The sequence below is a fragment of the Arachis hypogaea genome, chromosome 14 (assembly GCF_003086295.3).
Source record: "Arachis hypogaea cultivar Tifrunner chromosome 14, arahy.Tifrunner.gnm2.J5K5, whole genome shotgun sequence".
Lineage (NCBI taxonomy): Eukaryota > Viridiplantae > Streptophyta > Magnoliopsida > Fabales > Fabaceae > Arachis > Arachis hypogaea.
In genome coordinates this window covers 89,073,518-89,145,606 of record NC_092049.1, presented here as the reverse complement: position 1 = coordinate 89,145,606, position 72,089 = coordinate 89,073,518, and the positions used below count along the sequence as shown (strand labels likewise).

The window sequence follows — 72,089 nt, the reverse complement described above, 5'->3', positions numbered from 1 at the left end:
TGGTAGGGTTCGCGTGACTGGGGGGTTATAAATTTGAATCCACGCGATCGCGTGGGACACGCAGTCGCGTGGTTGGGCTGAAATGGTGGTTGACGCGATCGCATGGGACACGCGATCGCATGGAATGGATTAGGGAGCGAATGACACGATCGCCTGAGGCATGCGATCGCGTCGCTGGAAATTGTGCTAAACGCACGATTCCAGCGTCGTTTCAGTGCAACTCTCTGTCTCCTTTTGGGGTGTTGTGTAATCCATGCGACGCGATCGCGTCGCTCACGCTGTCGCGTGGGATTGATGTTGTGCAAGTGATGCGATCGCGTTAGGGACGCAATCGCGTGGGCATTTTGTGCAAAACGCACAATGGCCGCACGATTCCAGCCTAACTTTCTGGTCGTTGGATGTTTACCCCGACCTCCAGATCACGCGGCCGCGTGAATGACGCGGTCGCGTGGGAAGTGTTTTTCGCAACTTGACGCGATCGCATGTATGATGCGGTCGCGTCGCACACCCTATTTTTTTTTGTGCAAAATGCAGAATGCAATGCTAATATGAATGTTATGCATGATTCCAGGTTCAATGAAGTAAAATAAAATAAAACTCAAAAATAAACAAAACGGAATAAAATTAAAATTGAAAAAAGGAACGATCATACCATGGTGGGTTGTCTCCCACCTAGCACTTTTAGTTAAAGTCCTTAAGTTGGACATTGGATGAGCTTCCTGTTATGGTGGCTTGTGCTTAAATTCATCCAGAAATCTCCACCAACGCTTGGAATGCCAATAGCCTCCGGGGTCCCAAACTAGGCATGTAAAGCTTCTGAGCAGCTTCAAATAGATTCTCAGGCTCCCGGGGTGACGAGTGTCAAAATAGATTCCAGGATCCCAAACTTGGCTTTTAAATCCGCCTTCGTCTTGATCTATATTTTTCCATCCGGGCGGTTTAGAAATTAGATTCTCAACAGAATAACCAAATGTTTTTCGATATCCATTTAATAGATCATGATGCCAATCCGCACACTTCGAGTCGAAGCGTGGAACCTTATTGAACCTTGTGCACCAGCTCTGAGTACGAGCCATTTCTCTTTTACTCTTAAAGCCGTAGAGAGTTCTAAGCTGGCCATCTGTTTCAAGCAAACCATATTCAAGTGGAAAAATAAAGCTAAAGGTTAAGGATTGTACCCACTTGAAGCTTGTATTGGGTGGTAATGGCCTTGGGATAGGTGGTTCCAGTGGTTCTGTGAGTTTTACTCCCTTGTGCTCTTCTGTGAAATTCTTCACTTCTTTGCAAGATTCTTCAAATGTATCCATGTCCTGATCAAAGCCTTCTATGTCTTCCTCGTCACTCAAGTCATAAACGAGAGGTTGGGAAAAATCTACCTCCGTATCATCTTCGTACTCGCTTGGGGAAGATTCTTCGATCTCAGAGAATTCACTCGCGGATGCAAGTTCATTACTAGAAGAACTGGACTTGTGACTATCATCATCAAGAGAATTTTCTTCTTGGGTCATTCCATCTAGTTCTTCATAAGAGACTTGCTTTGGGGGTTGTACACTATCCTCTTTAGCATCAAGTGTAATGGCCTTGACAGAATTCTCCAAAACTCTGGGTTCCCATGGAAGTTCAGTGTCTCCTAAGTCTTCAACCAACTCTTCTTCTTGTATAATGACAGCTTCCTCTGCTTGTTCTAGTACGAAGTCATGCTCTGTCTTGTCCACTGGAGTTTCTAATATCTCCTTCATGCTACGCCTTTCATTAGATTGCCCACATGGGGCTCTGGGAGGCCCTTGAATGTTCGAACGTCTAGAAGATAATTGACTTATTGCTTGCTCCAGTTGATGAAGGGTTGTTTGAAGTTGATCTACTGTTCCCTTGAGGTGAACTTCTGATTCTCGGGGTGATGGATTTGGACGTGGTACATTGGGAAGTGGTGGTGTTTCGGAGTAATTGGATTGGAATAAGGGTAAATGAGGATTATATGGTGGCGAATGGTGAAAAGGAGCTTGTGAGTGTGGTGGTTCAAGGTTGTGTTGAGAGGATGGCCTATGAGCATAGGGTGGGGCTTGTTAGTAACTACGAGGTTGTCCACCATGTCCATTGCCTTGGTATGCATTGTAGAATGGTCTTTGTCCATGATATCTTGGAGGTGTTGCTGCCAAAAGGGTTGATCAGATCCTCTTGGCTCCATCCATCTTTGATTGCTCTGACCTTGATGCATGTTCCTGTTATAACTTTCATTTCTTTCAACAATATTAGAACCAAACTCAAAGCGAGAGGGGTGAGAATTCATAGTAGCTAATGAAGATAAAAGAAGAAAATACAAACAAACAAACACGTAAAAGAAAAATATTTACAATAACCAATAATAAGGCACACGATTGCAATTCCCTGGCAACGGCGCCATTTTTGAAGAACTGAAGATTGATGGTTTAGAAGTTATAGTAAACTCTCGTTGCAAGTATAGTTACTAAACCAAGCAATCAACCTTTCTTACAAACGTTTTGGTTGTCACAAATAACAAACCCCTAAATAAATTGATAACTGAAGTATTTAAACCTCGGGTCGTCTTCTCAAGGAACTGCAGGAAAGTATGTTCTTATTATTGGTTATGAAGATTGTAAATTGGGGTTTTTTAAGATGAGGAACAAGTAACTTAAATTGCAATTGAAATAAATAAAAGACTGTAATATAAATAAAAGACTGTAATTTAAATAAATAACTGTAAAACACACTTTTGGCAAGGTATGAGAAATTAGAAGTCCTATCCTAGTTATCCTTATCAATGATGATGAAAATTGAATCTTAATTCCACTCAATTAGTCTTTACTTAAAGTAAAGAAAGGTCAAGTGACTAATTAGTTTGATCTTCGAATCTTAGTTAATCCCTAAGGAAAGATTGGGATTATAGAAGTTCAGTTCAATTAGCAAAGATAACAATTATCAATCATGCTTGAGTTTGATAACTCCTGAGTTACTGATTTCTTAACCAAGACCAAAAGGAGAAAAGTAAATCTACTGGAATAAAAATGTCTTCAGATGGGAATAACAATAATGTAAATAAAAGAAAGCAATAATAAACTGAAATACCTCAAATAACATTAATTCAAAGAGTAATCTATAACATAGAAGAATTCATAAATAAAATTGGGAAAATAATAAAAAGGAATATTGAACCTGATAAAAAGAGATAATCCTAAAAGCGCATAAAATCCTAAATCTAAATCCTAATCCTAAAGAGAGAGGAGAGAATCTCCCTCTCAAAACTAAATCTAAATCATGGAAAACTAACTAATTGGAGACTCTCCTTGAATGGATGCATTCCCCTACTTCATAACCTCTGGTCTATGCCTTCTGGACTTGGATTTGGGCCAAAAAGGGCTTCAGAATTCGCTATGAGCATTTTCTGTAATTTCTGGTGCGTGGCCTCTGTCTCGCGTCCGCGTGGGTCACGCGGTCACGTCATTCGGAGTTTTCCTTGTCACACGGTCGTGTCAGTCATGCGACCGCGTCATATGTGTTTCGCTCGAGGCGCGCGGTCGCGTCAGTCATGCGGCCGCGTCAATGCCTTTTCGCGCTGGCATGCGGCCGCGTCGCCCATGCGATCGCGTGGCTGCCAGTTTCTTCAAAAACTCTGTTTTGTGTTTTCCTTCCATTTTTGTATGTTTCTTTTCCATTCTTTAAGTCATTTCTGCCATAGAAGATCTGAAACTACTCAACACATGAATCACGACATCGAATGGAAATAAAGGGTAATCAAAATAATTATTTTTAAGCATAGGAAACATGTTTTTCACATACATCACATAGTACGGAAGGGAAAGTAAAACTATGCAATTAATATGAATAAGTGGGTGAAGGATTAAATAAATCACTCAGATTAAGCACAAAATATATCATAAAATATGGGTTTATCAGTCGTCTCTCAAGGAATTACAGGGAAGTATGATTTATTATTGGTTATGGAATTGTATATTTTTGGGTTTTTGAAATAAGGAACAAGTAATTTAAATGGCAAGAAAAATAAATTAATAATGAGGAAACTCTTGGCAATGTATGAGAACTGGAAATCCCATCCTAGTTATCCTTATCAGGTGTGATGAGAATTGTTTATTGCTCGCACTTAGTTAACCCTTACTAAATAAAGGAAAGTCAAGTGGACTAATTAACTTGATTCCTCAAGTCCTAGTCAACTCCTATGGAAAGACTAGCTTTATTGAGATCCAAATCAATTAGTAATTCCCAATTTTCAATCAACCGCTGAGTTTGACAACTCAAGTGTCACCAATTACTTAACCAAAGCAAAGGGGGGAAATATAAATTATTTATATCATAAATAGAAAGAAACAATCTTAAATCTGAAATACCTCAAATTATATTAAATAAAGATATCAATTCTAACATGAAGAGTTCATAAGCCAATTTGGCAACATAAGTAATTAGCAAGTGAAATAGAGCAACTAAAGTAATAGAGTAAATAAAAGTAGAAGAGAAACATAAATTAAAGGAACATTGAACCTGGAATGAAGAATTAACCATAAAATAAGAGAAATCCTAATTCTAAAACCTAAGAGAGAGGAGAGAGCATCTCTCTACAAAACTACATCTCAAACCTAAAATTGTCCTTTTTCCAATTCAATGATGAATGAATGAATTGATTCCCTTATTCTCCAGCCTCTATTCTGTGTTTCTGGGCTTGGATTTGCGCTGAAAAAGGGCCCAGAAATCGCTGGGGGCGACTTCTGTAATTTTCTGCACGTAGCATCCGTCATGCGTGCGCGTGGGTCACGCGTGTGCGTCATTTGGAGTTTTTCCTTGACACGCGTTCGCGTCGTTTGTGCTCTGTGCCTAGGCACGCATCTGCGTCGTCCATGCGTGCGCGTCACTGCCATTTTCTTCAAAACTCCATTTTGTGCGTTCCTTCCATTTTTGCGTGTTTCCTTTCTGTCCTCTAAGCCATTCCTGCCCTATGAAGCATGAAATTACTTAACACACAGATCACGGTATTGAATGGTAATAAAGAATAATTAAAATTAATATTTTTAAAGCATAGGAAACATGTTTTCACATATATCATGGAATAAGGATGGAATTGTAAAACCATGCAAATCTTATGAACAAGTGGGTGAAGAATTGATAAAAACACTCAATTGAGCACAAGATAAATCATAAAATAGTGGTTTATCAACCTCTCCACACTTAAACATTAGCATGTCCTCATGCTAAATCCAAGAGAAAAGAGTGAAGGTAGAATGGTGGAATCTTATGCAATGCAATCTATTCTAAATGCAAGCTACCTAAATGAATCATGCAATTCTAATTATTATCCACCTATATATAGAGCTTACATGTGGTTAAATTGATTCATATTTTCAAGGAATCATATATGCATAACTAAGGGCCAAATCATATTAAAATACATTCATAATTAAGTTGAGTTAATTAAAGGAGTTCACAAACTTGCAAGACAATCAATGATTAAATATGGATATATGAAAATTGAGCTATTGAACCCTCACTGGATTTGTGTATACACTCTAGTCACTCAGTGTTTGGGGTTAATCACTCTATTCTTCTCTAGTAATGCTTTCTAAAACTTTGTTCTTCATCTAACCAATCAATAAATATTCAATGTATACATGCAAACATCATGAGGTCTTTTCAAGGTTGTAATGGGGCTAAGGTAAAGGTGAGGGCATATATATAAGGCTAAGTGAGCTATAAATTGAATCCTTGGTTAATCTAAGATCTCACCTAACATATACATACTTTCTATAATTTTAAAATTATGCCTAGTTTCCCATGATTTTTCCACTTTCTTGTTCACATACTCATGCATCAAATTATTTTTAATTTTATCCTATGTGCATTGATCTTTTTACTAAACTTATTATTGGGGTAATTTTGTCCCATTATTTATTTATTTACTAAAAGGGATTTTGTTTTAAAGAAAGCATAACATTATCAATGCACATGGATTCTTTTAATTATTTAGGTTTCACATGAGCATGCTCCCAAATTTCAAATAATCTATCAATTTAATATCTTCCTATCAACCCAAGTTCCCACAGTTTCCCCACACTTAGTGGATACACAATCTCTATCTTAAGCTAATCAAAGATTCAATTTGGGGTTTTTAATTTGTTTTTCTATTTAAGGCTAGTGATGTGGTTATAGAACAAAATGGGATTAAAAGGCTCAAGGGGCTAACAAGGGTGACATAAAAGGGTATGTTTATTTTGGGAAAAGTGAGCAAAGAACAAGTAATGGTCTCAATCATATGCATGAATGTAAATACATTGAATACTGGACATATAGAATCAAACAAAGTAAAGTCTGCAATGATAGTGAAGAAGGGCGAAACACACAGGAATGAAAACTATGGTTATATAATGTAACCTTGCAATTAAGCTCAAAAACTCACAGGTTGTGTGTTCTTTGGCTCAAAAACCATATATCAGTTATGTATATCATGCAAGTAGAATTCAAGAGTTTCCATTCAACTCAATGTGAATCCTTGAATGGCTCTTATAAAAATAAGTATTTTCCTTGAAAAATATTGTCAATTAACTAACATTTATTGCTATATATATATGGTGGGTGGATTGTTGTGATTCTGAAAAACTAAAATTTCTAGTCTACTCTTTCATTTTCAATTAAACCAAATTATTATATGCTAAAAGGGTAAACTAAACTAAATAATCCATATATTTCTATATCACAACTAATAAGCTAAGAATGCAAATTAGGCTAAATATCTAATATATATATATAAAGTGCAAAATGTAAAATGTAATAAAGTAGAAATAGACAGAAAATACAGTAAAAGAAAATGTGCAAGTACTAAAAAAGGAAAATAAAATAAAATAAAATAAAAATACAGAAAAAGAAATAAAATGGGATAAAGAGTCTGAAAGTAGTTCACCAAAATAAAGTTTGCCGGAGATGGCGACCTCCCCACACTTAAATAATAGCATCGTCCCTGATGCTCAATCAAGCAGGGTGTGAAGAAGTGGCATCTCCAGAAGGGTGCTCTGCTGGTGTCTCAATGGTGGCCTGAAGTGCTGTAGTCTGTATGGGTGGCTGGGGATCTGCCTGCTGAAGCGGGGGCTCTGTCTGTAAAGAGACATGTGGATCGGCTGGCTGTATCTGCTGGGGCTCCTCATGATGTGGCGCAGCCTGCTCGGGTCCTGCCTGCTCAGCCTCGGCTCGGGCATCCTCCTTCTGGTCATCCGCCTCCTCCTCAGATGGCTCTGATGGTGTATTAGGCTCGGAGGGAATGTCATGGTGGCCCGATCAGATCATCAACTTTAAATGCTCATAGCGTCGCTTGTTGCGATGCTCAGACCTCTCATATCACCACTGGTTACGGCGCTCCATCTGGTCGAGCCGTTCAAAGAGGCGGTGCACAATATGGTAGATGCGCTCGGAAGCAGGTGAGGGTGCAGTGGTGGTGGCTGGTGCAGCAGGTGCTGAAGGGGCAGCAGAAGATGTGGCTGCATCAGTGGAGGCAGTGAGAAAGGGTGGTCTGTAGCCCAGAGCCATGAACTTCCTGCCATGAGGGATGATCTTCTTGCAATCGGTGGCTGGTGGCTTCTCATCCGCAAGCTCCTATGGTACCTCAGCTCGGCAGCCCAACTGAGTAATCAAATAGGGGAATGGCAGAGTGCCTCAGACGTGGACCCTGGACATGGAATACCGGATAAATCTAGGAAGGTACAGGTCCTTGCCCTCCATCACGCACCAGATAAGGGTAATCATGGCAGCTGGCACCTCAGTCTCGTGAGTGCTCGGCATCACATAGTTGCTAAGAATTTGCTGCCATAGCCGAGCCTCATCATTCAGATAAATAATTTTGATTCCTTTTGGGGTCACTGTTGACTTACCCATGACCCATGGGACAGTAGGATCGAGAGCTATAGTGCGCTTCACTGCGTTCTAATCAAAACGCATAAATCTCATATCCTCTTTAGCCTTCTGGTAACCATCTGGCTTATCAGATTTGGGCTGGAGTTGGAGGATATCTTCAATTGCCTCCTCAGTAACTAGAATTTGTTTGCCTCTGAGCTGCATGGCATCCAGGGTCGTTTTAAAGTAGTTGCAGTAAAATTCTCTGACCCAGGATGCATTTACCTCAGTCAAGTTCCTCTCCAGAAAGTACAAACCTCTCTATTTGATTTGGTCTGTGGTGTACTCTAGTAATTTGGCTAGAATTCGAAGGGTCTTTTCTAGATATAAGTTCCTTGAAGTTGCAAAAACTGGATACTTGAGTTCACAATATCAGTTGGCAAACTTGACTGGGTTGGTTGCATGCACTAACTGGTCAGCTTTTTCCTGCGGAGTAAAATTCTTCTCCCGCCAGGAATAATCATGGAGGATATCCAGGATAGCCATAGAGGACTCTCCTCTTTTCCTTTTTCCTGTGCCTATTTTGGCTTTTCCTTTGCCCTTTGGGTCAGACATCCTGAAAAGTAAAAGTTCCAGGATACAATTTATTAAACTAAAGCAGGAAAACAGGTAAGCAAATAGAATTTTAGCAATATAAGCATGAGGTGAGTTAGATAGATGTAGAATTTTGGACCGTATGCAAGCTAAAAGTCAAAGAATTGAAATAAAATCACAATCCAAGTTCTATGATATGCGGAATGCTTGTTTATCAGGAACAACAACAATCATGTCTTGAAATGGGATAAAAGTAGTTAGTTGAAAACTAAGAGAGCAGTTAGAAAGTGAATGCAGTTAAGAGTTAAAAAGTGAAGTTAAAGTGAGTGGCACGGTAATGTACTTCCTAATTAACAAAAATTGTGCAAACTTGAAGAACAATTAACTCACATTCAAGCAGAGAATGCAGAGTAATGATGATAAATCATATAAGTGAAAGAATTGCAAAATGAAGTAAATCATCAATAATGCGCTTTAACTAAGAAAGGAATTAGAAGGAGTAGGAATGCTAGCCCATGCATCCATGAATTGGCCTGGTTGGGACCAATTAGTGCAGAATTCAAAAGTACCAAAGCTAATTTACGAATGAGAGTTAAGTAAAACAATTTTTAGAAAAATCGAGCAGCATTCCGGCTATAAATTGGATGTTTACGGGTAATAAACAGCAGCAAAAATTCAGTTCATATGGCATTAAAGTAGTGCAGAAAAGAGTAACAAATTGCAAGGCACAAGAATTCAGAATAGACAAACTCAATCTGCAGCAGGAAATGTAATTCAGGTTGAATAATGTGAAAATAGCATTAAACAATAAGGAACAGTATATGAGCAGCATTATGAGCACGACAATTTTAAAATTGCGAAACAGATAAGGCAAGTAGCAAGAACGGCGCAATTATCATATCTAAATCCACTAATCACATCCTACCTACCTAACCACCTAAAATCCACTACGAACATGCATCTCTAACTATCCTAATTTGAACAGAATTGAAAAAAATATGCAAACTAACTAATTGGAATTGGAATGGGATCGGAGTGCAGTGGAACCTGGTGAGCGCAGTAGCAGAAATTAAACACAGAGAGAGGGTGGTGGTGTAGTGGTGCTAGTGGGCGGCATAGCGGCGATGGGAGGCGGCACGGCGGCGCTGGGAGTGCGGGCGGTGGTTCGGGTGGGGGCAGGGGATGAAAGAGGGAGAAGAAGAGAAGGGAGGGGACGATGAGGGGGGTGGCGTTGGGGGTGGTGGCCGGCGAAAGGGTGGTGGCGGCAGGGCTGATTCGGCCAGGTGGAGGCAGGGGCGGGGGGGTGAAAGGGGAAGAAGAGGAAAGAGAAGAAGAGAAGAATGAGGGGTGAGGGGGTTAAGTGGCAGTGGAAGGTTGGAGGGGGAAGAGAGAAATGGAGAAGGAACGTTGGGTAGGGGAAAAAAGGGGGCGACACTGGGTTAGGGTTTCCACGTCAGGGGTTAAGTGGATTCAAATCCATGCGGACGCGTGGATCACGCGAAAGCGTGGCTGAAGCGGAAGTGAACCGACGCGAAAGCGTCATTGATGCGAATGCGTGAATGGTGGATAAGGGAAATGACGCATACGCGTGGAGCACGCATACGCGTCGACTAGAATTGTGCTAAACGCACAATTCCAGCGTCGTTTTGGCGCAACTCTCTGTTTCAATTAGGGGGCAAAATTTTCACGTGACGCGTACGCGTCGCCCACGCTTACGCGTGGTGTGTTAATGAAAATGACGTGTACGTGTCGTTGATGCGTATGCGTGGCCCAATTTATGCCTAACACATACCAGCTGCAGGATTCCAGCCCAACTTTCTGGGCGTTGGATGGCGACGTCAATTTAAACTCGACGCCGACGCGTGGCCCATGCGCACGCGTGGTGTGGTTTTTTTTTATAGAAAATTCAAGAATGAGAAATGCAAATGCGAATGCTGATGTTATGAATGATACTAGGAAAAATAAAATAAAATAAAATACAACTAAAAACAAACAGAACAAAATAAAATTAAAATTTGAAAAGGAACGATCATACCATGGTGGGTTGTCTCCCACCAAGCACTTTTAGTTAAAGTCCTTAAGTTGGACATTTGAAGAGCTTCCTGTTATGGTGGCTTGTGCTTGAACTCATCTAGGAATCTCCACCAACGTTTGCAATTCCAATAGCCTCTGGGGTCCCATACTAGGCCCAAATCTTGATTTTGAAATCGTTTCCACTTCTATCTTCATTATTCCACCCGGGTGGTACACAGCCTGAATTTCTACTGAGATACCCAAACTTCTTCCGAAATACATTCAATCGAGCTCTATACCAATCCTTGCACTTCCATTTGGAGCGTGGAACCATATTGAACTTTGGATTCCAACTTCTATTACTAACCATCTCCCGCTTACTCTTAAAGCCGCAAAGAGCTCTAAGCTGGCCATCGGTTTCAAGCAAACCATATTCAAGTGGAAAGGTAAAGATAAAGGCTAAGGATTTTACCCACTTGAAGTTTGTATTAGGTGGTAATGGCCTTGGGAGAGGTGTTTCCGGTGGTTCTACAAGCTCTATTTCCTTGTACTCCTCTGTGAATTCTTCCATTTCTTGACAGACCTCTTCAATTACAACCTCGTCTTGATCAAAGTCTTCAATTTCTTCCTCATCACTCAAGTCATAAGTTGGAGGTTGAGAAAAGTATACCTCTACATCATCCTCATATTCACTCGGGGAAGATTCTTCTAGCTCAAAGAGTTCAATTGTGATTGCGAGGTCATCATTAGGAGAACTTGATTCATGATTATCATTACCAAGGAAAATTTCTTCTTGATCTGTTTCGTTCAGTTCTTCAGAAGATACATGCCTTGGGGGTTGTGCAGTATCCTCCTTAGCATCAAATGCAAATTTTTGGGAAGAATTCTCCACAACTCTTGATTCCCATGGAGGTTCAGCGTCTCCTAAGTCTTCAACCAATTCTTCTTCTTCGATAATTGTAGCTCCCTCTACTTGTTCCAGTACAAAGTCATGTTCTTTACTGTACACCGGAGCTTCTAGTGTCTCCTTCGTATTGGGGACTAATCGATTTATCGCTTGCTCCAATTGATGAAGGGTTGCATGAAATTGGTTCACTGTGTCCTTGAGACGATCCTGTGATTCTTGGTTCGATGTACATGGATATGGTGCATATGGGAGTGGTGGTTCTTGGAAGTAATTGGATTGGGATTGGGGTGGATATGGATCAGGGGCATATGGAGGTGAATGGTTGTAGGTGGCTTGTGAGCATGGTGGTTCGAAGCTATCTTGAGGAGGTGGTTTATTGGCATATGATGGGGCTTGTTGGTAACCATAATGGGGTCTACCATATCTATCATCTAGGCACGCACCTCGGAATGGCTCTTGACCATAGTAATTTGGTGGAGGTGGTTTGTCACGAGGGGGTCCACCATAACTATTGTCTTGGCATGCATTGTAGAATGGTCGTTGTCCAATGGTATCTTGGAAAGTGTTGTTGCCAAAAGGGTTGATCAGATCCTCGTGACTTCTTCCATCCGTGATTGTTTCGACCTTGATGCATGTTCCTATTATAGCTTCCATTTCTTTTAACAACATTAGAACCAAACTCAAAGCGACGGGGGTGAGAGCTCATAGTAGCTAATAAAAAATTAAAAACAAAAATAAAAACAAATAAACAACAAAATAAAATATTTACAATAACCAATAATAAGGCACACAATTCCAATTCCCCGGCAACGGCGCCATTTTGACGATTGAATTTCTGCCGGTCAAGAATTTTATAAAAATAATCGCGTTGTAAGTATAGTTTCTAAACCAACAGAGAATCCTTTCATACAAAAGTTTGGTTGTCACAAGTAACAAAACCCAATAAAATTTATAACCGAAGTATTTAAACCTCGGGTCGCCTCTCAAGGAATTGAAGGAAAGTATGATTTATTATTGGTTATGGAATTGTATATTTTTAGGTTTTTGAAATAAGGAACAAGTAATTTAAATGGCAAGAAAAATAAATTAATGATTAGAAAACTCTTAGCAATGTATGAGAACTGGAAATCCCATCCTAGTTATCCTTATCAGGTGTGATGAGAATTGTTTATTGTTCCCACTTAGTTAACCCTTACTAAATAAAGGAAAGTCAAGTGGACTAATTAACTTGATTCCTCAAGTCCTACTCAACTCCTATGAAAAGACTAGCTTTAGAGAGATCCAAATCAATCAGCAATTCCTAATTTTCAATCAACCGCTGAGTTTGACAACTCAAGTATCACCAATTACTTAACCAAAGCAAAGGGGGAAATCTAAATTATTTATATCATAAATAGAAGGAAACAATCTTAAATCTGAAATACCTCAAATTATATTAAATAAAGATATCAATTATAACATGAAGAGTTCATAAGCCAATTTGGCAACATAAGTAATTAGCAAGTGAAATAGAGCAACTAAAGTAATAGAGTAAATAAAAGTAGAAGAGAAACATAAATTAAAGGAACATTAAACCTGGAATGAAGAATTAACCATAAAATAAGAGAAATCCTAATCCTAAAACCTAAGAGAGAGGAGAGAGCCTCTCTCTTTAGAAAACTACATTTCAAACCTAAAATTGTCCTTTTTCCAATTCAATGATGAATGAATGAATTGATTCTCTTATTCTCCAGCCTCTATTCTGTGTTTCTGGGCTTGAATTTGGACCGAAAAAGGGCCCAGAAATCGCTGGCGGTGACTTCTGCAATTTTCTGCACGTAGCGTCCGTCACGCGTGCGCGTGGGTCACGCATGCGCGTCATTTGGAGTTTTTCCTTGTCACGCATACGCATCAGTCACGCGTTCGCGTCATTTGTGCTCTGCGCCTAGGCACGCGTCCGCGTCGTCCATGCGTGCGCGTCGCTTGCGTTTTGCGCTAGGCATGCGTCCGCGTCGTCCATGCGTGTACGTCACTGCCATTTTCTTCAAAACTCTATTTTGTGCGTTCCTTCCATTTTTGCGTGTTTCCTTTCTATCCTCTTAGCCATTCCTGCCCTATGAAGCTTGAAATTACTTAACACACAAATCATGGCATCGAATGGTAATAAAGGATAATTAAAATTAATATTTTTAAAGCATAGGAAACATGTTTTCACATATATCATGGGATGAGGAAGGAATTGTGTAACGACCCAATTTCTGATAGGTCCGGATCACTGCCAGTCATCAGGTGTTACTTCCCAGTAGCCCTATAAAACTCTAGACTCGATAATATTTACTACATATAAGCCTTTCGTACTAACGGAATCGCATATGTTAACTTATTATTATCACATACTTTTTTTTTAACAAACCTATTAACAAAACCATGAACATCCTCAGAGATATACAATATAAAATAAACACCAGACTAACAACAAAATTTAAATTTAGCAATAAGATCACAGAAAAACATATATACTTCTTAAGTTAGTTCATACAAACTTGACATACTTACATATATATATATATATATATATATATATATATTTGCAACTGACAACTTTCCAGATACCTGGTTCATGTAGAAAACCCCTAAGCTAGTACCCGGGCTAAAAAAAAGAAGAAAATATCAAGTCCTATCCCTCGTAAATGCTACAGAAGAGAGGGAAAGTAAAGTCTAAGAAATGAATACCATCTATCGTACATTCTTTCTACCATCGAGGCACAACTTTGCAACCATCAACTCAAGACTAGTTTCGAGCATCTCCTGTAGGGTCCAACAACACGTGCTCCTCTGGTACCTCTCTGAATATAACTCCTGTGGTGGCGATCAAGTCTGGATCTTCCATCTGTGGGGGAATGGAAAAAGAAGGGGTGAGAACCTATATGGTTCCCAGTAAGGCGGCATCGTGAAAGCGCATCTCTCTCGTGAAACCTAGAGTTTTGGCTCTATCGTAATAACTCGCTTACTAAGTCTCTCGGCTATTTTTGTATCGTGGGCTTTGACATAACTCTTTCTTGGCATCTTTCTTTGGGATAAATGCCGTTCTCACGCTATTCTCTATGACTATTATTCCTAACTCTATTATCTTACTCTAAGCTTTGAGAAAGTTACGTCATAATCTTAAAATACAGACAAGAATAAAAAAATAGAGAATTAACAAGAAGTAGATGGCACATCACAGGAAGAATGAACAGTAAACAATCACAATCAAATGTGCAAACAATTTATGATGCATGCCCTGTTCCTAGTGCAGGTCATGAGCTCATGCGTCGGTTGTCTACCCGCAACCCGACGTTACTCGAGGTGAACCCCGAATATAGTTCCTTTACTGTGTCAATTAGATATCTTGGCATCACGGTTACCCATGTCAGTTAGGTCTCATCATAATAACATTTTAATGTGTATCACAGTAAGGAACAGTGCTATCAGTTAGGCGAATATTTCCGCATTAGCAATCTCAGGCTATCAGTTAGGCGGACACTTTCGCATTAGCAATTTGGCACAAAGGCCCATTCAACATACAATATGCTATCAGTTAGGCAGATATTCCCGCATTAGCAATCTTAGGCTATCAGTCAGGCGGGCACTTCTGCATTAGCAGTTTGGCACAAAGGCCCAGTCAAAGTAATAACATTCAACTATCCTTTTCATTCATTGTTTCGTATTTCCTGTCTTTTCATCATGCCTCCACATCACCTTATAAATATACATACCTCCGCATCACCACATAACTAAGCATACCTCCACATCACCATATTACTAAGCATACCTCCACATCACCCTTTTAACTTTAACCTTCCAAGGGGTAACTTGCATTCTTATTCACTTCTTCGCTTGTTTAGCCTAATACCCTTTTGGTGACCGGTTTTCTATCTAACGATTAATATCACAAACGGACTCGGACTCGCACAAATTTTATGTCCACATGTTCGTATTGAACTCAAGTTTCTAAAGGTCTAGAAATCATATTTTTCTGGGCAGTCTATCTCCAGCTATTGAGGAAAAACTGAGACTGTTATTCTAGGTTTGTAGGAGCAGCACCTTACTGTCTTGTTATGTGGTTTTTATGTTGTGAAAGCCTACGCACGGACTATCTCTCTTATCAAAGTAACTCTAGAGATCCTAACCTTTACTTTGAATTATATTTTACTATATTTGGATTAGAATTGAATTTTATACAAGATTTTAAAATTCTGCCACTGCACTTGTAAAGATTCAGAAAAACAGCAGGCAACAGTGGCTTTATAAAATTCATAATAATTTCAATTCTAATATGTTGCTCCTAAATTTTTATAAGATTATACTCAACACTCCTAAGTTTTATAATCAACAAGTTTCAGGTTCATATCACCTTGTTTGGTTAATTAAATGTCAATTGGAAAGGCTGCCCTGTTTCTTTAAATTAGTTCTGAAGTTCCTGCGAACAGCCCAGCTTCCAAGAGGCATAACTAACTCTAAAAAATAGCTATGGACCTGAAATTTGTACTCATTTAAAATAGACTTACAGACATCTAAAATCCCTTTAGAATCAACTTAAAATGTTAAGTAAAACAAAAGTTCCAGTAGTTTGAAATTGACACTGCAGAACTAGAAAAACCAGAAAAATTCTGCAGCAGCTACTGTTTTCAAAAATTCATATCCTGTAAACCACTTGGCCAAATTCTTTGAAATTTGTATGGAACATTCAAGACACACTGAAGTTTTACAGAAAAATAATTTCATCCAAAATTTTGGTCTGGATTGCTCCCAGAAATTCATTCATTCTGCTGCCAATTATGCAGAAATTGCAGAAATTTTGCACAATGTAATTCCAACAACCTCATATACCAAATCTTATATTTAAGCCTAAAATTCCTCTAAAACCATAATTCTATACTTCTTTTAACTAATCAAAGTGGCTAGAGTGGTTTTCGTATCTCCTAGACCTCAGAATCATCAATTCACATTTTCTACAAGTGCGCATACTCACACAAGTACATATATGTTCATCAAATTCTGTATAGTAGTTCTACCATTATCATCACCATTAGTATGCTTAATTCAGCAACATAATCATCAGGCAATCACACATTTCATTATCACACTTCATCATTCACACAAACACAAACATATGATTAAACTAGCCTAACCCCTACCTCAATAGAGTTCACCCTTTCTCATGAAATCAGTCCTAGCTTTCTCTTCCTCCCTTGGTCAGCTTTACTTCAAACTTTGGCCAGCCCCTTCAACTTCGGTCAGCCCCATCTCACGCCATCACTCTGCTCCTCTTGCTGCTCTGATTGATGGAGAACAAGAAGAATTGGAAAGACTCCTCCTTAACCTTCTTTTCGTGTCACTCCTACTCCCTCTGTCGTTCTCATGCTCTCTCGTTCCCAATTCCATTTTTTGCACAGAAAAAGAAGACCCAGAAGAAGTAATGGACATATAAATAGGAGAGGAAGAAGTGGGATGAGGTGGTGAAGAGAGTGGCGTGGTTTCTTCCTCAGAGGACACCTAATAAGAAGCCAATCATTCTAAGCGGTGACCAAGAGGTGTGACCTTGGTTAGGAGTTTTTCTCTGGTTGGTTTATCAGAGGAAGAAGAAAAAGAATTAGGGCTTTAATCATGGTTACAAAGGTTCCTAATGATGTGAATGGTTTTTGATCCTGGTTCGGTTGAACCGAAGAAAAGAAAGTGGTTTAATATATGTTGGTTCACAGTTAACTAAACCTAATGATATATCTATATTTTTCACTTATCAAGTCTAAGTCCGCCCTATTATTTTATGGTGAGGTGATTCTCGGATATTTATCGAATTTCTCATCACAGAATTTCTGAGATTAACTCTGTGGAGAATCGGGGTGTTATAAATTGTAAAACCATGCAAATCTTATGAATAAGTGGGTGAAGAATTGATAAAAACACTCAATTGAGCACAAGATAAATCATAAAATAGTGGTTTATCAGTAACCATTAGATCTATCTTTATAGAATTGTATCATTATACAAATAGGTTTCAAAAAGTTAGTTTGACGATCAAACCTTTTATACTTTCAGGAGAAAGTATATCCTCTGTTGAGTCGTATACAATTCTAATAAAACTAATTTTACTCCCACTCTTTCTTTAAGATGGAATCCCTTTTTTAAAAAGGAGTTTAACCTCTTATTACAAACACTTTATCATAAGAAGAGTGATAAAAATAACCTCATTATTTCTTTAGGGTAACCAATAAATCTCATTTATTGGACCTAATATCAATTATATTGTTGTGCAATTTCTTAACACATATAAGACATTTCGAAACTCTAATGTTCTTGAGTTTTAGCTTATGCCTTTTTCATATCTCATATGGATAAAAAAATTTGATTTAGTGAAAAATCTGTTAATTTAGCAACATTTCTAAAACGTAGACCAAATATTTAACAAACAGTGATCCTCAGCTAAATCAAATTCCATGTTTCTTTAAACATGATGGAGTACATTGAGTACTAGTATTTGTGCGTTGAGAGAATCTCATTCTCTAGTCAATAGAATATCAATTAGATAATTAGAGATTTTACTTTAAGCTCTTATAATAAAAATACTCAATATCTTTATTATTGGTCAAACCAACTCTTAAGAGTAATTTTAATTCGCATCCTCAATACTCATATTGAGTTTTTCCAAAAAGATCACAAATCTTAATCATATTAAGGCCAATTATAAATTGTTTGTAATAAAATAAATCTCCAAAAATACTTGCAAGAACAATTCTCGCAAAAGCCATTTGCCTAATGGCATTTCAACTTCTAAAGTTGTTTAATTCAAAATATATTGCCTAACGCTCCCACTAGTTTAAATAAAATCTTTGTTAGTCGTACTATCTTGTTTTGGGCATCATACATCTTCTCAAGATGTTTAATAATAAATAGTAGGTTGTCTTTGAGATTAGAACTCATGGTTGTCAAAACAACCCATATTGTTGTAAAATAATATTTTAGATACTTCACAAGTACTGACTATTTCATCACCAATTTTATTGAACAATATTATTTCAATCGGATTATCATGTCCATGATAATCCTTTCATACATAAGAACAATTCTCAATGTATAGCCAATTTATTACTTTCAAGTATATCAAGAAATCTATATTTCTGATAAAATTATTTAGAATTGTGAATGAGTACCTTGGTTGTCAAGTTGTTACTCATACATATTCTAAATAAATATGATTAAATTGTATCACATACAATTATAATCCCAAATAATTATCTGGTTGTCAGACAATTATTTAACTGAATTATATTTTATACCCCTAGGTTGTCTAGGTTCAAGTATAAAATTAATTCTCCTTATACATCATCATATGCATAAATAAATTCTATCTTTGAGTACAAGTCTCCTGGTTGTCAGGTTGTTCCTTGTAAACAAGAGATAAACTTATTTTTTCTATATTAAAAGAATAATAATTTAATCACAATTAAATAATTAAAATAAATTAACTATTAATTTATTAGAAAACCATCTCAATGGAAATAAATACATCACATGCTTAAAAACAATTTGAATTAATCCTATTAATTCACAAACTTTTAGAAATACAAGAATAAAGATTTAAATACAAAAAGTCAAAGCTCTGATACCACTGAAGGATTACCATGTGTTCATAACACGCAGCGGAAGAAAATAAGGTAATCTTAAAGATCTATTTTGTGCTTAAATTTTATTCTAGAAATAATACATAGATCAGATATAAATACCTTTAGACGCTTTAGTAAAAAATCGCTTTCTCCTTCGATGGTACGAAGGCGCTATGCTTATCTACACCGAGACCAATCTTTGCTATCAACTCCTTGACCAATGGACATCTGATCTAAATTGAGAAACCTCTTGCAACTCTTTGCACGCCATAAAATTCTTCTCCAAGAATCAGGCTCACATACATTTATGTGTGTAGAGGTAAAGGAATAAAACTCTTGTTATTCTCTCTTCATTTCTGTACTCTTGGCATACATATATATAGTATGAGATTTGTTACTGATTTTAAATTTGAATCTCAATTCAAATTTAAATCATATCTTGATATTCTAAATCTGAATCCTTCAAATTTATGAATAATATCATAACTCAATTTGAAATAGAATTAGTTAGGATCTCATCCAAATTTAGAAATAGAATAACTAATTATTTTCAAATCTCATTTAATATTCTCAATTATCATACTATTATTATATTCTTGGTGCTAGCAAAAAATATAATAATATTCCATTGGAATTAATATAATTATTTATTTGATCAAATCAAATTAATAATTAAATAATTCTACAGTAAAGATTAGAACACTCGTTAGTGTGTGACCCATAGGTTCAATACTAAGCGGGTAGTAAATTAGTCATACTAAATTTACTAATCAAGGTTGGCGTCTAGCAACACTCCTCAACGACCCGATAGTATGAAGTAATATATTTTTACTAAGAACCTTAGAAGAACAAAGTATAATTCCTTCCATCTTTTCAGCTCTTGGTTAACTCTTAGAGTATGGCTTAATTGTCAAACTCTAACTTGTTACCATTATTATAATGAACTGTGAATGACTTAAGAAACTTATTTCTTCATTCATTCAATTCCCTTGGCCAAGGTTTTATTCATCTCAGTCATTATAATCATAGAGCTCAAACTCTTTACCGAGAGTTGACGAATTCCTTATTGACTAATCATTAATTCTACAAGTATTTAAATCATACCTAATATCCATTCAACTAGCACCCTAGGGTATTAGGTGTCCGGAATCAAAGTATAATAAATACATTGTTAATTACTATGACAGTCGTAGGTCAAAGGAAACTCTATTACTATGTTCATCTTGAGAATATCCTATTGACAAATATACAGTAATTATAACCATTAGGAATTCTCAGAGTGAGTTAGTTCAATGGTCATATATCTATATGCACCATATATATATATATATATATATTGATCTTTCCAAATTATTAATGTCCTTTTTAATAATCCTATGACCAAGAACAATTTAGATTAAATTATAAAATATTTATCTCTCAATATTATGATCACTATCCAATGATAAATCTCTAAATTTAATCAAAGACCTTTTTATATTAACATTTTAATATAATAACAATAACAAATTATTTAACACATGTTTGATTGGATTGTGGTCATACTACTTATTCCCAACAATGACATCCTTAAAGACTTCGCCACTCAGGTCTCACTTCATACCAATCCCCTTTTCACTCCCTTCTTACAAAATTTTACTCTCAAATTATCATTTTTTTCTTACCAATTCGAACTGCGGGTTGTTTGTTTCAATATTAATAGTACACAACTTTCAGTTCACATTGGAATCTCATATCAGTGACTAATAATATCTTTATATGTTGAAATGTTACTTAGTTTAGGTTAGGTTATAACTACAAAAAAGTTTTAAAATAGAAACCGATTTTAGTGACAAAAAATTTTAGTTGTTAATAGAGATTGATTTAATTACTAATATAGTATTTCAAGGACTGGAAAAATGTTGGTCGCTAAATCGATCTCTAATTTACAACTAGCGACCGATTTTAGTGACCAAAGAAATCGGTCCCTAACAGCGACCAATAAGATTTTTATACGAGTAACATCAAGTTGGTCGCTAAAATCGGTCGCTATTTTTTAACTTAGCAACCGAAATGAGGAAGTAACGCTTGGAATTGTTGATCAAAAAATTGGTTGCTATTTTTTAATTTAGTGACTGATTTTATAATCAATAGAAAATTAAACTAAAAAAGGTTAGTCGCTAACTCGGTCGCTAAGCTGGTGGTTGCTAAATCGATTGCTAATAGTTAAAATGACGACCAATTTAACAACCAAATGTAGATACTAATTTAAAGCGATTGGTTACTAAATCGATCGTTATTTTTAACTTAGTGACCGCTTCATAATAACGTTTTAACTAATTGGTCATTAAATGGGTCGTTAATTTAAAAAACTCTACCCTCACTCCACCTCACTAGTGGCCATTCTCACCTTCTTAAACGGTTACTGAGCTACACTTCTCCCTCTCCATTCGCGACGTCGTCATCTTCTGAGTTAGCAGTGCCGGCGTCGTTGTCTGAGCTCGCAGCGCCGCCGTCGTCTTCTGAACTCACAGCTGTCATCGTCATCTTCTGAACTCGCAGTGCCGTTGTCGTCGTCTTCTGAGTTTGCAGCACCGTCGCCGTCGTCTTCTTAGATCTCAGTGCCGTCGCTGTCGTCTTCACCAATTTCTTTGAGTAAATACCCATAGTAGTCCCTGAGATTCACAGAATTACTCATAGTAATCCCTAAGATCCTGATTTCCCTATTGTAGTCCTCCAGATAGAGCTCCGAGCACTCAAACTAGTCCCTGGCCATATTTCAGGTGATGACTCATCACCGGAGCACTGACGTGGCCTCGGATTGCCACATGGGACGGGTCCAAAATGACATCGTTTTGGGTTTGGCGCCCGATAAACCCATATTTTATGATATATTTTGTGCTTAATTTGAGTGATTTATTCAATCCTTCACCCACTTATTCATATTAATTGCATGGTTTTACTTTCCCTTCCTTATTATGTGATGTATGTGAAAAACATGTTTTCTATGCTTTAAAATTAATTATTTTAATTACCTTTATTTCCATTCGATGCCGTGATCAGTGTGTTGAGTAGTTTCAGATCTTCTAAGGCAGGAATGACTCAAAGGATGGAAAGGAAACATACAAAAATGGAAGGAAAGCACAAAACGGAGTTTTTGGAGAAACTGGCATCTACGCGATCGCATGGGCGACGCGGACGCATGCCAAGCGCGAATCAACAGCGACGCGGCTGCATGACTGACGCGACCGCGTGACAAGAAAAAGCTCCGAATGACATGACCGCGTGGCCCACGCGGACGCGTGACAGAGGCCACGCACCAGAAATTGCAGAAAACGCTCCCAGCGATTTCTGAAGCTCTTTTTGGCCCAAATCCAAGTCCAGAAGGCATAGACCAGAGGTTATAAAGTGTGGGAATGCATCCATTCAGGGAGAGCTCGCCAATTTAGTTACTTCTCATGATTTAGATTAGTTTTGAGAGAGGTTCTCTCCTCTCTCTCTCTCTCTTAGGATTTAGGATTTCTCTTAGTTTTAGGAGTGACTCTCAATCCCAGGTTTAATGTTCCTTTATTTTAAGCTTCCCTTTCACTTTTATGAATTCTTCTATGTTCCAGATTATTTGAATTAATGTTATTTGAGGTATTTCAGTTTAATATTGCTTTCTTTTATTTATGCTATTATTGCTTTTACTCTGAAGATATCTTTATTCCAATAGATTTACTTTTCCCCTTTTGGTCTTGGTTAAGAAATCAGTAACTCGGGAGTTATCTTAGCTCAATATAATTGATAACTGTTATCTTTGCTAATTGAACAGAACTTCAATAATCCCAACCTTTTCTTAGGAAATAAATAGGATTCAAAGATCAAACTAATTAGTCACTTGACTTTCCTTTGCTTTAGTGAAGGTCAACTAAGTGGAATTAAGATTCAATCTTCTTTATTATTGAGAAGGGTAACTAATCTGGACTTCCAATTTCTCATCCCTTGCCAAAAGTTGCTTTACAGTATTTATTTATTTTTAATTGCCATTTAAATTATTTGTCATATTTGTTCCTCATTCTTGAAACCCCAAATTTACAATCTCCATAACCAATAATAAGAACATACTTCCCTGCAGTTCCTTGAGAAGACGACCCGAGGTTTGAATACTTCGGTTAACAATTTATTTAGGGGTTTGTTACTTGTGACAACCAAAATGTTTGCACGAAGGGATTTCTGTTGGTTTAGAGACTATATCTACAACACGACTGTTTTTATAAAATTCTTTACTGGCAAAAAATCTCCGACGTCAAAATAGCGCCGTTGCCGGGGAACTGCTAACGTGTGCCTTATTATTGGTTATTGTAAATATTTTTCTTTTACTTGTTTATTTATTTCTATTTTTTTTATTTTATTTGCTACTATGAACTCTCACCCTTCTCGCTTTGAGTTTGGTTCTAACTTTGTTGAAGGAAATAGAAGTTACAGCAGGAATATGCATCAAGGTCAAACCAATCAAGGATGGATGAAACCAAGAGGATCTAATCAACCCTTTAGGCAACAACACCCTCCAAGATATCATGGACAACGACCATTCTACAATGCATACCCAGCTGATAGATATGGTGAACAACCTTGTAACTACCAACAAGCCCCACCCCATGCCTATAGATCATCCTCTCAACATAACCTCGAACCACCACACTCACAAGCTTCTCTTCACCATTCGCCACCACATGATCCCTATTTACCCCAGTTCCAATCCAATCACTCCCAAGCACCACCACTTTCCTATGTATCATGTCCAAATCCATCACCCCAAGAATCAGAGGTTCGCCTCAAGGAAACAGTAAATAAACTTCAAACAACTATTCGACAACTGGAGCAAGCAGTAATTCAATTAGCTTCTAGACGTTTGAACATCCAAGGACCAACCACAGCCCCATGTGGACAATCTAACGAAGAGCGTAGCATGAAGAAAATACTAGAAACTCCAGTGGACAAGACAGAGAATGAATTCGTACTAGAACAAGTAGAAGATGCTGTCATTATGCAAGAAGAAGAGTTGGTTGAAGATCTAGGAGACGCCGAACCTCCATGGGAATTCAGAGCTGAGGAAAATTCCGTCAAGGACGTTACAGTTGATGCTAAGGAGGACACTACACAATCTCCAAGGCAAGTCGTTTATGAAGAACTCGACGGAATAACCCAGGACACAAATTCCCTTGATGATGATAGTCACAAGTCAAGCTCTCTTAGTAATGAACTTGCATCCGCAAGTGAATTCTCTGAGATCGAAGAATCTTCCCCAATTGAATACGAAGATGATGCAGAGGTAGATTTCTCTCAACCTCCAATCTATGACTCGAGTGATGAGGAAGACACAGAAGACTTTGACCAGGACACAGATGCATTTGAAGAACCTTACAAAGAAGTGGAGGAATTCACAGAAGAGCACAAGGGAGTAGAACTTACAGAACCACCGGAAACACCTTCCCCAAGGCCATTACCACCCAATACAAGCTTCAAGTGGGTACAATCCTTAACTTTTAACTTTACTTTTTCACTTGAATACGGTTTGCTTGAAACAGATGGCCAGCTTAGAGCTCTCTGCGGCTTTAAGAGTAAGAGGAAAATGGCTCGTGCTCAGAGCTGGTATACAAGGTTCAATAAGGTTCCACGCTTCAACTTGAAGTGCACGGATTGGTATCATGCTCAATTGAATGGATCTAGGAAAACGTTTGGTCACCATGGTGAGAATCTACTTTCTAAACCGCCCGGATGGAAAAGTATAGATCAAGACGGAGGCGGATTTAAAAGCAAAGTTTGGGATCCTGGAATCTATTCCGACATTCGTCATTCCGGGAGCCTAAAAATTTGTTTGAAGCTGCTCAGGAGCTTTACATGCCTAGTTTGGGAGCCCGGAGGCTATTGGCATTCCAAGCATTGGTGGAGATTTTTAGATGAATTTAAGCATAAGCCGCCATAACAGGAAGCTCTTCCAATGTCCAACTTAAGGACTTTAACTAAAAGTGCTAGGTGGGAGACAACCCACCATGGTTTGATCGTTCATTTTTCAATTTTTATTTCGTTTTGCTTGTTTTCAAGTTTTATTTTATTTTATAATATTGAACCTGGAACTTTGCATCACATTCATATTAATCATTGCATTCGGCATACTGCATATAAAAAAAAGGGTGCGCGACGCGACCGCATCACTCATGTGATCGCGTCGAATGGCGTAAAACATTACCCATGCGACCGCGTCATCCACGCGGCCGCGTGACCTGGAAATCGGCGTAAAGATCCAACGTCTAGAAAGTTAGGCTGGAATCATGCGGCCATTGTGTGTTTCGCACAAATGACCCACGCGATCGCGTCACCCACGCGATCGCGTCACTTGCACAAAGCCAACCCCATGCGACCGCGTGAGCGACGCGACCGCGTCGCATGGATTGCACGAACACCCCAAAGAAGACAGAGAGTTGCACTGAAACGATGCTGGATTCGTGCGTTTAGCACAAATCCCAGTGACGCGATCGCATGCCCCAGGCAATCGCGTCATTCACTCTTTTAGCCATCCCAGGCGATCGCGTCATTCACTCTTTTAGCCATTCCATGCGATCGCGTCACCCACGCGATCGCGTCACCCCCCCCCCCCATTTTGCTCAAGCCACGCGACCGCGTGCCCCACGCGGCCGCGTGGATTCAAATTTATAACCCCCAAACCACGCGAACCCTATTAGTCGCCCCCCCTGAAACCCTCTTCTCCCTCTCTTCCCCTCCAATCCAACCACCACCATCCAGCCACCTTCACCGCCACCCCCAGACGCCGCCGACCTCCCAGACGCCGCGGCCACTGACCCCCCTTCCTCCCCCCCTTCTTTCTTCTTCTTTCTCCTTCTCCCTCCCCCCCCTCCGCCACTGCCCCCTTCGCAACCACCACCCACCGCCGCCGCCCGTCCCAGCCGCGCCACCCCCATCCGCCACACACACACCTACCCCCTCTCTTCCCCTCTTACCCCCTACCCCATTAGCCAACCCTTCTTCCCCCTGCCCCGAACAGCCGTGCCCACCGCCGCCAGCCGCCGCGCTAGACGCCGTCACCACCACCCCCATCCACCTTTCTGCCCACTCTCCTTATTCGGCCTACCAGGTTCCGACGAACGCCACCCTTCTTTCCTTAGTTGCTATTTCATTATTTTCTGTTTATGTTCATGTTTAGGCTAGTTAGATATGCATGTTGTAGTGGATTTTAGGTTGTTAGGTAGCCTAGGATGTGGTTAGTAAATTTAGGCCTATTTACTTGCACTGTTCATGTTTCTATTTTATCAAATTTGCAATTCTGCTGTTGCTGTAATGTTTATAATGTTCATATGCTGTGATTTCTTATTTCATGCTGCTCTTTACACTGCATTTTTATGATTATATTCCTTATATGTAATTGCAAGCTTTAATTTTAATTCATATGAACTATTTGACTGCTGTTTATTTTCCGAGACAATCCAATTTTAGCCGGAATGCTGCCCAAATTTCTGTAAAATGTTTTCATTCATGTTTTGGTTTTCGCATTTTAAAATCTGCTTGCCTCTGCTCTACCCAAACCCATTCATGAATACCAGGCACGCATTCTTATTCTCTTTGATTTCCTGGTTCATATATTGCATTTTTGATGTTTGATTCCAATTTTTGCTATTTCTATATCTATTTGAATCATCATCAACCTGTTTTTCCTTGTTTGGTTATGAGTTACCTATCGCTTCTAATTATGAATGCTTGTTACTTAGAAACTTATCCTTATGCCACTTACCTTAACCCATTTTTCATTAACTCACTAATTCTAATTTCCTAAACTCTTTTTTTTAATTCTAACTAAACTAACCTTTTAAATTCTTTTTTCTGGTTTTTCACTTTCTTTTAACCCTCTAACCATGGCATACTGATAATTTTTCCTACTTAACATGCCTTCTATTACATTTTGGATTGTAAATTTTTCCTTTCAAACTTTTAACTCCTATACAATCCTTAATGCACATCTCCTTAACTCATTTACCTCATTTTAATTCTCATTTGCCACTGTGTGTTTCTTTTGACTATTTGCCTATTTGTTTTCTTATTTTTTTTATATATATCCTGGTTTTCTGTTTTTCAGGATGTCAGATACCCATAGAAAGGGAAAAAGAAAGGCTTCCACTGGCAAACGTAAAAGAGGAGAATCACCTATGTCTATCATAGATCTCATGCATGATGCCTCCTGGCGGGAGAAAAACTTCACCCCGCAGGAGAAGGCCGACCAGCTGCTCCCTGCTAATGACCCAGTAAAGTTTGCAAACTGATACTGTGAGCTGAAGTATCCAGTATTCGCAAACTCCAGGAACCCATACCTAGAAAGGACTCTGAAGATCCCAGAAGAACTCCAGCAATACACCTCTGATCAGATCAAACAAAGAGGCTGGTTCTTTCTGGAGAGATCCCTAACTGAGGTCAATGCATCTTGGGTTAGAGAATTCTACTGCAATTACTTCAAGACCTCCCTAGATGCAGTCAACCTCAGAGGGAAGCAGATTCTGGTTACTGAAGAGGCAATAGAAGAGGTTCTGAAGCTTCTGCCTAAATCTGATCAGCCAGATGGTTATCAGAAAGCTGAGGAAGACATGCGCTTTCTGAAGTTTGATTGGGATGCAGTCAAGGCCCGGATAGCCCTTGACCCGACCGTTCCTTGGATTATGGGTCAGAACACCACCATGCCCAAGGGAATCAAGCGGGCATACTTGAATGATGAGGCTCGGCTGTGGCATCAGATACTTAGCAACTTCATTATGCCGAGTACTCACGAGACCGATATACCTGCCGCTATGATCACCCTCCTATGGTGTGTGATGGAGGGTAAGGACCTGTACCTGCCACGCTTTATCCGGTTCTACATGGCCAGGGTCCACGTCCGAGGCACTCTTCCCTTTCCATACTTGATCATACAGCTAGGCCGTCGAGCTGACGTGCCTTGGGAGGATGCTGATGAGAGGCCACCTGCTGCAGAATGCAAGAAGATCATCCCACACAGCAGGAACTTTCTGGTCTTGGGCTACAGACCTCCAGTCCTTACTGCTCCTGGTGACACTGCCACACCATCTGCCGGCCCCTCTTCCTCTACAGCTACACCTTCCACCACCACTGCGCCTCCACCTGCCCCAGAGCCCATCTATTATCTAGTACACCGCCTGTTCGATGGCTTGACCAGATGGAGCATCGCAACAAGCGACGCTATGAGCACCTAAAGCTGATGATACGCTCTGGTGACATCCCCTCCGAGCCTGACACACCATCCGAGGCATCTGAGGAGGAGGCGGATGCGCCCGAGGCAGAGACCCACCCACAGCAGGAGGCAGAGCAGGCAGGCCCCAACAGGCAGCACACCATCAGGGGACTCCACCCCAGATTTAGGCTGTAGACCCTAAGATCCCTCTTCAGTCAGCACCTCCTGCACAGCAGTCAGACCCTCAGATCACCACCTCAGAGACCCCAGCTACCCATCCTTCCAGTGATGACACCCATTCACACCCTGCTTGACTGAGCATCAGGGACGATGCTACATTTTAAGTGTGGGGAGGTCGCCATCTCTGGCATATTATTTTGGTGAACCACTACAGACTCTTTTTCTTTTATTTTGGATATTTTTCTGTATTTTTCTCTTTATTTTTATTTTTATTTTCTGAGTACTTATACATTGTTGTTTATGTATTTTTACTCCATTTCTGCATTTTGCATTTTTAGTTCATTAGCCACTTAGTTGCAATTCGAACTTACTAGTTATAGAAATTGTGGATTGATTAGTATAGTTTACCCTTTTTAGCATAAGATAGCTCAGAATAGATTGAAAAGAAAAAGGAAGTAAACTAGAGACTTTAACAGAATCAAAACAACCCACACCTTGTATATATAGCATTACATGTTAGTTAACAAAACTTCATCAAGGAGAAACACTAGAACTTTAAAGCCATTCAATATAAGTTTTACATTGAGAATAATGGGAATTTTTAACTAAACCTGCATGACATACATAAGTGATAAATGATTTTTGAGCTAGAGAACACATAGCCTGTGAGTTTTGAGCTTAATTGTATGGTTACATTCAAACCATAATTTTTATTCCTGTGTGTTCCGTCCTTCTTTTATATTCTGGTGTTCTTTACTTTGTTTTAATCTATATGTCCGATTATAGAATGTAGATACATACCAGGAGAGTGATTGAGGCCATTATTTGATTTTAGCTCACTTATCCCAAAATAGCCTATCTTTTACATCACCCTTGTTAGCCCCCTTGAGCCTTTAAATCCCCTCTTGTTTTATAACCACATTACTAGCCTTAAGCGGAAAAAACAAATAAAGAAGTCCCAAGTTGAATCCTTAGTTAGCTTAAGATAGAAATTGTGTAATTGTTTAAATATGGGGAAACCTATTGGGAACATGGATGATAGAAACAAAAGGTAGAATGTTGAAAAAGAATAAAGATATTTCAAAATAAGAATTTTTGGGAAACATGCTCACGTGAAAGAAATTAAATTACCATGTGCATTAAAAAAATAATTTATTTTTTCAATATTTGAATAAAGGGGACACCAAAGGATCCCCCAAATGCAAATAAAGCAATACACATGGGATAAAAATAAATATTGAGGCATGAGCATGTAACATCAAAAGTGGGAAAATATGGGAAAATAGGTAAAGCAGCTTTGCTTTAGAAAGTATGTATGTTAGGTGAGATCTTAAACTAATTAAGGATTCACTTATTAGCTCACTTAGCCTTATACATATACCCTTACCTTTACCTTGGTCCCATTACAACCTTGATTAAAGACCTCATGATTTTTGGTATGTCTATATTCTATAATTGTTGATTAGTTAGATGAAGAACAAAGTTATAGAAAGAAAGAATAAAAGGAAGAATAGAGTGATTAACCCAATAAACACTGAGTGATTAGAGAGTAAACACAAAATCCAATGAGGGTTCAATAGCTCATTGACATTTATCTCTGTTTACATTATTAATTGTCTTGCAAAGTTTATGAAATGCTTTTCTCTCCCATTTCAATTGTAAAGGCACTTTATCACTATCTAAGACTTGGCTATATATATATACATGACTCCTTGAGAATGTGAGTTAATTCAACTACATGCGAGCTTTATATACAAGTGAATAAAAAATTAGAATTGCAGGATGCATCATTCATCTAGGTAGTTGCATTTAGATTAGATTGCATTGCATGACATTCCACCACTCTAACTTTACTTTTTACCTTGGATTTAGCATGAGGACATGCTATTGTTTAAGTGTGGGAGGTTGATAAACCCATATTCTATGATATATTTTGTGCTTAATTTGAGTGATTTATTCAATCATTCACCCACTTATTCATATTAATTGCATGGTTTTACTTTCCCTTCCTTATTATGTGATGTATGTGAAAAACATGTTTCCTATGCTTTAAAATTAATTATTTTAATTACCTTTATTTCCATTCGATGCCGTGATTAGTGTGTTGAGTAGTTTCAGATCTTCTAAGGCAGGAATGACTCAAAGGATGGAAAGGAAACATACAAAAATGGAAGGAAAGCACAAAACGGAGTTTTTGGAGAAACTGGCATCCACGCGATCGCATGGGCGACGCGGACGTATGCCAAGTGCGAATCAACAGCGACGTGGCCGCATGACTGACGTGACCGCGCGCCTTAAGCAAATACATATGACGCGACCGCATGACTGACGCGACCGCGTGACAAGAAAAAGCTCCGAATGACGCGACCGCGTGACCCACGCGGACGCGTGACAGAGGCCACGCACCAGAAATTACAGAAAATGCTCCCAGCGATTTCTGAAGCCCTTTTTGGCCCAAATCCAAGTCCAGAAGGCATAAACCAGAGGTTATAAAGTGTGGAAATGCATCCATTCAGGGAGAGCTCGCCAATTTAGTTACTTCTCATGATTTAGATTAGTTTTGAGAAAGGTTCTCTCCTCTCTCTCTTAGGATTTAGGATTTCTCTTAGTTTTAGGAGTGACTCCCAATCCCAGGTTTAATGTTCCTTTATTTTAAGCTTCCCTTTCACTTTTATGAATTCTTCTATGTTCCAGATTATTTGAATTAATGTTATTTGAGGTATTTCAGTTTAATATTGCTTTCTTTTATTTATGCTATTATTGCTTTTACTCTGAAGACATCTTTATTCCAATAGATTTACTTTTTCCCTTTTGGTCTTGGTTAAGAAATCAGTAACTCAGGAGTTATCTTAGCTCAATATAATTGATAACTATTATCTTTGCTAATTAAACTGAACTTCAATAATCCCAACCTTTTCTTAGGAAATAAATAGGATTTGAAGATCAAGCTAATTAGTCCCTTGACTTTCCTTTGCTTTAGTGAAGGTCAACTAAGTGGAATTAAGATTCAATCTTCTTTATTATTAAGAAGGGTAACTAATCTGGACTTCCAATTTCTCATCCCTTGCCAAACGTTGCTTTACAGTATTTATTTATTTTTAATTGCCATTTAAATTATTTGTCATATTTGTTCCTCATTCTTGAAACTCCAAATTTACAATCTCCATAACCAATAATAAGAACATACTTCCCTGCAGTTCCTTGAGAAGACGACCCGAGGTTTGAATACTTCGGTTAACAATTTATTTAGGGTTTTGTTACTTGTGACAACCAAAATGTTTGCACGAAGGGATTTCTGTTGGTTTAGAGACTATATCTACAACGCGACTGTTTTTATAAAATTCTTTACTGGCAAAAAATCTCCGACGTCAGCACCCTTGAAAGCCAAAAACGACGCCGTATAGTTGTTACTTAGTATGAAAAACAGTTTTCTCCCCCAACACAAACACTTCGTCTCTTCTTCTTCCACCCTCTGACTTCTTCTTTATCTCCCATCAATGGCGTAGCCGTAGGGTTGTATTTTCTGGGTTTACAAAAATTTGAGAGAAGAAGTCATCTGATCCAAAGTTGTTATCACTCTTCCTTTCCTTCACCATAAACACGAGGTTCTGAAGTTGTGATCGGACTCAAGGTAACCTTCCTTTTTTTTTACTTTGCATTTTGAATACAGTGTTGGTTGATGATAGCATTGGTCAGTATAGTTGAGGTTCTGGAGTTTTGGTGTCATTGTAGTGTCTAGGGTTTGAATCTTGGCTGGAGTTTGTGGGGTTGCTGTAATATCCGAATCAAACAGGGATGAAACAGGGAGATGTATGGAGGATTGGAAAAATATGTTTTCTTGTGGTGATTATTTTTCCTTTTTAATGCATCAGTAGGCTTTCAAATTCTCCCTGTATATTGTAAAAATTTAAAATTTCTTGCAGATGGAAGAGAAGTTGGACATCATGTTTCATCATGGGGTGACTTCAGAAAAAATGCAGAAGGGATTATGTTATATTCTCCGGACAACAAGGCCTGTTTAGGTGATCTAGACACTGATACTCTAGATGTCTTCTACATACGTAACTACCATAAGGAGCTTAGGTACAATGACATAAAACAGTGCTGGTGGCATGTTCCTGGAAAAGGCTTGGATAATAGGTTGAGAAATGTAAACAGTGACAAAGAGATAAGAGAGATGGTGAATTGTACTAGGACAAATAAGAGATTGATTGATATATATTTTGAGCATAGAGTGTCAGTGCCGGAGGTGTTAGAGGGAGATAACACAGTTGTGTACTTGGATGACAATGGTGGAGAGGGGTGTAATGCAGGTACAGATACTGATGTGAGTCCCCCACTAAATCAGACTCATGCACTCATAGTTGCTCCTATCCCTAAGGTTGTACCCAACAGTTCTTGCAAATCCAGTCCTAAAAAAAATGAAACATCTCCACGGCAATCACAACCATCACACTCCAAAACTGCTAATCCTTCCAAGACAACCAAACCTCTCAAGAAGACCAACCCTCCAAAGCCCACCAAGCCCACCAAGCTCACCAAGCCCACCAAAATCAGCCAGCCCACGAAGCCCAGTCAGAATACTAAATCAGATAAGAGCAACAAGCAGAAACTGTCCAAGAGACCAAGTATTTTCAGGAGACCCTGTACACGGTCTGCTACTAGAGGATTTAGTAGCAAAGTGTTTAACAATGAAGTTCCCTTTGATGTATCTTCTGACTCCTCTGACAGTGAAGAGGATAGCATGTTTAAGCCAGGTCCGGATGAGGGTAGTTCTTCTGATTCTGAGGCTACAGGGAATGATCTTAAAACTGGGAGTAGCATTAAGAGAAACATGGCACATGCAGCGGTGGGTAAGAGAAATATGAATCTACTAAGTAAAGGGAAGGAGAACATATTACATGAAGACGATGGTTTGGTGCAGAAGGTGAGCGACGCTGAAGTTGACCTTGGGTTTGTGGGTTATGCTCATGAAGGGGCAGAGGATGGACTAGACCCAGGTGTTGACTCAGATGGCAACAATTCTTGGCACTCGGAGGAGATGAAGATGCCTCCAAACTCAGAAGATGTGCTGGAGGAAGGAAATGAATCTAAAGAGGCAAGTCTGCTATTTAGGGAGTGGTATGCGAAATTGTGATCATCAACAATGGCGCCAAAGGACTTGGAGCTCTCAAACGTGAATCACACTTTGTCACAATTCCGCACAACTAACCAGCAAGTGCACTGGGTCATCCAAGTAATAAACCTTACGTGAGTAAGGGTCGATCCCACGGAGATTGTTGGCTTGAAGCAAGCTATGGTCATCTTGTAAATCTCAGTCAGGCGGATTCAAATGGTTATGGAGTTTAAGGTAATGAAAATAAACATAAAACAAAGATAGAGATACTTATGTAATTCATTAGTGGATTTCAGATAAGCGTATGAAGATGCTTTGTTCCCCTTGAACCTCTGCTTTCCTATTGCCTTCTTCCAATCATTCATACTCCTTTCCATGGCAAGCTTTATGTTGGGAATCACCGTTGTCAATGGCTACTTACCGTCCTCTCAGTAAAAATGGTCCTGATGCTCTGTCACAACATCGGCTAATCAGCTGTCGGTTCTTGATCATGTCGGAATAGGATTCATTGATCCTTTTGCGTCTGTCACACGCCCCACAATCGCGAGTTTGAAGCTCGTCACAGTCATCCCTTCCCAGATCCTACTCGGAATACCACAGACAAGGTTTAGACTTTCCGGATCTCAGGAATGGCTGCCAATAATTCTAGCCTATACCACGAAGATTCCAATCTTAGATTAGAAACCCAAGAGATACGCATTCAAGCCATTGCTAGTAGAACAGAGGTGGTTGTCAGGCACATGTTCATAGGTGAGAATGATGATGAGTGTCACGGATCATCACATTCATCAAGTTGAAGAACGAATGAATATCTTGGAGAAGAAATAGACTTGAGTTGAATAGAAAAACAATAGTACTTGTATTAATTCATGAAGAGCAGCAGAGCACCACACCTTAATCTATGGTGTGTAGAAACTCCACCGTTAAAAATAAATAAGAACAAGGTCTAGGCATGGCCGTGAGGCCAGCCCCCAAACGTGTCTAAGATAGCATAAGACTTATCAAAGATGAAAATACAATAGCAAAAGGTCCTATTTATAGAAAACTAGTAGCCTAGGGTTACAGAAATCAGTAATTAATGCAGAAATCTTCTTCTGGGCCCACTTGGTGTGTGCTTGGGCTGAGCATTGAATCATTTTCGTGTAGAGACTTTTTTTGGAGTTAAACGCCAGCTTTTGTGCCAGTTTGGGCGTTTAACTCCAGCTTTTGTGCCAGTTTTGGAGTTAAACGCTAGAATTTCTATGCTGACTTTGAACGCCGATTTGGGCCATCAAATCTCGAGCAAAGTATAGACTATTATATATTGCTGGAAAGCCCAGGATCTCTACTTTCCAACGCAATTGAGAGCGCGCCAATTGGGCTTCTGTAGCTCCAGAAAAACTACTTTGAGTTCAGGGAGGTCAGAATCCAACAGCATCTGCAGTCCTTTTTCAGCCTCTAAATCAGATTTTTGCTCAGGTCCCTCAATTTCAGCCAGAAAATACCTGAAATTATAGAAAAACACACAAACTCAAAGTAAAGTCCAGAAGAGTGATTTTTATTTAAAAACTAATAAAAATATAATAAAAACTAATTAAAATATACTAAAAACATACTAAAAATAATGCCAAAAAACGTATAAATTATCCGCTCATCACAACACCAAACTTAAATTGTTGCTTATCCCCAAGCAATTGAAAATCAAATAGGATAAAAAGAAGAAAATATACAATGAATTCCAAAAAATCTATGAAGATCAGTATTAATTAGATGAGCGGTGCTTTTAGCTTTTTGCCGGGAACAGTTTTGGCATCTCACTTTATCCCTTGAAGTTCAGAATGATTGGCATCTATAGGAACTCAGAATCCAGATAGTGTTATTGATTCTCCTAGTTAAGTATGTTGATTCTTGAACACAGCTACTTTATGAGTCTTGGCCGTGGCCCTAAGCACTTTGTTTTCCAGTATTACCACCGGATACATAAATGTCACAGACACATAACTGGGTGAACCTTTTCAGATTATGACTCAGCTTTGCTAGAGTCCCCAATTAGAGGTGTCCAGGGTTCTTAAGCACACTCTTCTTTTTGCGTTGGACCTCGACTTTAACCGCTCAGTCTCAAGTTTTCACTTGACACCTTCACGCCACAAGCACATGGTTAGGGATAGCTTGGTTTAGCCGCTTAGGCTAGGATTTTATTCATGTAGGCCCTCCTATCCACTGATGCTCAAAGCCTTGGATCCTTTTTTTCACCCTTGCCTTTTGGTTTAAAGGGGTATTGGCTTTTTCTGCTTGCTTTTCTTTTTCTCTCTCTTTTTTTTTCTGCAAGCTTTTCACTGCTTTTTCTTGCTTCAAGAATCAATTTTATGATTTTTCATATCATCAGATAACATTTCTCCTTTTCCTTTCATTCTTTCAAGAGCCAACAATTTTAACATTCATAAACAATCAAATTAAAAAATATGCACTGTTCAAGCATTCATTCAGAAAGACAATAGTATTGCCGCCACATCAAAATAATTAAACTGTTTTAAAATTTGAAATTCATGCACTTCTTTTTCTTTTTCAATTAAAAACATTTTTCATTTAAGAAAGGTGATGGATTCATTTTCATAGCTTTAAGGCATAGACACTAAGACACTAATGATCATGTAATAAAGACACAAACATAGATAAACATAAAGCATAATTTTCGAAAAACAGGAAAATAAAGAACAAGGAAGTTAAAGAACGGGTCCACCTTAGTGATGGCGGCTTGTTCTTCCTCTTGAAGATCTTATGGAGTGCTTGAGCTCCTCAATGTCTCTTCCTTGCCTTTGTTGCTCCTCTCTCATGATTCTTTGATCTTCTCTAATTTCATGGAGGAGGATAGAATACTCTTGGTGCTCCACCCTTAGTTGTCCCATGTTGGAACTTAATTCTCCTAGGGAGGTGTTGATTTGCTCCCAATAGTTTTGTGAAGGAAGATGCATCCCTTGAGGCATCTCAGGGATTTCATGATGAGGAATTTTCTCATGCTCTTGATGAGGTTCTCTTGTTTTCTCCATCCTTTTCTTAGTGATGGGTTTGTCCTCATCAATGAGAATGTCTCCCTCTATGTCAATTCCAACCGAATTGCAAAGGTGACAAATGAGATGAGGGAAGGCTAACCTTGCCAAAGGAGAGGACTTGTCCGCCACCTTGTAGAGTTCTTGGGATATAACCTCATGAACTTCCACTTCCTCTCCAATCATGATGCTATGTATCATGATAGCCCGGTCTATAGTAGCTTTGGACCGGTTGCTAGTGGGAATGATTGAGCATTGGATGAACTCCAACCATCCCCTAGCCACGGGCTTGAGGTCATGCCTTCTTAGTTGAACCGGCTTCCCTCTTGAATCTCTCTTCCATTGAGCGCCCTCTTCACATATGTCCATGAGGACTTGGTCCAACCTTTGATCAAAGTTGACCCTTCTAGTGTAGGGGTGTGCATCTCCTTGCATCATGGGCAAGTTGAATGCCAACCTTATATTTTCTGGACTAAAATCCAAGTATTTCCCTCGGACCATTGTAAGCCAATTCTTGGGGTCCGGGTTCACACTTTGATCATGGTTCTTGGTGATCCATGCATTGGCATAGAACTTTTGAACCATTAAGATTCTGACTTGTTGAATGGGGTTGGTGAGAACTTCCCAACCTCTTCTTCGGATCTCATGTCGGATCTCTGGATATTCGCCCTTTTTGAGCTTAAAAGGGACCTCGGGGATCACCTTCTTCTTGGCCACAACTTCATAGAAGTGGTCTTGATGCACCCTTGAGAGGAATATCTCCATCTCCCATGACTCGGAGGTGGAAGCTTTTGCCTTTCCTTTCCTCTTTCTAGAGGTTTCTCCGGCCTTTGGTGCCATAAATGGTTATGGAAAAACAAAAAGCTTTAGCTTTTACCACACTAAACTTAGAAGGTTGCTCGTCCTCGAGCAAAAAAAGAAAGAAGAGAGTAGAAGAAGAAGAAATAGAGGAGATGGAGTGGGCTTTGTGTTTCGGCCAAGGGGGAGAAGTGGTGTTTAGGTTGGGAAAGTGGTTTGAATTTGAATGGTGAGGTAGGTGGGGTTTTATGAAGGATGGATGTGAGTGGTGAAGAGAATGGTAGGATTTGATAGGTGAGGGGTTTTTGGGGAAGAGGTATTGAGGTGATTGGTGAATGAGTGAAGAAGAGAGAGAGTGGTGGGGTAGGTGGGGATCCTGTAGGGTCCACAGATCCTGAGGTGTCAAGGATATCTCATCCCTGCACCAAGTGGCGTGCAAAACGTCCCTTTCTGCCAATCCTGGCATTAAACACCAGGCTGCTGCCCATTTCTGGCATTTAACGCCAGCTTCTTGCCCATTCCTGGCGTTAAACGCCAGTCTGGTGCCCTTTTCTGGCGTTAAACGCCCAGAATGGTGCCAGACTGGCCGTTTAACGCCCATTCTGCTACCTTTACTGGCGTTTAAACGCCAGTAACTATCTCCTCCAGGGTGTTGTATTTTTCATTCTATTTTTCACTTTGTTTTGTCTTTTTCAATTATTTTTGTGACTTCACATGATCATCAACCTACAAAAAACCTAAAATAACAATAGAAATTTAACATAGATAAGTAAAAATTGGGTTGCCTCCTAACAGGCGCTTCTTTAATGTCAATAGCTTGACAGTGGCTCTCATGGAGCTTTACAGATGTTCAGAGCAATGTTAGAACCTCCCAACACCAAACTTAGAGTTTGAATGTGGGGGTTCAACACCAAAATTAAAGTTTGGTTGTGGCCTCCCAACACCAAACTTAGAGTTTGACTGTGGGGGCTCTGTTTGACTCTGTATTGAGAGAAGCTCTTCGTGCTTCCTCTCCATGGTGACAGAGGGATATCCTTGAGCTTTAAACACAAGGGAGTCTCCATTCACTTGAATGATCAATTCTCCTCTGGCAACATCAATCACAGCTTTTGCTGTAGCTAGGAAGGGTCTGCCAAGGATGATGGATTCATCCATACACTTCCCAGTCTCTAGGACTATGAAATCAGCAGGGATGTAATGGTCTTCAACTTTTACCAAGACATCCTCTACAAGTCCATAAGCTTGTTTCTTTGAATTGTCTGCCATCTCCAGTGAGATTCTTGCAGCTTGTACCTCAATGATCCCTAGCTTCTCCATTACAGAGAGAAACATAAGGTTTATACTTGATCCCAGGTCACACAGAGCCTTCTCAAAGGTCATGGTGCCTATGGTACAAGGTATTGAGAACTTTCCAGGATCTTGTCTCTTCAGAGGTAATCTCTGTCTAGTCAAGTCATCCAGTTCTTTGATGAGCAATGGAGGTTCATTCTCCCAAGTCTCATTACCAAATAACTTGGCATTTAGCTTCATGATTGCTCCAAGATACTTAGCAACTTGCTCTTCAGTGACATCTTCATTCTCTTCAGAGGAAGAATACTCATCAGAGCTTATGAAAGGCAGAAGTAAATTCAATGGAATCTCTATGGTCTCAGAATGAGCCTCAGATTCCCATGGTTCCTCATTAGGGAACTCCATGGAGGTCAGTGGGCATCCATTGAGGTCTTCCTCAGTGGGAATTACTGTCTCTTCCTCCTCTCCCTGTTCGTCCATGTGAGATGTGGTTATGGCCTTGCACTCTCTTTTTGGATTCTTTTATGTATTGCTTGGGAGAGTGCTAGGAGGGAGTTCAGTAATTTTCTTACTCCGCTGACCCAATTGTGCCTCCAAATTTCTAATGGAGGACCTTGTTTCAGTCATGAAACTTTGAGTAGTTTTGATTAGATCAGAGACAATGGTTGTTAAGTCAGAGGGGTTTTGCTTAGAATTCTCTGTCTGTTGCTGAGAAGATGATGGAAAAGGCTTGCTATTGCTAAACCTGTTTCTTCCACTATTATTGTTGTTGAAACCTTGTTGAGGCCTCTGTTGATCCTTCCATGAGAGATTTGGATGATTTCTACATGAAGGATTATAGGTGTTTCCATAGGATTCTCCCATGTAATTCACCTCTTCCATTGCTGGGTTCTCAGGATCATAAGCTTCTTCTTCAGAGGAAGCTTCTTTAGTACTGCCTGTTGCTGCTTGCATTTCAGACAGACTCTGAGAAATCATATTGACTTGTTGGGTCAATATTTTATTCTGAGCCAATATGGCATTCAGAGTATCAATCTCAAGAACTCCTTTCTTCTGCGTTGTCCCATTATTCACAGGATTTCTTTCAGAAGTGTACATGAATTGGTTATTTGCAACCATTTAAATGAGTTCATGAGCTTCTGCAGGCGTCTTCTTCAAATGAAGAGATCCTCCAGCAGAGCTATCCAATGACATCTTGGATAGTTTAGATAGACCATCATAGAAGATTCCTATGATGCTCCATTCTGAAAGCATGTCAGAATGGCACCTTTTGATCAATTGCTTGTATCTCTCCCAAGCTTCATAGAGGGACTCACCATCCTTCTATCTAAAGGTTTGGACTTCCACTCTAAGCTTACTCAATTTTTGAGGTGGAAAGAACTTTGCTAAGAAGGCATTGACTAGCTTTTCCCAAGAGTTCAGGCTTTCTTTAGGTTGTGAATCCAACCATGTTCTAGCTCTGTCTCTTACAGCAAAAGGAAAGAGCATAAGTCTGTAGACTTCAGGGTCAACCCCATTGGTCTTGACAGTGTCACAGATTTGCAAGAACTCAGCTAAGAACTGATGAGGATCTTCCAATGGAAGTCTATGAAACTTGCAATTCTGTTGCATTAGAGAAACTAATTGAGGCTTAAGCTCAAATTTGTTTGCTCCAATGGCAGGGATAGAGATGCTTCTCCCATAGAAATCAGGAGTAGGTGCAGTAAAGTTACCAAGCACCTTCCTTGCATTGTTGCCATTGTTATTTTAGGCTGCCATGGTTTCTTCTTCTTTGAAGAGCTCTGTTAGGCCCTCTAAAGAGAATTGTTCTTTAGCTTCTCTTAGCTTTCTCTTCAAGGTCCTTTCAGGTTCAGGATCAGTTTGAACAAGTATGCCTTTATCTTTGTTCCTGATCATATGAAAGAGAAGAGAACAAGAAAGTGGGGAATCCTCTATGTCACAGGATAGAAATTCTTTGAGGTGTCAGAGGAAAAGAAGAATAGAAGGAGGAGGTAGATGGAGGAGAATTCGAACATATAAAAAAGGAGGGAGTTCGAATTGTACCTTGAAGAGGAGTCTTAGTCCCTTAAATAGAAGGATGTGAGAAGAGGGGAAGAATTTTCAAAAATTAATTAAAAGATTTTAAAAAGAAATTTGAAAATTTGATTGAGATTTTCGAAAACTAAGATTGGGAAAGAAATAAAGTGATTTTTGAAAAAGATTTTGAAATTAGAAAAAGATTTGATTGAAAAAAATTAATTTTGAAAAAGATGTGATTGAAAAGATATGTTTGAGAAGATATGATTGAAAATTAAAAAGAGAAAGTTTTAAAACTAAAGTTGATTACTTAACTAACAAGAAATTAGAAGATATGATTCTAATATTTAAAATTTGATCCTTTCTTAATAGGCAAGTAACAACTTGAAAATTTTTGAAGTAAATCTTGAATTAAAGTAAGGATTTTTGAAAATAGTAAAAATAATTATAAAATGGAAAGAAATTGATTTTCAAAGAGATATGATTGAAAAGATATTATTTGAAAAAGATTTGATTTTGAAAAATTATGAAAACTTGAAAAAAATGTGAATTAAAAACAAAATCTTCCCTCTAGTGTCATCCTGGCGTTAAACGCCCAGAATGGTGCCCATGCGTTTAACGCCCAAATCTCTACCTTTTTGGGCGTTAAACGCCAGTTTTTCTTTTTCACTGGTCGTTTTGAACGCCTAGCTTTTTCTGTTTGATTCCTTTGCTGAATGTTCTGAATCTTCAATTCTCTGCATTATTGACTTCAAAAGACATAGTTTTAAAAATATTTTTGAATTTTTGATGATTAGAAACAATAAAAATGCAACTAAGATCAAGTAAACAATGCATGCAAGACACCAAATTTAGAAATTTTCATACTAGAGACACTAACAAATTGAAAATGCCTATTAAAAACAACAAAACACACAAAATAAGAGTATTTAAAGATCAGAACAAGTAAATCATCAAGAACAACTTGAAGATCAATGAAGAACATAATGTATATATTTGAAAAATGCAAGAAGAATAAAAACATGCAATTGATACCAAACTTAAAAATTGATACTAGACTCAAACAAGAAACATAAAATATTTTTGATTTTTATGGTTTAAAAATTTTTTTTTTATTTTCGAAACTTATATGGAAAAGAAAATAAAGAGAATCAAAACTTTTAATAAGAATTCCAGGAATCATTGCAATGCTAGTCTAAGACTCCGGTCCAGGAATTAGACATGGCTTACTAGCCAGCTAAGCTTTCAATGAAAGCTCCGGTCCAAAATACTAGACATGGCCAATGGCCAGCCAAGCTTTAGCAGATCATTGCTTTCAACAGCAAAATTGATAGAAATCAACAAGCTCTTGTGATGATAAGTTGAAACCTCGGTCCAAAAGATTAGACATGGCTTCTCAGCCAGCCAGACTTCAACAAATCATCATGAAACTCTAGAATTCATTCTTAAAAACTCTGAAGAACAAAATAGAAAATCTTTTTGTATTTTTGAAAATTTTTTTCGAAAAATAAAAAGGAAAAGTACCTAATCTAAGAAACAAGATGAACCGTCAGTTGTCCAAACTCGAACAATCCCCGGCAACGGCGCCAAAAACTTGGTATGCGAAATTGTGATCATCAACAATGGCGCCAAAGGACTTGAAGCTCTCAAACGTGAATCACACTTTGTCACAATTCCGCACAACTAACCAGCAAGTGCACTGGGTCGTCCAAGTAATAAAACTTACGTGAGTAAGGGTCGATCCCACGGAGATTGTCGGCTTGAAGCAAGCTATGGTCATCTTGTAAATCTCAGTCAGGCGGATTCAAATGGTTATGGAGTTTAAGGTGATGAAAATAAACATAAAATAAAGATAGAGATACTTATGTAATTCATTGGTGGATTTCAGATAAGCGTATGAAGATGCTTTGTTCCCCTTGAACCTCTGCTTTCCTATTGCCTTCTTCCAATCATTCATACTCCTTTCCATGGCAAGCTTTATGTTGGGCATCACCGTTGTCAATGGCTACTTACCGTCCTCTAAGTGAAAATGGTCCTGATGCTTTGTCACAACATTGGCTAATCAGCTGTCGGTTTTCGATCATGTCGGAATAGGATCCATTGATCCTTTTGCGTCTGTCACACGCCCTATAATCGCGAGTTTGAAGCTCATCACAGTCATCCCTTCCCAGATCCTACTCGGAATACCACAGACAAGGTTTAGACTTTCCGGATCTCAGGAATGGCTGCCAATAATTCTAGCCTATACCACGAAGGTTCCAATCTTAGATTAGAAACCCAAGAGATACGCATTCAAGCCATTGCTAGTAGAACAGAGGTGGTTGTCAGGCACATGTTCATAGGTGAGAATGATGATGAGTGTCACGGATCATCACATTCATCAAGTTGAAGAACGAATGAATATCTTGGAGAAGAAATAGCTTGAGTTGAATAGAAAAACAATAGTACTTGTATTAATTCATGAAGAGCAGCAGAGCTCCACACCTTAATCTATGGTGTGTAGAAACTCCACCGTTAAAAATACATAAGAACAAGGTCTAGGCATGGCCGTGAGGCCAGCCCCCAAACGTGTCTAAGATAGCATAAGACTTATCAAAGATGAAAATACAATAGCAAAAGGTCCTATTTATAGAAAACTAGTAGCCTAGGGTTACAGAAATCAGTAATTAATGCAGAAATCTTCTTCCGGGCCCACTTGGTGTGTGCTTGAGCTGAGCATTGAAGCATTTTCATGTAGAGACTTTTCTTGCAATTAAACGCCAGCTTTTGTGCCAGTTTGGGCGTTTAACTCCAGCTTTTGTGCCAGTTTTGGAGTTAAACGCCAGAATTTCTATGCTGACTTTGAACGCCGGTTTGGGCCATCAAATCTCGAGGAAAGTACAAACTATTATATATTAATGGAAAGCCCAGGATATCTACTTTCTAACGCAATTGAGAGCGTGCCAATTGAGCTTCTGTAGCTCCAGAAAATTCACTTTGAGTGCAGGGAGGTCAGAATCCAACAGCATCTGCTGTCCTTTTTCAGCCTCTGAATCAGATTTTTGCTCAGGTCCCTCAATTTCAGACAGAAAATACCTGAAATTACAGAAAAACACACAAACTCATAGTAAAGTCCAGAAGAGTGATTTTTATTTAAAAACTAATAAAAATATAATAAAAACTAGTTAAAATATACTAAAAATATACTAAAAACAATGCCAAAAAGCGTATAAATTATCCGCTCATCAGGGAGGGTGCAAGGTTTGGAGAGCTGCACCTTGAGGTAGGCATGAAGTTCGAATCTAAATGGGAATTTAGAGAAGCTGTGAGAGAATATACAATCCAAGAGGATAGAAGCATAAAGATAGTGAAAAATGATAACATAAGGTGTAGGACGGTGTGTAAGGTCAAAGAGTGCCCATGGGTGGCTTATGCATCAAGAGACCATGAAGACACCTGTTGGCAAATTAAGACATTCAATGATGACCACACCTGCCCAAGAGAGGACAAGAATAGGGCTGCCAACAGGAATTGGGTATGCAGCAAGCTTGTGAAGAAGGTGAGAAAGTATCCATAGCGAAAAACAAGGTAAAGCTGCAGAATCACACTGGGAAGCTCACACCTGTTATAAAGAGCAGGCTGGAAAAGGTTAGGAAAGAATCTAAGCATTGGAAGCCTATTTGGACTGGGGATAACGGATACAAAAAATTTGAGGTGCACGGACATCCAACTAACCATGTTGTGGACATAGGAAAAAGATTGTGCACATGCCAATTTTGGATGCTAACGGGTAAGTTAATTGTCTTTATGCATTTTACTTACTTCAACCATAACTATTATCATGGTTCATGTCACTGTTTGGCACCTGCAGGTATTCTGTGTGTGCACGCTTGTGCTGCCCTCTCTCGTGTGAATAAGCAGCCAGAAGACTTCTGTCACAGATGGCTGACCATGGAATCATACAGGAAAACTTATAACCACCACATTAATCCAATTCCGGGTCAACCAATGTGGGAAAAAGCAGAGGACTGTAACAGGCCACATGCCCCTAAAATCAAGACAAAACCTGGAAAACTAAAGATGAAGAGGAGGATGGATGCGGATGAGAAGAGTGGTTTTGGAACTAAGAAGCCTAAAGTTGACCCAAAACTGTCGGGCAACACTGCAGACGGTGTACACCTAAAGAGACAGCTGAGTGCCTTTACATGCAGTTACTGTGGTGAAAAAGGGCATACGAAGAGAGCCTGCAAAAAGAAGAGAGATGCTGATGCTGCTACTGCCGCTGCTGCTGCTGTAGCTGCCGCTGCCGCTGTAGCTGCCGCTGCCGCTGCCGCCGAGGCGGCTGAGAAGAAGAAAAATGATGAAGTACATCATGTGCTTGAGCAGCCTGTTCAGCAGCCCCAAGACGATTCTGGCCAAGCAGATTTGGAAAGCAATCCCCAGGAGATCGACTTAACTCAGCCTATTGCTTCTGAGCAAGAGGATTTTGAAAAGGTAAATAAAATATAACATTTGAGTATTTTATTATTTCCATGCATAAATAATACTTAATGCCACTTATTTCTCCTATAGGATCCTGGACCGAAAAGACCTTCGAAGCTGTCACCAAGAAGACGATCCTCTCTGCCGCCAACCGCACCGACAGTGAACCCCTTGCAGGGTGCATCTTTAGCAACATCTTCAAAGTTTGCCAAATTGATGCAGTTCATCCCAACGCCAGGATTTAAGCCCCCAAGAAAGAAGAACTGAATACTTTAGATATATATACTTAGGAGTTTCTGTTTTGTTTTGTGTTATTAGTCTTTAACATCGTATAATGACTAGATGGTGAACTGTGATCCAAAGGCCTTTTTGGTATGCCTTGGCCTTGCTTTTGATGAAACTATAGATAGCAGCATAATGATTTCTAGGCTGCCTTTTACCTTCAACTTTTGTTGTTTTTTGATAAACAATGGAATTAATGTTAATATACTATACTATGTGGTTTACCATTCAAGAAGCAGTTTTTTTTATTTTTTTTTTTCATAAACAATGGAATTTATCTTAACAAGATCACCAACAACACTGTCAATACATACACAGCTAACACTAACAACTGGGTAATCACTTTTTGCATCTGGACATCCTCCTCCAACCTTCGAAGCCTCCAATCAAAGTTGATCTTCACTTCATCACCACACGATTCTGACTTTTCAACCTGTTCCTCATTCACAGAATCTGCCCACACAAAAAGCCCGCACCATCTCTTCCCACTTGTCTGTAACCAATAAAGGATCAAAGTTTAGAGATGAACAACACAAGAACAGTCAGGGGAGGAGAATCATAACAACACAAGAACAGTCAGGGGAGGAGAATCATAACAACACAAGTAATTATTCTAACGTACATTATAATTGGGGCAACCATAGAACGGTTTATTCGGATTCGAATCTGTGCCAAACCATCTGAGAACTGGCCGACAGCCACAGCCGCACCATTCTGGCGGGGCTGATCTTCTGCTCTTTGTTTGCGTTCTAGTCCGGTTCCAGCTAGATGGGGAATGAATAGAGCTTCCACCTGCAGTGCTACCTCCACCCATCATCGACATGAGTAGCAGCCCCAGATGGGAGTGTATGAACAGTAAGAAGTGTATGAAAGAAGAAGAAGAAGAGATGAACAAGACGAAGAGGGGAAGTATCTGAGAATTTGGGGATTTAGGGTTACATATAATAAGAGGGACCAATCTGGGTAAAAATTGGAACTTAGCTAGCTCAGCTAGCCATTGGGACCCGTCCCACGTGGCAATCCGAGGCCACGTCAGCGCTCAGGTGATGAATCATCACCTGAAATATGGCCAGGGACTAGTTTGAGTGCTCGGAGCTCTATCTGGAGGACTACAATAGGAAAATCGGGATCTTAGGGATTACTATGAGTAATTGCATGAATCTCAGGGACTACTATGGGTATTTATTCCAATTTCTTTACTAGTTGATTTGTTCAATTTGTTTACAAGGAGTTCAATTTGTTCCGTTATTACTATCTAATAACTTCCATTTGTTCAATTTGTTAAGGTAGGTACTCTATTCTCTAATCCAAATTTCGATCCATTATGTTAGGGCTTTTTCACCATATCTATTTTGGAATCTTCTGCAACCACAGAAATCTACTAATTAGATTTTCTCACTAGAAAAACACACGAGCCTGCAAAAATGACTTACGATAGTTTTTCTGGTTCTTTTTTCTTCTGCAAAAAAACCTTGAATATACCGAGTTATTATGAAGCTTAAATTTGTAATATATCTCTTTGTCAGTTAGCTCCATATTTATCTAGAAGTTAGTTTAGTTAGTGGCAGGAATAGAAGATTGAGATCTCTCTCTACACATAGCAGAATCTTGAAGCTTCTTCTCTGTTCTTTCTATTCTCTCCTCACACATAAGCTCTATTTTAATTTAGTAATTTATATATTTGGTATTTGGTGATTTTATGTCTTGCATGTCATTTTTTAATAACAGAAATTGCTAGCTGTAATAGATGAACTTGAAGCATTGTGACCTGAATTTAAACTCCTTGGGAACAAATTGAACAATTGGAGGTAAATCCTAGCTGTAATAGCTGTAATATTATTCTACTCTCTTGCTCCTTGGGGCCGTTGCTTCTTTGCTCTGCTCTCTCTTGTTTGTGATTCTGCTAGGAGAAACCTTGAAAGCATGCTTATAATTTTATGGTCCTAGTGCAACTTTTTATCAGGACTCTTTTGGTTTTTAATTCTGTCCCTTTGGAAAGCTTTAATTTCAGAATCTTAGATGCTTCTTTGCTTCATCAAGGGTCTAGTGCCCTCATGGTATAATTATTGTTAGTGTATATAGTAGTATGTGGCTTCATAATTTGTCCCTTGTTGGATCATGATATTTTGTTATCATGAAAATTATATATATATATATATATATATATATATATATATATATAAAGCTATTCTGATTTTGACTAATTTGTTAGAATGCGAACTTCTGAATTTGTCTTTAAATTTATTAGATGTTTAGATGACTCTGAATTTACTGTTGAATTTGTCTGTAAATAGGTGGTTTTGCTGGGTGAAAATTTTTGAAATATGAGAATGTTGTTTTCCTCTATATTCCATGAACACCCTTCTCCTTTACATGCTTTTTTATTTTAACACTACATTTAGATTTGTGAGATCTTAACTTTAATGATGACATCATTGTTTTCTCTTAATCATATGCTGAATGCCCATGTTTAGTGATTAAGATAAAATATTTGCAAGAATATTATTAATTATTAATGTACAGTTTTATTTTGTGTCTACCTAACAAATTTTTTAGTTTGGACCTACCCTTATTTTCACCTCATTTGTGTATCCCCCAAGGTTTCTAAAATTTGTTTTAGATCCAGCACCTTTTCTGGATTATTAGTTACACACATTGGTAGTTAGTACCTATTTGGGTTTGGAGAAATTTAAGATTTTGACTCAATCCCATTTACCATTTGACAATCCACTTTTGTATAATTCACTTCCCATTTTCTATTTTTCTTCATTCCATGTTGTTATCTCTGGTTTGAACATTGGATTGTGTTCAGTTCTCTTCTGTTCTTCTTTGACTACTGAATATAGAGACTGAGATCAAAAGGAGGGTGTCTGATTTGAACTGCAGAATATAGGGAGTTTCATTTAACAAGTTTCAGTTTTTTGTTCGTTACATCTGACATATTTTTAAGTGTCCCTGTCCTGTTTCACTTACTATTGTTTTCTCTCAGATCTATGCTGCAACTGTATCAGCAAAAAACTAGAAATGGTATGTTCGTATTTATTGTTTTCTTTTCCCATCTGTTTTTGCTGTTGGGCAAGAGGGATTGCAGGTTTTGGTCTCCAATTACTGCTTTCTCATTAACTGATATTTTTACAGATACCTATAAAAACTTAACAATGAAAATTAATAAGAAGTGGAACTTTTCTCAATTAAAGAAAGGAAAGGGGCTGGGGGTGGGTTCAATTATAAAACCCTGTTTGTCTAACTGTTTTTCTTATGATTTCGGCAGAGGATGCTCAGCTGACTCCTATTTTACGTCTTGGAGCTGGAGCATGTGCTGGAATAATTGCCATGTCCGCAACTTACCCAATGGATATGGTTCGAGGCAGGATAACTGTACATGTACATCTTTACCTTCATTTTTCTTTTTACCAATTGCTTGGTTTGCAAATCACATAGAGAGAAGATATAACATTGGTTTTCTTCGTGTTCTTTGTGCTCTACTGCTCTTAATATTTATAGTATGCTTTTTGTTGTATTTGCAGACAGAGAAGTCCCCTTACCAATACAGAGGGATGTTCCATGCTTTGACAACTGTGCTTAGGGAAGAATGCCCACGTGCTTTATATAAGGGTTGGCTTCCTTCAGTCATTGGAGTTGTGAGTGATCTTTTCATTTTTACTTCTTTACAAAGTTGATGATTACAGTCATGATCATAATGGCAAATATGACAAACCTTAATATTGTGCTTGGGCAATTCATGCAACTGATATAATTAACTCCCTAAAGTTCCCCACCCCCTCCTCTCATGCTGTAGTGGCTGTAGTGCTGTTATTAGAATTAATGCTTTCTTATTTTAATTGTTTTCATGTTTTCCAGGTTCCATATTGTTGGTGGGTCCCCAACCAAGTGGGGTCCACAAGTTTTAAAAGAAAAAAATAAATAAAGAAAGTGGCATATAAGCCACGGAGGGAGAGAGAACGAGAGGCTTGGCTTTCTCATTTACAAAACAAAGAAAAATGGAACAGTGCGGCGTCGAAGAGGAGAAGAATTTGGGGGAAAAGGGCATACCAACCTTAATCACATTGACTTGGTAAACTTGCTCCATTTCTTATGAAATTTTAATATGTTATTCCTAGTGTAGAGATGAACATTATGATATAACTTGCTAGTTGTATTGCCTTCTCTTTTGCCTGATTTGAGATACCCACTTTGTGGAGGATTTATGTTGATTCCACCAGTTTTGGTGATGTATTTTGTTGATTGTTGAGATGCCCTAGTGTCACTAGGAAGACTGTTTGTGTACCCATTATTCTGATAGTGGAAGATTTTTCTGGACTAGGTCCCGTGGGTTTTTTGTCCCTCTTTTGGGAGTTTTTCCACGTTAAAATTCTGGTGTCTGATAATTTAATTTCTGCCATTATAATTGTTGCTTGGAGTATCTTTGGTATTGCCTATTTAATCGCACAGGTTGTGGAAAAATTATTTCTGGTGCTTCTGCTATTAGACACGTTCTTGTTTTAAACCTGTGTTGAGTTTTCCCAACAAAGTGGTATCCAGAGCTTTGGTTGTTTATTTCTGTGCTGATTAAATGGAGGAAAATACTCATGGACCGAATATGGTCAAATTGAATTCCCAAAATTATTCAATTTGGAAGACCCTCATGGAAGATATGATGTATAGTAAGAACTTGTATGATCTTGTGGAGGGAGATAAATCCAAAAGTACTAAATCTGATGCTGAATGGAAGAAGCTGAATCGGAAGGCAGTTGCTTTGATTAGGCAATGACTTGATCTTAGCGTGTATCCACATGTTAACACCGAAACGAACGCTGAGAAGATATGGATGAAATTGAAGGAGTTATATGAGAGAAAGAATGTGCAAAACAAAGCATTCTTGATTTGGAAGCTTGTCAATATGAAGTATGTTGAAGGTAAATCAATGCCGAAGCACTTGAGCATTTTTTAGGAGACGGTGAACCAACTGACAAATAATGAAATCACTTTGAATGATGAGTTGCAAGTCTTGTTGTTGTTGAGCTCTTTTCCTGATAGTTGGGAAGTTCTGGTTGTGACACTAACTAATTCAGCTCCAAAAAAAAAAGTTGACGTTAGCAATGGTTAAAGAGAGTATGTTGAATGAAGAAGCCAGAAGAAGAGAGCGAGGTTTGACTAATGCCTCTTCCTAGTCAGAAGCACTTGTTTCAGAGTCACGGAGGAGAAGTCAAAGTAGAAAACCTCACAGCTCTGACAGGTCAGAGAGTCGAAGCAAGTTAAGAGGAAAGTACAAGCCAAGAAAAGAGTTCATTTGTCACCATTGTGCCAAGCCAGGGCATATCAAGAGGTATTGTAGGTTCTTGAAAAGAGAACAATCAAGAGGAAGGAACGAAGAAAAAGGTAAAGATAGTGATAAAGAAACTGCTGCTATTGTTTATGAAGATGTTCTTATCACATATGATGAAAGTTATGTGAATCTTGTCTGTGATGATTCCACTTGGATTATAGACTTTGGTGCCTCATGTCATGTCACTCCAAAACGTGAATTTTTCACTTCCTATACTGCTGGAAATTTTAGCAAGATCAAATTGGGAGATAAAGGAGTGTGTGATATCATTGGTATGGGTGATTTGTGGCTTGAAACCAACATGGGATGCAAGTTGTAGTTGAAGAATGTTAGGCATGCACCAGATATACGGTTCAATCTCATTTCAGTGAAGGCATTGGATCAAGAGGGATATTGCACTTCTTTTGGTAGTGGAAAATGCAAGATTACCAAAGGGGCTCTCATTGTTGCTAGAGAAGACAATAGTCTCACTACTCTCTACCGGTTGCAAGCAAAGTTGTGCAAAGAAGATGTGAATGTAGCTAATGATTCCTCTTCTGATTTGTGGCATATACGTCTTGGTCACTTGAGCGAGAAATGACTAAGCGTCTTAGCCAAAAAGCACTCACTTCCCGTGAAAGGTACAACTTTAAATACTTGCACTCATTGTTTTGTTGGAAAGCATGCTAGAGTATCATTTCATAATTCTGGACCTCATAGGAGATCACATGTTCTAGATTTAGTTCACACTGATGTTTGCACTATAGATGCTAAAACACTAGGTGGTGCATCATATTTTGTTACTTTCATTGATGATTATTCTCGAAAAGTGTGAGCTTTTGTTTTGAAATCTAAAGACCAGGTGCTCGGAATTTTCAAACACTTTCATGCAAGTGTTGAAAGAAAAACAGGAAGGAAATTAAAATGTGTTCGAGCAGATAATGGTGGTGAATACAGGGGTCCATTTGAAGAGTATTGTAAAGGACATGGGATCAAGCTTGAGAAAATGGTTCCTAAGACTCCTCAACATAATGGAGTTGCTGAGAGAATGAATCGCACTATCAATGATAGAGTCAGGTGTATGCTCTCTCATGCAAAGTTGCCTAAATCCTTTTGGGGTGAAGCAATGAGGACTGCAGTAGATTTGATCAACCTTTCTTCTTCAGCTGTTCCACTAAATGGTGATGTTCCAGAGAAAGTTTGGAGAGGGAAAGATGTCTCCTATAGTCACTTGAGAGTGTTTGGCTGCAGAGCTTTTGTTTACATTCCAAGAGATGAAAGGTCTAAACTTGATGGAAAGTCAAAGCAGTGTATCTTCATGGGTTATGGTCACGAAGACTTTGGTTACAGATTGTGGGATCCGGTGAGCAAGAAGATAATTAGAAGCCGAGATGTGATTTTTCTTGAAGACCAAACTATGGAAGATCTTGAGAAGACAGATAAGCCAACAGTAACTGTTAGATGTTCTGCTGCTGATGAACCTGGTCCTTCCACTAGACCTCCTGTTGATGGGGGAGATGTACAAGTTGATAATGATGGTGATGATTTGCATGAACCTACACCTCAACCTGAGGTGCCAGATGTTGAAGTTTCACCTAAACCACCAGTTGAGCCTGAATTGAGAAGATCTACTAGAGAGCGTCATCCTTCTCAGAAATACTCTCTTCATGAGTATGTGATGAACACTGAGACTGGGGAGCCAGACAGCTACCAGGAAGCTATGTCTGATGAGCATAAGGAAGATTAGTTGAAGGCCATGCAAGAAAAAATGAAATCCTTGTATGAGAATCATACTTTTGAATTGGTGAAGTTGCCGAAGGGTAAGAGAGCATTCAAGAATAAATGGGTGTTCAAGTTGAAAGTGGATGAAAATGTCTCACGGCCAAGGTACAAAGCTCGATTGGTTGTGAAAGGTTTTAAGCAAAAGAAAGGTATTGATTTTGAGGAGATTTTCTCTCCAGTTGTGAAGATGTCCTCTATTTGAGTTGTGCTTGGATTAGCGGCTAGCTTGAATTTAGAGGTTGAGCAGCTTGATGTGAAGACTGCATTCCTTCACGGTGACATAGATAAAGAAATCTATATGGACAACCAGAGGGTTTCGAGGTTAAAGGAAAGGAGCACCTTGTATGCAAGTTGAAGAAGAGCTTATATGGGTTGAAGCAAGTGCCAAGGCAGTGGTACACGAAGTTTGATTCCTTCATAGAAGGTCATGGGTATAGTAAGACTTCTTCTGATCATTGTGTCTATGTTAAAAATTCTCTGATGGTGATTTTATAATTCTTTTGCTTTATGTTGATGACATGTTGATTGTTGGTCATGACACTAAGAAGATTGAAAGTCTTAAGAAAGACTTGAACATATCCTTTGCTATGAAGGATTTGGATCCTACAAAGAAAATTCTTGGCATGAGTATCACTCGTGACAGGAAGAATGGAAAAAAATTGTGGTTGTCGCAGCAGAAGTACATTGAGAATGTTTTAGAGAGGTTTAGCATGAGTAGTTCCAAACCTGTTAGTACTCTACTTACTAGTCATTTCAAGCTGAGTTCGCAGCAATGTCCTACAAGTGAGAAAGAGAAAGCAGAAATGAAGAAGATTCCATATGCATCTGCAGTTGGCAGTTTGATGTATACTATGGTTTGCACCATGCTGGATATTGCTCATGTTGTTGGAGTTGTTAGTCGGTTCTCTCTAATCCTGGCAAGCAGTGAAGTGGATTCTCAGATACCTTAATGGTACTTCCAAAGTTTGTTTATGCTTTGGGAGTGTCCAACCTGTGTTGGATGGTTACACAGATGCAGATATGACTGGGGATCTTGATTCAAGGAAGTCTACTTCTGGTTATATGATGACTTTTGTAGGGGGAGCTGTGTCATGGCAATCTCGACTTCAAAAATGTGTTGCTTTGTCTACTACAGAGGCAGAATACATTGCTGTTGTTGAAGCTTCTAAGGAACTCTTGTGGATGAAGAAAATTCTACAAGAGTTAGGCATCAATCAAGAGAAGTTTGTGTTATTCTGTGACAGTCAGAGTGCTAGCCATCTCAACAAGAATCCGACGTTTCATTCCAGATCGAAGCACATAGAGATGAGGTATCATTGGATACGTCAAGCGCTTGAGATGAAGTCATATGCACTTGAAAAGATCAATACTGATGATAATGGTTCAGATATGATGACTAAGAGTTTACCTGCAGTGAAGTTTGATTACTGCAAAGAGAAGGTGGACTTAGTAGAGCAGCCTATCCCCACTTGAGTTGGTGAGGGGAGATTTGTTGGTGGATCCCCAACCAAGTGGGACCCACAAGTTTTAAAAGAAAAAAAAAATAAACAAAGAAAGTGGCATATAAGCCACGGAGGGAGAGAGAACGAGAGGCTTGGCTCTCTCATTTACAAAACAAAGAAAAAAGGAATAGTGCGGCGTCGAAGAGGAGAAGAATTTGGGGGAAAAGGGCATGCCAACCTTGATCATATTGACTTGGTAAACTTGCTCCATTTCTTATAAAATTTTAGTATGTTATTCCTGGTGTAGAGATGAACATTAGGATATAACTTACTAGTTGTATTGCCTTCTCTTTTGCCTAATTTGAGATACCCACTTTGTGGAGGGTTTATGTTGATTTCACCAGTTTTGGTGATGTATTTTGTTGATTGTTGAGATGCCCTAGTGTCACTAGGAAGACTGTTTGTGTACCCATTATTCTGATAGTGGAAGATTTTTCTAGACTAGGTCCCGTAGATTTTTTGCCCCTCTTTTGGGGGTTTTCCCATGTTAAAATTCTAGTGTCTGATAATTTAATTTCTGTCATTATAATTGTTGCTTGGAGTATCTTTGATATTACCTATTTAATCGCACAGGTTGTGAAAAAATTATTTCTGGTGCTTCCGCTGTTAGACAGGTTCTTGTTTTAAACCTGTGTTGAGTTTTCCCAACACATATGTAGGTCTAAACTTTGCTGTTTGAGTCTTTGAAAGATTGGTTAGTTAAATCCAATCCATTTGGTCTAGTGCAAGATTTTGAGTTGAGTGTGACAACTCGCCTGGCATGTGGTGCTGCAGCTGGAACTGTTGGGCAAACTGTTGCTTATCCCCTTGATGTCATTCGTCGACGAATGCAGATGGTGGGGTGGAACCATGCTGCCTCTGTTGTAGCAGGCGATGGAAGGATAAAGGCCCCACTTGAATATACTAGCATGGTTGATGCATTTAGGAAAACTGTTCGGTATGAAGGAGTTGGTGCATTATACAAGGGTCTGGTGCCCAATTTTGTAAATGTAAATCTTTATGTTAATATGCTCATGAATCATCTAGTTTTGCAAAATCTGGTTGCTATATCCAACTTGATTGTAGATTTACTTTGTGCTGCTCACTTTGTCACATGATGACTTGGTGTCAGTTGTGTGATTAGCCCATCATTTGTTGGTGTTTCCCCACTAGTTAATACTTCAAACTTAACAAGCTTCTACCCAGTTGCATTGTCTCTACTTATCTGAAGTTTCTGTGGTCTGATTCAAGAAATGATATGTTGGCCTTGGATTTTCCACCCTTGTCTACTCACTAGTGCTGTCCTATTTTGAAGAGTCATGAGTTATTTATAACTAATTTGGGTTGCAGTCCGTAGCCACACAAATCAATGAACAAGTGCATAGCAGCCTCTTTGTAGGATGTGATAAACTGAAGAAATTGTAATATTTCGATTTGTTTAATGCCTTACTAGATGGTTGGTGCTTATGGATGATCTCAATTCTCATTTACACTAGCCAATTTTCGAAGGCCTTAATTTTCCCATGTTGCTAAAACCATTCTTCAACTCTATATTGCAGGTCGTCCCATCCATAGCAATTGCATTTGTAACAAATGAGGTGGTGAAGGACGTTTTAGGAGTGGAGTTCAGAATATCAGACTGAAGGATATATCAGTTTGCCTGTTTGGGGGTTTTTGGTAGGCAAGGGGATGCAGAGATGGCAAATTAGGGCTATTTTCTTGTTTTTCATCTCTCTATAAATGAATTCCCTTGTTTCCTATTTGTATTTCCTTGGGAACATCCTGTAGCATTAGCTTCTTATTCATCTTCTCTGGCAATAACTGTTGTGGAAAAACAATACAACGACTGAACGACATATGTGCTTGGCTTTTTCTGCACGAGTGAAGAAAGCATTTTTACTGCTGGAGTTTCGCTCCTCCATAGCTCTCCAGAGTGTATTCATTATTATGACTTGCTTTCTCGTGCGAATTTTTAAGCTGCCAGACTTGCACAAACAATAACCCTGGCTTTTTTTTTTTTTCTTTTTACTTCATGTTTGCTTTTAAAATAACGTGATATTAGTTTGCTTTTATTAGTAGTTGATTGCAATTGGTGCTTTTTGTTATATTTCTGTAAGTAATCGTCTTGATTCCTCTTTTTGCTCATTCAATATACAAATGGTCCAGGTTTGTTAACTGATTGGGTGGAAGAGTGTTCGAAATGTAAGCTGAATTCTTCCTTCATCGAATTATTGGTTCTAGTGGAAGAAATCTATATACTGCCTTTTGAATCTAAATTGTGGCAATTATTTGTATAGGAGTGGCTATATATGCCTAGAACATGATAGAATATATCCTATGTTTACAATACCAATTGTTGGGATCAAAACCGATTACTATGTTCCAGTACAAATTTTTGTTACTTTGAATTCAGTATAAATGTATAATGAACGGCTTATCTGATTCTAGGACTTGCGTAACATATTATTACCGTGTATTTGAATGAACTTGGTTTTCATTCAAAGATAATTTATAGTTGTTATAAACCCAACATAGTTTTTACCTTTTACATTTTAGCCAAAAATAACAGAATTAAAACGGTAAGAAGCAGTCTAAGAGAGACTTCTTGTGTGCACAAGAAATGGCATCTGGAAAACAATGCAAGGAGATTGCCATAGCCTAGGTACAAGACTTCCCTATCTCCTTCATCCATTTTGTGATCAATGGCTTCTAAAACAGAAGGTGTTGGTGTTCCCGTAAGAATATGTACGAAAGCACTGGCAAAAGTTTTGCGAACGGTTCTCTGTAATCGTTGATTTAACTTGTGTAATTGTAATCCACGCCCACGTACAAGTAGAACGATACTTTTCTTCACATTTTTCTTCCATGCCTGAATAAAAGATAACAAACATGCCTAGTCTTTGACGTGAATGACTTGATGCTACAATTTCTACGTGTTATAGTATTGAGTTTCCATTTTATTAAATCCCCATAATCCTAGACAAATAATTAGCTTCCTTATTATAATACTCTCATTTTTTAGTATATATATTTGGATATTTCATATTCAGATATATTAATTAATAGAAAGGGTGAGAATGGCAGGTACCTGGAATCTCTAATGGTAGTTTGAAATCTTGATGGAAAGGATCTCCTGCCAAGCTTAGGATCATTTCTCTTGTCTTGTATTCTTGATAGGGTGCATGCCTTGGCCACAGGAACCTGCTCCTTTTCCCTTCTGATGTGGGTGCTCTCCTTATCTTCGTCTTCTTCTCCTTCTCCTTCTTCAATGCACTCATCGGTTGAAATGTATATTAAGGAAAGGAATACAAGCAGCATGTTCAGATCCGCAAGGGACGTGTTTGGCTGCTGCTGCGTTTGTGTTTGTGAATGTGAATGTAAATGTAAATGGAACTCTCCATCTTTCTCTTCTTCCAACCCATAATCTCCCCCGGTAATCACTCTTTCTTTCTCTGCCTCTCCCATGTTTACAAATTTGTTTTACTATATGCAATTATTATTACTTATTATTGTAACGCGTGCTTTATAACGTTCATGCTTAATTCAAACTTGTTTTCTTTTGGAATAAACAGGTCATGATACAACAATGCATGCCCACCAAAAGGCAGATCCTAAATTGAGTTACAAGAAATATGGATAAATTTCTTTCTCAAATCCATGGTTCCGATTTTATATTCTCCTATTTCAGAATGAGAGGTACTTATCAATCACTTCCTTTGGTTCATAATAATCCAACACAAACGAGGGGGAAAACGGGGCAACAAAACAGCTAAACTACTCGATTTTTTATTTTTATATTAATACTTTTGGTTATATTATATTAGATTAATTTATTTTTGGTCACCAAAAAAAGATTAATTTATTTTTGGTGTTTTTTTATTTTCCAATTTAAAAGAATATATTTTTTTAACTTTCAAATAAAAATTAATTTTATCTTTCTAAAATATTAATTTTTTACCATAAATAATTATTCAATTATTTTTTTAATCACATCTAGATAAATTACTTTTTATCACATTACTTTCATTCTAAGTAGATTTATCTCTTTAGTTTAAGTCTTAAATATTTTTACTCATCATATAAATGATCTCTTTCTGTCTCTAATGTGCCAAACTTATTTAATATTTCATTTAATTAAATTTTATTTTTAACTTTAAAATAAATTTTAATTTTATTCTTTAACAATATCAATTTTTATAATAGATAATTATTCAATTTTTTTAATCACATTTAAGTAAATTATTTTTGCTCACATTACTTTCATTCTAAGTACATTTTATTTTTAATTTTACTCTTAAAGATTTTTACTCGTCATAAAATACTTGTAGAATGATTAGTAGATAAATTTTTGAAAAAGAAAAAAAAATGTTACATGTACAATAAAATATAAATTGTATCTTTTTGTCTCTAATGTACCAAACTTCTTTAATGTTTAATTTAATTAAACTTTATTTTTATTTTAAAATAAATTTAATTTTATCATTCAATAATATCAATTTTTATGGTAAATAATTATTCAATTAATTTTTGGTTTAATTATTTTATTGGTCCTATAGTTTTACCAAATTTTTAATTAGGTCTTTATACTTTTTTTTTCAATTGGGTCTTTATATCATATTAAATTTTGTAACTAAGTCCCTATTGTGACAAAAAAGCTGGAATTAATGGAATATTCTATTAAACTATACAAAATATTCAATCAAGTGTTAGGCATATTCGTTTTGTTTAACGGAATATTCTTCTAATTTCAATATTTCTGTAACGGTAGGAATTTAATTTCAAAATCTAATATGGTACAGGGATTCAATTTGAAAGAAAAAAAATATAAGGACCTAATTAAAAATTCAGTAAAACTATAAGGACTAATAGAGTAATTAAACTTTAATTTTTTTAATCACATCTAAGTAAATTATTCTTAATTGCATTATGTTTATTCTAAATAAATTAATTTTACTCTTTATCACATCACTTTCATTCTAAGTAAATTTATTTTTTATTAACAGTAAAATTAAAAAATAAATTGAATAATTATCTATCGTAAAAAAATTGATATTATTAAAGAATAAAATTAAAATTTATTTCAAAATTAATAATAAAATTTAATTAAATCAAATATTAAAAAAGTTCGATATATTAGAAACAAAAAAATAATATTTATATTTTATTGTATATGTATCATAGTTTTTTTTCAAAAAGTTTATCTATTAGCCATTCAACAAGCATGAGTAAAAATCTTGAATTTCTAATACAATTTATTCTGTTAAAATTTATTATCATTTTATTTAATTTGGTAATTCTTCTAAGAATAATGTATTATTTTTGTCCTAATATTTTCATCCTATTTAAATTTCTAACATTCCAAAATTGTCTCAATGTTATCCTAACGTAAATTTTGTTAACAGATCACTATAATATTGAGACAATGTAAAATGCTAAAAACTTAAATATAATTTAAATATTTGGGATAACTTTAGAAGTTATTCTTTTTTTGGGACAAAAATAATACTTTATTTTTATTTTAGGGTAAAGTATTATTTTGGCTCTCAATGTTTGGACTGAATCCTAATTTAGTCCCTACTATTTTAAACATACTATTTTAGTCCCAAAATCTTTCAAATGTGCTATTTCAATCCCAAAAAAGTTTTAAGCAGATTCAATGTTATCCTACCATTAAATTTGACACAAACAATTTCTCATATTGAAGATGTAAAACCCGGTTAATTAATGACTAATTAGCCCATAAATGAGAATTTATTCTAAAAAGCCAAAAATGTTATTTTTATGGCTTAATATAATAGAGGAGATCAAAACGGGAATTTCGATACCAATTTTATAGAAATCGGCCCAAGATTAGACTGAACGGGCCAAACCAGGCCAACCGGATCCATATTGGGCCCTTGGCCCAACCAAACTAAACCTAAAACCCTAAAAACAGCACTCTCTCTCATCTTCCAAAGTTTTAACTCTCATTTGATCTTCAAATCACCATAACTTTTGATCCGGAGCTCCGATTGCCGCACCATTTGCGGCAACGCGTTCACCGCGACGAGCTCTACAAAATCCACTACTTTGTTCTTGAGGTAAGCCACAATTTTAGTTTAGTTGCTCAGCCCTTAAATTTGAGTTTAATGAGAAAAAGTGTTGAGATTTTGGGCTCTTTGATGTTATAGGACCCAACTAGCTTGAAGGAGAGGCTTAATCTTGTCTCCTTGGTCCTTAGGTGTGGTAAGTTTCTCAACTCTAATAGAATTTGTTGGTTTATGATATTTGGGTATTGAGTTGTTGTTTGGGTGTGATAATTGTGGCTTAGGTAGTGTGTATGTGAATATTGAAGCTTGATTGAAGTCTTGGAGAGTTTGGAATAAACTCTTGTGTGCTAAAAATCTGTTCTTGGAAGTGTTGAAGCTTTGAGAGCTTGTGAAAAAGGTGATTTGGAGGTGTTCTGGGTTAAGCGGAAAAACGACTAAGGTATGGTCTCGGTTTCCTGTATCTAAAATGTAATGTGGTGTGAAAACTTAGGCTAGAGGCCCTAAGATAGGATTTGAATGGCTGATGTTGTGGAATGGTTGAGATAAATTATGTGGTTATGTAGGTGATTAATGAATATTGATGTTTTGATGGGCTAATGCATGAGAGATATGCATGTCTTGATATATGTTTAATGATTGATTGAGGTTGAATTGCGGGTGAAGCCATATTGAGGGTGAGGATGATATTAATTGTGTGTATTGATAGTTGATTGGAAATGGTATTGTTGGAAATTGGGATGAGAAAATATGTATATTATGATATTGTGTTTGAAGTTGAGTTACTTGGTTGAGATTGGTTAAAATGATAGATTGGTGGGTTATGATTTGATAAAAATGTCAATGTATGAGTTGAGGAGGCTTGAGGTTGATTTTTGGTATGTTTTGGTTGATTTTAAAAAGGGATGGAATTGGTTTGTTTTGAAAATGGCACCTTGTGGTTTTATATGAAAATATGGTTTTTGGGCATACTTTGATGGAGCATAACTTGGACTCCGGATTCCCGTTTTGTACAAAACTTATTTAGAAATGAAATTGGATCTGGGATGTTTATGTCGTTCAAAGAACGGGTAAAAAATAATTTGAAACGGAGAAGTTATCCCCGTCGGAAGATTGGGGTTTGAAATTGTGAATTTTGCAGCTTTTTAACTTAGTAAAATTTTTGGCAGAACGCACACCCACGCGTATGCGTGGCCAACGCGCATGCGTCGTTTTCAAATATTCGCCATCCACGCGTGCGCCTAGCCGACGCATACGCGTCCATGGGCTAAATCAGTTGCCCAGCTAAAATTCCCGAGAGTTGTGCTGGTTTTGTGCCTGGGGCACAAAACGCACCCACGCATACGCGTGGCTGACAGGCAGGCGTCGCTTGGCTTTTCTCCCATCCACGCGTGCGCGTAGGGAACGCGTACGCATCACTATATCTTGTTGCCTTCCACGTGTGCGCGTGGGCGACGCGCACGCGTGACCATGTTTTCATCCCAAAGTTGATTTTTGAGTTTTCAAAGCCAAATTTTAAACTTCTAAACCTCCGATCTCACCCCTTATATCTTAAATCATTATGATAAGCCTAGCAATGGGAAGAAGCTAGGAAACGTGGTAGCTTGTGAATGAAGAAAGGGGATAATTAGCGATCAATGATGATCAAAGATGATTGTATGAGATACGGAGGATGGTGGTGGAAGTGCTTTATTTGCCATGAGCCGAAGGGCCGTGATTGTTAATAAATTGGCTAGTTATGGATTGTATTATGGGCCGAAAGGCTGAGATATGGCCGAGTTATGGCTGAGCTATTATTGAATTATGGCCAAGTATGATTGCATATATGCGTATTGAATAAAATGTGAATGTTGCATTTCCACTATCTGAGGTACGAGTTTCCCTGGAAGAAAGCAGTGGCTAGCCACCATGTGCTCCAGGTGGAGACTCGATACTCTGCTGACCCTATGTCGTAAGTGTGGCCGGACACTGTAAAAGTTCCGGATGAGCTCGCCCCCGTGAATATACACCAGTGAGGGTGTTGGATATGAATTGTGGTTTATGATTGAGTATAACTCGAGTTGGGGATGCACGACAGAGGGACAGTCCAATGGTTAGCTACCAGGACTTGTTGGGTTGGCTTTATAACCGACAGATGAGACTCATCAGCCATTAGGACAGGCATTCATCATATGCATATTATGTGAATTGTTTGGAATTACCTAATTGACTGCATATTACCTGCTAATTGTCTAAATGTCGTATATGCTTCCTATTTGTATATCTCCTTGTCTGATATAATTGCGTTTGCCATATTATATTGCTGGTGGTGGTTGGGAGGTCTGCAGGAATTGGAAAGAGGAATGTTAGTTAGACTGAAGATCTTTAGTCAGTTGCCATTCATGGTTTAGTCTGTTTATAAGCTTTGATTATCTGTTAGAATTTCTAGGATTGCCTTCGGCTTTCCCAGGACATTACATGTTAGATATGTGGGTACTGTTACTATACTGAGAACCTCCGGTTCTCACCCATGCGAATTTTGTGGTTTTCAGATGCAGGTTTTGAGGCTACTCGCTGAGGCATGCTGGAGACTTCTGGATTAGCGAAGATCCTTGTTTTCTTGGGACTTTAATTTGGTTTATGTAGATAGTTACTATCTCCACTAAATAAATGTATATATATACTATTTGACTCCTCTTAGAGGTTTTTTTGGAGAACAGGTTTTGTTAGCGTGTCCTTGGGGTTTTTCCTTGGGTTTCTTACTCTATGTTTATATTTATATAAGTATAATTTTATGCTCGGACCGGTTATCTTTATAAACCGGGTCTTGAGTTTTGTTATTCGTATCTTTGGCACTCGTTTGTTTATGGATTCGAGTTAGTTCATCCTTTATCTGTTTCGTTACGTTATCGATCGGAGTGTTACGCTTTTCTATTTTATGGTTTTGTTTTACCACTTTTTATTCAAAGGCTCCTCGTTATAAACATTTTTCACACTACTATATGTACTACATTTTATTTCTAGAGGTCGTAATACCTCGCCACCTCTGTCTTATGACTTAAGCATAAGGCTCTATGTGGTAGGGTGTTACAGAAGAGCTAATAACATTCGATTTCAATATGCAAGTTAAATCGATAAACCAACGATCTCTAACATAAAAGTTAAGTAAAGTATTGTTTCTGTCCCTAACGTTTCGGGTAAGTTCCAAAGTTGTCCCTAATGTTTAAATCGTCCTATTTAAGTACTTAATGTTTCGAAATTGGCTCAATGTTATCTTGTCGTTAGGGATCCGTTAACAGAATTGACGGCGGGATAACATTGAGACGATTTTAAAACCTTAGGGATTTAAATAGGACAAAAACCTTGTGGACAAAAACGATACATAAAAATAAATTTTAATTTTATCCTTTAATAATATCAATTTTTTACTGTATATAGTTATTCAATTATTTTTTAATCACATCTAAGTAAATTACATTTAATCACATTACTTTTATTCTAAATAAATTTATTTTTTTTATAATTTTATTCTTAAAGATTTTTAGTCATCATCAAATATTTGTAGAATGACTAGTACATAAACTTATAAAAAAAATGATACATATACAATAAAGCATAAATTGTACATTTAATCTCTAATGTATCAAAATTCTTTAATATTTAATTTAGTTAAAATTTATTTTTAATTTTATTCTTCAATAATATCAAATTTTTACAGTAAATAATTATTTAATTATTTTTTTAACTTTATTTTTAATCACATTATTTTTCTAAGTGAATTTATTTTTTATTAAGAGTAAAATGAAAAAATAAATTAAGTAATTATTTGTCCTAAAAATATTAAAATTATTAAAATTATTATCTCACACGTTTTACATATATTATATAGTTAAATAAGATAAAGTTTAATTTATATAATATTTTATTAAATTTAAAATTGACAATTTGATCAATATTTTATCGGTTGAATTAAATCTATTACTTCAATATTTTTCACCAAATGTAAGAGGTATGTAATTTATAACATTACAATACAATATAGCAATTGATGCGTGCAACTGAATCATAATAATTACACGATGTAATTTAATTAGTTGTTATTATTACCATAATTATTTTTCCGAATTTATTAAAAATTAAAATTATTAAAATTATTTAATTTTACTCTTAATAAAAAATAAATTCACTTAAAAATTAATATGATTAAGAATAAAATTAAAAAATAATTAAATAATTATCTACCATAAAAATTTGATATTATTAAAGAATAAAATAAAAAACAAACTAAATTGAACAATAAAGAATTTTCATAGAGACAAAAGGTACAATTTATATTTTATTGTATATATATCATTTTTTCTTTTTCACAAGTTTATATACTAATCATTTTATAAATATTTCATGATAACTAAAAATATTTAAGAGTAAAATTATAACAAAATTAATTTTTTTAGAATGAAAGTAATGTGATCAAGTGTAATTTATTTAGATATGATTAAAAAATAATTGAATACTATGTATAGTAAAAATTTGATATTATTAAAGGATAAAATTAAAATTTATTTTTATGTATCGTTTTTGTCCTATTTAAACCTCTAATGTTTCAAAATTGTCTCAATTTTGTCCTGTCGTCAATTTTGTTAATGGATACCTAACGGCAGGACAACATTGAGTCAATTTTGAAACATTATGGACTTTAAATAGGACGATTTAAATGTTTGGGACAACTTTGGGACTTACCCCAAACGTTGGGACAAAAACAATACTTTACTCCATAAAATTTTTTCCTTGAATTTTGAAGTGTTGATAATTGATTGTTAGGATCAAGGTTCTGAAAATCGGACCAGATCGATCGGTTCGACCAGATTAAGTGGGAACCAATTCACTGGCCGATCCGGTCGTTCTCAAAAATCGTCCTACAATAAATTGGTAAAAAATCGCTCGAACCGACAGTTAACCAGTGAACCGGACCAATATTTAAAGGCCCAATTCGTTACTCAACATAAAGCGTCGTCATTTTGAAAAAAAAAAAGAAACAAAAAGCCCAAACTGACGCAACACCCCCTCACCCCCCTTTCTTTCCTCATAAATGAATTGAACCAAACCCTAAATGGCACAACCCTAGCAACCACTTCACACTCACCATCAGTGCCCTCACCTCCTTATGAATGTCTCTGTTGCTCGGTTGTCTTTTCTTTTTTAGTGAGCACTTCTCCATTACTTCTTCAATCCTAATTTTTTTCTGAAATTAATTATAATTAATCTATCCTTCTGAGTTAACTATTCTTGGTAATTTCTCTGATTTTTTATAGTTTTTTTCAAAAAAAATTTTTAAATTAATTTTATTGATTAATGATAGTAATTGTTAATTCTAACATATGAATTTAAGTTCTGTATATAATTGTTAATTTTGTATTCTAAAACGGTATGTATCATTGGATTGTTGTTGATGTGTAGAAATTTTATGTAATTTGCATGATTTTAAAAATCGGACCGGACCAATCCAATTACAAACCGGCAACATTAATGGTCCGATCAGGCATATAAAACCATTAATAAAACCGGTTAAAAACTGTTGAACCGGCCGGTTTACACAAAAACGGAAGCTCCTTCGTTTCTTTCTCCCTTTTTTTCTTTCTTTCTTTCATTCAGAAAGAAATCACAGAAGCCAAAAAACCCTAGCACTGTAAGCCTACACCGCCGCAAGGAGTGGCATATTGCCGCCGTCCGTCGCACTCATAGTTCGCTGTCGGTCCGTCTATCTAGCTTCCCTCGTGCTCCAAGTCCTCAACCCCTGTTCGCTGTCACCGATCGCAGCTGCTTCCTCGAGCTCGGCGTCCGTCGTCTTTGTCTGCTCACCCGCGCTTCCGCCGCCGTTTGTTTGCCGTTTACGTTCGCTTCTTCGTTCAGCCGTCGTCTTCGTTCGCGTTCTTCGTCGTTCGGGTTCGCTCGGCGTTCACCGTTCGCGTTCACTCGCAGTTCACCGTTCGAGTTCGCATTCGCGTTCGTCTGTTAGCCATGTTGCTCTGCTTCAAAATCTGCGACCAACCCGCGCGCTCCACCTAGCCGTCCAACTGCTCTCTTTTGTCGCCGCCGTGAGTTCCCTAAACCCGCCACCAGACAATACACTTACACAACACCAATACTCTACTTCAAACTCTGCAACTTCTGATTTCCATTACAATAAGTAACTATTTGATTTGGTAGTGGTTTGGATTTTTTCGTAGAATGAATTAAAATATACAATAGTTATGTGCTCTTCTCTATCACATTGATATTAAGCTTTGAATACTCTTATTACGTTTTAATTTCACCACACTCAACATGTTTGATGAAATGCTTTAACCATATTTCTGGTTGGTTTTATAATTTCTAGCTTTTAGAAACTTAGTAAGTTGATTGCATGTGAAATTAGAATAATTAGATCTTAGTAATTAGGAAATTTTAGCTGCACAAATAGCATCTTTGCAGAAAACATATTAGCATGATGATTACACTTCATTAGTGTTCTTCTGGTAAATTTGAACTGTTATTGTAAACATGTTAATTTGCTAATTGCTCGTGTTGTTGTTCTGTTATTTTTAATTTTTTTTTGTTTTTGTTGTGATTTTCTGTTCTTGAACTTGTTAAGTTGATAATTTGCTAAATTGTTGGGCTGCTGTTGTTTTAACATGCCAAACTGTTAGGTTGCTGTGATTTAATTTGTTGGATTTTCTATTTAGGTCTTGTTCTTGTTTATTTGCTAAATTGTTGTTTTGTATTTATTGTTGTCTTTGAGATTATTGCTGGATATTGGTGATCATTGATTTATTATATGCTTCATGTTTTCATTGTTTTCTTCTTCTGAAGGAAAAAAAATTCTGTTTTCATTGTTTTGTTGATTGTTTGTTTTGCTTCAAAAATCAATTTTTTGGATCATTGCTCAAATTCTGAATGCTGTTCTGCTGGTTTTGCTGTGTTTGTTTTGTTTCAGAAATAAATTTTTTGTGATCAATGCTCAAACTCTGAATGTTGTTCTGCCGTTTTTGTTTTGTTTCAGAAATCAATTTTGTGATGAATGCTCATACTCTGAATGTTCTGTTTTGTTTTAAGGCTGTGTTTGGAAGAGGTGATTGATTTCTGAGTGTTGTTTTGTTTTTGTTTTAAGGCTGTGTGTTGTGTTCAATTTTCATTTTGTAGGAAATTCTTTGAGGTATATAAGAATTAAGAATGAAGACTATTTCAACGGTATTACTTTGTTGATTCTGATCTGCTACAAGCTTGAACATAGAATTGAAGAGAGAAACCCTTTATTATTTCATCATTGGCCTATTTTTGGCATTGCATATCATTGTAGTTTGTTTATTCATAGAACTAGTTGTTTATGATCCCCTTTTGAAGTAAAAAAATGCAATAGAAGAGTGTTTAGAACCAGTTGCTTTATTCATTGAATTTTTATAGAATCAGGTGTTTATTATAAAATGGGTTTTCGGTTGAACCACGGTTAAACCAATGAACCAGTGAACCAGTAATTAGAGCGGTTTGATGACCGGTCCAGTTTTCAGAACCTTGGTAATTTGTGTTGAATAATCAATACTTAGTTATTGACTATATGTAATTTGTGTAAGTTTGAATTCGATGATTAAAAATTTGTGTAAATAGTGTTTAAAACTAGTTTGTTTTTTTAGTATTGGAACATAATGTGTTTGTTAATTATGTGTGTTTTGATTTTTTTAGTCATAAATTTTAATGTTTGAATTTGTGAATTTTCGTTGATAAATTATAGACAAGTTATTAGGCAAAATTTTGAATTTTATTAATTTAAAAGTTATTAAATTTAAATATTTAAAATTTTGTATTGAATTTATAATAATTTTATTTTATATTTAATTAAATCGGTTCAACCATGGTTCGATTCCGTTGGATCATTGAACCATCAATCCAGTCACATGACTGGTTTAATGACCGGTTTGGTTCTTGCAACCTTGGTTAGGATTTAAAGTTTTATACAACAAGAAAATTAAGGAGAAAAAATGTTACAAGAAGGGTTACAATTTTCTAACACATGAAAGAAGATGTGACTTAACTACTAACATTATTAACGTCCATGTCACTCATTTCGTTAATTATTAGTGTCAATTTTAACGGTAAGACCACATGAAACCTGTTTAAAACATTTTGAAATTGAAATAGGACGTTTGAAACGTTAATGACCAAATTACGATTCGGCCCAAACGTTGGGACCAAAGTAGTACTTTACCCTTATTTTTATTACTCTTTTTCAAATATTGAGAATGCAAGGTTCTGGGATCGGGTGATAAAACGCTGCGTTTAAGCGCATTTCCTTTCCGGGGTGGATCTGCACTGCACAGCTTGCTCGAAGAAGAAGAAGATGCACTGGTACTTTGTCGCTGTGCTCCTCACTGTTCTCACCAGTTCTCAGGTTTACCTCCATTCTCCCCAAATCTAAATTTCTACCATAATCTCATCCCTTTCCCATGCCTCTTATCATGTATTCCACTCAAAGCAGAAAAACAATAACAAAAAATAGAGTAATTTCAAATTTCAATTCACTGATTTTGATTATTTCATATGGCAGGGAATATTGACAACCCTCTCGCAAAGTAATGGAAAGTATAAGTATGATTATGCCACTATCCCATTTCTTGCTGAGGTTTTCAAGGTCAAAATCACTGTTGCCCTCTCATTTTTTATCAATTTTAGTTGATGGCAACAAAGCTGAGTTTTGTTCACATTATTTGGTGTTTGTAACAGCTTGCAGTGTCAAGTTTCTTTCTATGGAGGGAATGTAAAAAGTCACCTCTGCCAAAGATGACAACTGAGTGGAGAACAGTGATTCTTTACCCCATTCCTTCAATTATATATCTGATCCACAACAATGTGCAGTTTGCTACCCTCACATATGTTGACACTTCCACATACCAGATAATGGGCAATCTAAAGATTGTGACCACTGGAATACTATTCAGGTGCTTTCTCTCTTTCGGAATTAGGAGCAGTGTCTGCTTCAAGCTGTTTTTATCTGTCAATTTGTGTATGTATGGTATGATTTGTTTTCTCAATTAGTGCTGATGTCAAGCAGATATTTCTAGGTTGTTCTTAGGGAGGAAGCTTTCGAACTTGCAGTGGATGGCGATCATGCTGTTGGCTGTTGGGACAACCACAAGCCAGGTGCCAGAAACTCAGTCTTGCAACTCTAGTTTTCTGGTTTAACCGTTTTAAGTTATTTTATCAGAAGATGCTTGAAGTATATTTCACTTGTTTTTGTTTTTATCATTACTTATGGTTAGTGTATAAGAAAACTTCATGCTGGTGTTGCTGAGTGGAACTTTTACTGATTGTTGATTTAGGTTAGGGGCTGTGGAGAGGCTTCATGTGATTCACTATTCTCAGCACCAATACAGGGTTACATGTTAGGAGTTCTGTCAGCTTGTCTCTCTGCTTTAGCTGGAATTTATACTGAGTTCTTAATGAAGAAAAACAATGATAGCTTATACTGGCAGAATATACAGTTATACACGTAGGTACTTTTTTCTTAAATATGTCATGCCAAATGTGTTCGGTTATTGGTTAACCTGGTTTTATCAAAGATATTTATTCCGTATCTTCTCTCCTTTAAAATATTAAATGAATATTGTTATCTTGTTGCTACTATATTGTGGCAAGTATTGAATGCTGTGTGTTTACTTTGATTGTGAATCTTGTTTTCTGTACAATGCATTTGGATTTCCATTAGTGGTGAATATCTGGTGCATCATCATTCTGTACTACGTTTATTTAATTATTCTGAACTTTCTTTTAGAATTAGGAGGAATGCATTTCTGCACTGTTTTCTCTTATAAGATTATTACTGTCCTTGTTTTCTTCCGTGCAACTTATTACACTGGTTAGATATCTTTTAGAAATGCACTAATAGGAACTCCCTAAGTTGTATCCAGGTTTGGTACAATCTTCAATATGGCACGACTTGCTTTGGATGATTTTAGAGGTGGATTTGAAAATGGACCCTGGTGGCAACGTATATTCAATGGATACACTATCACTACTTGGATGGTGGTATTAAATCTAGGGTCTACTGGTCTTTTGGTTTCCTGGTTGATGAAACATGCTGACAATATTGTTAAGGTAAATCCTTTGGTGCTCTTGGTTCTTGCAAGTCCCTTTTTTATCATGTATTTCTCCACATTGTGAATATGATGCATATCATTTTGTGGATTTTTGTTGAGCCCCTGAAAGTAGTAATTTAGTATTGTGTCACAGCATTTGTTGGTTTCTTCATGCAATTTTTCTCCATTTACTCATAGTTGTGTCATCTTCCTTAGGTATATTCCACATCAATGGCAATGCTTCTGACAATGATAATATCAATATTCCTATTCAACTTCAAACCTACATTGCAGGTAAAATTTTTGAACTAAGCATGGCCTGCATAATTTATTGAACATAATATTTTGGAGTTTATATACCACGTGGAGATGTAATTGTAGGATGCTTGCTTCACAGGATAAGCAACCTTTTATGTAGTGCTTTCATTTATAGTTTGTTTTCTATTGAATCTTTTGGTGTGATTTTTGTAAGTCATATCTAAATAACGTATTTCAATAGGCAAATTTATCTTTATTATACGTATTAACAGATGATGTTTCTTTGTTTAGACTATTGTCCATTCTTTATAAGCAAATGACGTTGTTTGTTATTCTCGTTGAGTTGTGTCTCTTGTGTGGAGATTGAAGAATATTGATATGTTTGTCAAACCATTTATGCTCTATTATCAGGCTGATGCTGGATACTAATTTCCTGTTTCTCTTTGCAGCTTTTCTTGGGTATTATTATTTGTATGATGTCTCTACACATGTATTTTGCCCCATCAAATATGCTATTAGATATGCCAGTAACAGTTAAACCGGATGAAGAGAGGGAGAAGCTTATTGAAGTGTCTGTTGATCGAAGAACACATTCATGATGTCATTCAATGCTTTGGTATCGACACATTTATTTGAATTAGAAAAATTCCCACGCGATGCGCTGGCTAAATACTTATTCCATAATATTGTTCGTTGGGTGTTGGATTCTAATAAAAAATACAAATATATATTGATACTAAAATCTAAACAAGTAACTACTTGTTTTTGTTCATTGGATAAATATATATTGCATAAATATATACAAACAAAAATATTTTTGACACCCTATTTTATTATACCTTTATACTAATTTTATTAAAATCTTTTGACTATTTAATATTTCCTTTTGAATATACATATGAATTAATCTATACTTTAATACTATTCAGGAAAAATTCAAAATTCTAAGAATTGTATGTGTTCTATAGCTAAGTTTAAAACACATCAAATAAAAAAACAAAATTAAGTCCAACAAATCTCATTATTTATATGAACCCTTACTAATTAAAAAAAAAAAACCTGCCTACCCCTGGTCTTTCTCCTCTCTTCACTGAATAACAACAATCACACCCTTTAGTCCCCCTTCTTCGTTTCGCTGCAGATTCCACTCTTCATCGTCGATTTTAATGGCTTCTGCCTCCGTCAACAACAATCACACCCCTTATTCCACTCTTCACTGCTGATTTCACTTCTCTCTCTCTCGGCCGCACGTTCTTTCTTGCACTACATCGCCAGTGTCCAGCACCCAAGTCGTTCTCGCGCTCCGTCGCCGTCACCCAACACCTACATATCTCTCGCGCCTCTCTCGCACTTCGTCGCCGTCACCCAGCACCTATCGGCAGCTTCTCTTTTTGCGCCGCCGTCTCCTCCTTTCCTCTCCTTTCTTCTCTTCTTTCTGCGTTCTGATTTAGAGATATATTTGATATTATTGTTGTTGGTCTTATTGTTCTGATTTTGATATTGTGTTGATGTTATTGTTGTTGGTCATGATGGATGCAAGGAGGGATGATGGCTAAGGTAGTACGAATGAGAGATGGGTTGGAGTTGGGAGGTGAGAGATGGTGGTCCTTGCAGCAGCGATAGGGCAAAGGTGGTGGCTGAAGAAGTGAACGAGGGTAAACTTGGAATTAGTAATTTGGGATAAGGGTATTTTGGAAAGAAATTATTTGTTAAAGTTTCGGTCTCCGTTATCAAAAATTTAAAACCCCTGTATCCCCAATTTTTTGAGGTATTGAAATACTGAAATTTTGG

The 72,089-nt window shown here is 37.4% G+C and overlaps 1 protein-coding gene, 1 long non-coding RNA gene and 1 other non-coding gene across 5 annotated transcripts; 2 read left to right on the top strand and 1 right to left on the bottom strand.

Moving 5' to 3' along the window:
- The first annotated feature begins 39,854 nt into the window (after nucleotides 1–39,854).
- LOC112745631 (small nucleolar RNA R71) lies at nucleotides 39,855–39,958 on the top strand. Its single transcript, XR_003173549.1, has one exon. It is a non-coding gene; the product is annotated as a small nucleolar RNA R71 (small nucleolar RNA).
- A 16,462-nt stretch (nucleotides 39,959–56,420) lies between these two features.
- Nucleotides 56,421–57,513, bottom strand: LOC140178856 (uncharacterized). The gene is made up of 2 exons (XR_011871825.1): nucleotides 57,018–57,513; nucleotides 56,421–56,798 (listed from the first exon to the last, which is right to left on the bottom strand). It is a non-coding gene; the product is annotated as an uncharacterized lncRNA (long non-coding RNA).
- An 8,057-nt stretch (nucleotides 57,514–65,570) lies between these two features.
- LOC112743470 (CMP-sialic acid transporter 1) lies at nucleotides 65,571–71,040 on the top strand. Of its 3 annotated transcripts, XM_072214202.1 has the most exons (10): nucleotides 65,596–66,029; nucleotides 67,114–67,161; nucleotides 68,207–68,356; nucleotides 68,513–68,596; nucleotides 68,689–68,903; nucleotides 69,027–69,105; nucleotides 69,285–69,454; nucleotides 69,873–70,059; nucleotides 70,257–70,334; nucleotides 70,748–71,040. In XM_072214202.1, the coding sequence occupies exons 3-10, from the start codon at nucleotides 68,306–68,308 to the stop codon at nucleotides 70,895–70,897; spliced, it is 1,014 nt and encodes a 337-aa protein (XP_072070303.1). In that variant the 5' UTR covers nucleotides 65,596–66,029; nucleotides 67,114–67,161; nucleotides 68,207–68,305; the 3' UTR covers nucleotides 70,898–71,040. The 3 variants fall into 3 exon arrangements, with proteins under 3 accessions (XP_025648464.1, XP_025648466.1, XP_072070303.1); XM_025792679.3 differs by lacking the exon at nucleotides 67,114–67,161 and having other exon boundaries at nucleotides 65,571–66,029; nucleotides 68,215–68,356; XM_025792681.3 differs by lacking the exon at nucleotides 67,114–67,161 and having other exon boundaries at nucleotides 65,581–66,029.
- Nucleotides 71,041–72,089: the final 1,049 nt, after the last annotated feature.

What these genes read in the sequence shown, in the direction of transcription:
- LOC112743470 (XM_025792679.3), top strand. Translation starts at nt 68,306, where the DNA reads ATGCACTGGTACTTTGTCGCTGTGCTCCTCACTGTTCTCACCAGTTCT. An exon ending in TTCTTGCTGAGGTTTTCAAG is followed by an intron (nt 68,597 to 68,688) that starts GTCAAAATCACT and finishes TGTTTGTAACAG; the next exon opens with CTTGCAGTGTCAAGTTTCTT. An exon ending in ATGCTGACAATATTGTTAAG is followed by an intron (nt 70,060 to 70,256) that starts GTAAATCCTTTG and finishes CATCTTCCTTAG; the next exon opens with GTATATTCCACATCAATGGC.